Genomic DNA, 72,089 nt, shown 5'->3' on the forward strand with positions numbered 1-72,089 from the left:
TTACAGTGAAACGGATTTTGTATAAACGTCTATAGGAATGGAATTAAAAAAGACGTCCCACTTTCACGCATTTTTAAATCACGTTTATATTGAGACGCACTTTTTAACCGTGTTTCTTAAACACAGTTTTAAGAACCGTCCTCACCACGCGGATTTTTAAATTCCTTGTACTTTCGAAATGAAATTAAAAAATGCGTTTAGTGATGGACGTAAAAGCGTTTCAGCATAGACGGTATTTATAAGAACGTGATGCTATATTTGAGAATTGCCAATTACAGTTCTCAAATATGGAAACTTGATTTGGCAATTTGGCATTTTGACTATGAATATGACTTTTGACAACCAAGAGCATGCTTTTTTTTGTTACTAAATATAGCTTTTGGCAACAACGATGCGGTTGCTCTTAAATCTACACGTATCTTCAGACTAAGTGTTAGGAAAGCATTCATGTGCATCATTGCAACTACTTCGCTACATATTGTAGTAAAACTCTATGCACGAAACTACACGACTCTTCCGAATTTTTCCGTCTGTTTATCGGATGTTTTTCATTAATTTTGGAATTTTGTCAATGTAAAACTACAACCTCCAAGTTAGCTTTTAAGAAGATTCATTTGTGCTGACAGTCGGTTAGTCTTATCCAGTAGAGAATATCACTTTCAAGTCTCAAGGTTATTGGCAGGACCGACCCTTACACTGAAGATGCCCAAAGTAGACGCCGAAAGATTGTCTCTTTAACCGTTTAACTTTTTTCTTTTTTTGCTAAGAAAACTTTTTCTATTTAACCAAGTCAGCATAGTTTGACCACGAATGGAAAAATTTGCCTCATATTTATTTTTATTTTCATGTAATTCCCCTATTACAATGGAGCATTAGACTATACTAAATGACCGAGCGTAGTGGATGGTTTCTTATTAATTTTGGAATTTTGTCGATGTCAAAACTACGACCCCAAGTTAGCTTTTAGGAAGAATCCATTTGTGCTGCTAACAGTCAGTTAGTCTTATCAGTAGAGTCTTTCACATTTAAGTCTCAAGGTTATTGACAGGATCGGCCCTCGGATCGAACATCCTAAAGCATACGCTAAAAGATTGCCCTTCTACCCATTTGAACAAGTTAGCATAGTTTGACCATGAATGGAAACGCAATCTCAATGAATATTTTAGTAACAAGAGTTCAGGGTTTATATCTTAGTAACACTGAGGTCATTAACTTAGACTTAGATTGCAAATGCAATCCAATGAATATTTTGCATTGAATTAAGAGTGTAGGTGACCGTGCATATGCAATAAAACATATGTTAAATATCAAGATCTTAGTTATATGCTGAGAGAGTGTCTGTGTGTGAGACAGATCAGAGGGATGAGTGATATTATTGGCTAAATCAATGGTTTAATGACTGATAACAGTTTAGATGTAGAATATATGGTATGAGTGTGTGTGGCAGTCGACACTAAGTGGTTGAAAAAAAGTCAACCATTTGGAAAAAAATCACCTTGAGCGGATGAAGATCTGCCTCTCAAACCTATTTTTAGAATTTTATTAATTTAAAACTCTTGAAAGCGGGACCCATAATTAGGTTTTATTATTAAAAAAACGGAGAAGCATATGTTCAGCCGCTTGGAGAGATGTTTTCTCTCCATACGGGTAAACATCAGTCGCTTAGTCTCTTAATTTAGCTTCTCATGGTCAGAAAAACACTCATTGAGCCAGTCCCTCATTGATTTTGGTAATAAATGAGTGTTTAAAACACTCATTACATATCCCTTGCTCTCGTTATTTATATAAAACAAGAAAATAACATCCTTCCCTTGATTTGTCAAAATTTGTCACCATTTTTAAAAATTTAAACGGTTTTCAAAAACTCAGAAAACCAATCACGATCTCGAAGTAAATCTCTCTAGAGTATTTTTTTTCCATCAACTGCCTCTTGTAAGTTCTTTTTGTTTTTTTTGATCGATAAAGAATTTGGTGCTGGCGAGTTTCGAACTCAGGTCACTAGTATCATCCCCAACAACTTTACTACTGTACTCAGGTCACTGACAACTTTATCCCCTTGTAAGTTACACTAGGAGATAAGTATTATGGACTGTATCAACTCGATAACGTTGACTTATTGGATTGAGGAACGGACAAAGCAGAATCTGAGTACAAAAACATACTTCACACCCAAAGCAACTCGGCATACTATGTCATTCATAAGGCAATGCAGAATTTCACTTAGATTAACAGGAGCGAAAGATGATGAAGATTTACGTATCAATTCAAGCATTAAGGCAACTTCTTCTTCTCTAACAGCTCAATATGATAGAACCCTCTTGGCACTCAAAAGTTCCAGGATTGCTATCTTTCTGGCTTCTCTCCAGTGATCGCCATAAGTAGCAAAAGCAATATCAGAATAACCATAAAAGAGTTTCTTTGCAGCATATAACGTGGGTCTAGTTGAAAACACAAGATCATGCGTTTCCATTATCTCTTTCGCCATATCCGCGGAAGAAACAACCAAAGTTGGAATTGAACCTAGTTTAAGATACATTAGAGGCCCGTATTCCTTGGAAAGCTTCTCAAGCGACACATGTAGTAGTAAGTCACTGCCAATCTGGTGCAAGTTTCCAATTATAGGAATTCTTCTTGGTCCTGGTGGCAAACTCCATTTCCCATTTCTTCTTTGTTGTTTGAACAACAACACCAACAAAGTTACCAGAAAACCTAGTAGTAGAGTCATGAAATGGTAGTAAGAGTAGTGATGAGATCTTACTGTACTCGACATTTGAACTAGAAAGAAGTAGATTGGTGTCATTTCTTTGATCTTTAATCCAAAGAGATCTCAGGCTAGCAAGTTATTATTCTTACAGGTTGCTGCTGCACCACTTTTATACAGAGAAAAGGTGATGGAATAGGAAAATATCAAATACACGAACAAAAAAAACTTGTGTGACCCAAATCGTGTTAGGAATTGATCACGCATTCTATATCAAATCGTGTTAGGACCATTTCTGGACATTTCCGAAAAGTTCAGATCTTGTGGATGTAAAAACTATTGATCATTTCCAAACTTTACCCAATTTTTATAAGGACAAAATGTTACGGCATGTCCTTATATGGATAATTGCGTAGACAGTTTGGTGATCTATACTATAAATGGACTGTCAGGAATTCCCGTTAGGATGAACATAGTTGCAGTTATACTAATTACGAGCTCTTTTTTATGTACGTGTTTTGATAGGGTACGTATGTTGAAGTACTGGCGTTGTTATATGGGGATTTTAATAAAATGCCACACTTCCAATTTCATGTTTAAGAAAGTGCCACTGTTTTTTTCAAAATTTATTTAATGCCACACATTTGACTATTTCCATCCTGTTTTTTTTGAAAAAACGGTTAATTGCCGTTAGTGCATACGTGTCATTAAATTGCCCATATAAAATGACATTCAAGCCCCTGAATCATTTAACTAGGACGAGTTAACAAGTGATTGAGTAGAGAGAGTTAACTTGTGACTCAATACCGAGTTGAATCAAACTGAAATCGGCTGTGAAATCCCATAGTCAACATTGCACCGCCTAATTTGATGTTGCACCATAGTGGTGCTTCACTAAGCCAGTATAGCACCTGCGTTCACTAGCAGATGTATTCTTGTTGCTCAAATTCTTTTGAACTTTGCATGTAGCTTCTGCAACTGCTATCTCTCAGCATTGCAGCCTATTCCTTGCATCACCACCTGCATCACACTATTTCTCTGTAAATCCAACGCCATTCTCAGCTCACTGTCACTAACAACACCTTAGTGCAACATCATCATTTACAACTCTGCAAATTATATTCTTCCACCAATTTCACTTCCTTGTCATCTCGAAAGCAAATCTATACTTATCTGTCATACATAGGCTACAACACATCTCTCCATCATTGCAACACTATGAGCATCAACACATTATTTCTACAGCAATAACTCAAACATTTCATCTCCAACTTCTCTCAATCGCTGCAACAACATCAGCTGCAATTTGTACCTAAAACCTAGGCATTCATCTATCCCAGTTCTTCTTCATTGTTTACTGAATCTCAACATCTCTCTCAACTACAGACTCAATACAAACTGCAGCTGCAACATCCACTAGGCCAAACAACCTCAAAATCCTAGCACCACCATCTTCTCAATTTCATCTCAAGTACCCATTTCTTTTGACTGCCACAAACAAATCAATTTAAACCACAAATTTCTTCTGTCTTCATCTTTGATTCAATATCATGTATCAAACCCATGTTCTTATATGAGCAACAGAAATTTCATTACAGACCCACATCAATTCTTCATCTCCTGCTCAAACAAATCCAACCAATATTTCTCTCTTCTTCCTAATTCTAAAACCTCCATGGCAATTCAATCTGCAAAAACTCAATCCTTCACAAATTCTCGATCTGAAACTTCACGAATTCTCGATATGAAACTTCACAATTCACACAAATCCAACAATCAAACAAATCTATTTCACTTATAAATTTTCTTATAAAAAAATTAAAAATCACAATTAATTTAGCCATTAACAGGAAATCATGAAACCCCTCTTTCTGATTTTACAGCCTTCCAATTAAAACCCCTTATGTAATAAACCTTAACAACATCTTCCCCATTTTTTCCCAAAAAAATCTGATTAGGAACAGCTTTACCCCTTTCCCAAACAAATTGAAGTAATCGGTGAAAGAGAAAAAGAAAATGGTGATTCTGGTGGTGGTCGTGACTGTAAGAAGAAGAAGGAAAAAAGGAAAAGAGAGGCGAGAAGAGAAGACGAAGTGAGTGTCTCTTAGTTTAGGGTTAGGTTATTATATGTGTGATGAAATAGAGGGCTAGGATTAGAAAATTTTATCAGATCAACGGTTAATAATATAACCGGTTTATTGGTTCGACTCAACAGGTCGGTCGGTCCTGTGCAGCCATAGATTATCAGGAAATTGAGAAGGTTAGTTTGGTAATGATGCCACATGTTTTGGACTTTTTCAATGACGGTTGACTAATCAAGTGGGCCTTAACAGAAAACTTAACATGTGTGGCATTTTATAAATACTGAAAAAAACGGTGGCGTTTTATTAAATCGGAAAACCAAAGTGTGGCATTTTATTAAAATTCCCTTGTTATATTTGATGTAAAATCTTCGAATTCAAAAATAAGAATGCATGGTAGTACTTGATAGGGTTGGGTATCACATGATCATATGTTGTTGGCCTATATCAAAAATTATGAAGGCACCCCACAATAAATTACCAGCACACATATGGGTGGCTGTATACACAGACAGATAAAACAACTGCGCCATAAAACTCAGGGTACATGCATTCTCTGAAATAACTGAGAAAATGAATTTGGGGCAGAGATTACTGCATATGAGACCAATCTCTAATTATGAAATATTTGTGAGAAACTATTATAACATGTCACAAGTTCTAGCACAAACAAGTAGAAGAATTAGGAAATGGTAGTAGTAATGAGAGCTCATTGTTCAGGGTAAATGGTAGTTGTCGCACAAACAAGCTTTGAACTTCAAATGACTAAATGAGTTTAGGTTAGCAAGTTCTTTGTTCAGGGTAAGCACGCCATTAAATAAGAAACGCCAAGACGACACATGTCGGCGCCACGATGAAATTGATTTCAGGTGAGGCCAAGTCATATTTTCTTCACGTGTCATTGTCATGTCATGGTGGCTTACTATTTAGAGCAACTGCAGCATTGAGGTTCTATATAGCCAAATTGCTATCTCATATATGGCATTTGATTGGGAAGCATACCAAATTCGCAGAAACAACATAGTTTAAAACTACATTTGTACTTAAACCTAATCATTAACTTACTGCGACTTAAACGCATTTCAAAAGATCGTGTTTCTGAGACGCGTTCTTAAACTGTTTTTGGAAGATGACACAGTTTATAACAACGTTTAGAGAAATGAAGTTAATAATTACTTGAGACATGAATGGTTTTCAAAATATCGTTTGTCTGTAAACGGTGTTTAAATCTGTGTTTCGTTTGACGGTTTTTAAATACTCGTTTAATACAAACGGTTTTATAAACTATATTTAGGTGGAGACTCGTGCAAGCCAAACGGTGTTATAAAGTGCATTTCGTGTGACAGTTTTTAAAAACCCGTTTAAGGCAAACAATTTTATAAAATAAGTTTAGAATTAGGCGCGCTTTATAGACGCGTTTGATAGAAAAATGAAGATAGCATCTCAGTCGCATAAAAAATAGATTTAATCCGGCCCCTTCGTTAATTTGTGCACTTTATAAAATGTGTTTCAATATGAAAGGATTTATAAAATGAGTTTCCATATGAACGGATTTATAAAATGAGTTTTGATACGAACGGATTTATAAAATCTGTTGCATGAAACGTAATTTTTAATTACGCTCGAGTTTTTAAAGCAATCATAAATACCGTTTACAGTGAAATGAATTTTATATAAACGTTTATAGGAATGAAATTAAAAAAGACGTCCCACTTTCACGTATTTTTAAATCATGCATTTTATACTAAATGACCGAGCGTAGTGGATGGTTTCTTATTAATTTTGGAATTTTGTCGATGTCGAAACTACGACCCCAAGTTAGTTTTTAAGAAGAATACATTTGTGCTGCTAACAGTCAGTTAGTCTTATCAGTAGAGTCTTTCACTTTTAAGTCTCAAGGTTATTGGCAGGACCGGCCCTGGGATCGAACATCCTAAAGCATATGCTAAAAGATGCCCCTCTACCCATTTGAACAAGTCAGCATAAGTTTGACCATGAATGGAAACGCAATCCAATGAATATTTTAGTAACAAGAGTTCAGGGTTTATATCTTAGTAACACTGAAGTCATTAACTTAGACTTAGATTGCAAATGCAATCCAATGAATATTTTGCATTGCATTAAGAGTGTAGGTGACCGTGTATATGCAATAAAACATATGTTAAACATCAAGATCTTAGTTATATGATGAGAGAGTGTCTGTGTGTGAGACAGATCAGAGGGATGAGTGATATTATTGGCTAAATCAGTGGTTTAATGACTGATAGCAGTTTAGATGTAGAATATATGGTATGAGTGTGTGGCAGTCGACACTAAGTGGCTGAAAAAAAGTCAACCATTTGGAAAAAAATTCACCTTAAGCGGATGAAGATCTGCCTCTCAAACTTATTTTTAGAGTTTTATTAATGACTAATCGAGTCAACATGATGTTGTAAATGACTATTCGATTCAACAAGGAGTGTGTTTCACCTGGTGTGTACGTACGGCTATTTAATAAACGCCTTACGGTATATCCTTTTAAATTTAGCAATGAGCAATTGGAGCACCTAAAAAGGTTGTACTTAGGATGAAGTTACTAACTTACTACATTAATGTCTCATTTAAATAGCTTCCCTCAGAGCAGGAGTTATGGAGTGAGGATTTTCATTCAATATGAATGAGTCTCAATGGATTTGCTCAAATTAGGTGCTATTATGGAGTGAGAACATCCACTCATTCATCAATAATCATTCATGCACTCATTGGTCACTTTTCAACATTGAAAACTTAGGGGAAGTTGTTCCACTGTGTTTTTTTGGTATTGAGTATCTGCACTACATTCTCCATGAGAACTTTGTTATTTCGTTGGAAAAACTGGGTCATTGCTGCCTTTTCTAATTGTATTCTAATTATTTTTCCGAAGAATCTTTACGGGAAAGGGACTGTATCGGAAAGTTCACATCACATGAAGGAAGCTGTTCTTTAGGATCCAAGGAAAAGGTACCTTACAGTAATTTGATTGTGCACGTAGTTTTGTTTTTGCTAATTTGTATGGTCCAGAAAAATTACTTAGATTAGATTGTTAGTAATACTATTGGCTAAATCAGTGGTTTAATGACTGATAGCAGTTTAGATGTAGAATATATGGTATGAGTGTGTGGAAGTCGACACTAAGTGGCTGAAAAACGTCAACCATTTGGAAAAAATCACTTTGAGCGGATGACGATCTATCTCTTAAGCCTATTTTTAGAGTTTTATTAATTTAAAATTCTTGAAAGCGGACCCATAATTAAGTTTTATTATTAAAAAAAACGGAGAGGCGTATGTTCAGTCGCTTGGAGAGATTTTTTTTCTCCGTACGGATAAACATCAGTCGCTTAGTCTCTTAATTTAGCTTCCCATGGTCAGAAAAACACTCATTGAGCCAATAGCTCATTGATTTTGGTAATAAATGAGTGTCTAAGAGCGTCCACAGTGGTGCGAGTATAACCAAAGACCAAAGACTAAAAAAAAAGACCAAATTTGGGTTTAGTCCGTCATGTGGCGTAGTGGGAAAAGAGTATATTTGGTCGTGCGTTGATAAACATTACGCCTGGGATCAGGCGTTGGTAAAGATAACGCCCGAATGGGGCGTTGGTAAAGATAACGCCCGAGTGGGGCGTTGGTATTGTTCTACGCTTCACAAACAAAAAAAAAAAGAAAAAGAAAAAAATGGGGCGTTAAGTATATCAACGCCCCATGTAAGTTTTGAAAATTTGTGAAAGTGGGGCGTTAAGTATATCAACGCCCGTTTCATGCGTACATTATATCAACGCCCCATCGGGCGTACATTATATCAACGCCCCGTTTCAGGCGTACATTATATCAACGCCCCGTTTCATGCGTACATTATATCAACGCCCGATGAATGGCGGAGATTATATCAACGCCCGATGTGTAGCGGAGATTATATCAACGCCCGACTATATTTGGATTTGGTCCTGATCGCAGACCAAATTTGGTCTGGATTTTACTCTTTGATCAAATTTTGATCGATGGTCCGTCCCACTACGCCAGCCCACTCGACTGAAAATTTGGGTTTAGTCGTCCATTGCAGTTGCTCTAAAACACTCATTCCATATCCCTTGCTCTCATTATTTATTTAAAACAAGAAAATAACATCCTTCCCTTGATTTGTAAAAATTTGTCACCATTTTTAAAATTTTGAACGGTTTTCAAAAACTCAAAAAACCAATCACGATTTCGAAGTAAATCCCTCTGAGTAATTTTTTCCATCAACTGCCCCTTGTAAGTTTTTTTTTGTTTTTTTTGATCGGTAAAGAATTTGGTGCTGGCGAGTTTCGAACTCAGGTCACTAGCATCATCACCCAACAATTTTACTACTGTACTCAGGTCACTGAAAACTTTATCCCCTTGTAAGTTACACTAGGAGATAAGTATTGTGAACTGTATCAACTCGATATTGTTGACTTATTGTACTGAGGAACGAACAAAGCAGAATCTGAGTACAGAAACATACTTCACACCCAAAGCAACTCGGCATACTATGTCATTCATAAGGCAATGCAGAATATCACTTACACCTTGTTTGTTTGCAGCTGAGTCATCTGAGTCATCTGGATCTGAGTCGTCTGGATCTGAGTCAAATCACCTGACTCATCTGGATCTGACTCACTAATAGGAACAGAAGATGAAGAATATTGATGTATTAATTCAATCACTAAGGCAACTTCTTCTTCTCTAACAGCTCGATATGATAGAACCTTCTTGGCACTTAAAATCTCCAGGATTGCTATCTTTCTGGCTTCTCTCCAATACTCGTCGTAGGTAGCAAAAGCAATATCATAACAATCATAAAAGATTTTCTTTGCAGCATATAATGTGGGTCTACCTGAAAACACAAGATCATGTGTTTTCATTATCTCTTTCGCCATATCTGCGGAAAAGACAACCAAAGTTGTAATTGAGCCTAGTTTAAGATACATTAGAGGACCATATTGCTTAGAAATCTTCTCAAGTGATATGTGCAGTAAGTCACTGCCAAGGTGGTGCAAGTTTCCAATTATAGGAATTCTTCTTGGTCCTGGTGGCGTACTCCAATTCGCATTTCTTCTTTGTTGTTTGAGCAACAATACTAATAAAGTTAACAAAAAAAAAAACTACTAGTAGAATCATGAAATGGTAGTAAAAGTAATGATGAGAACTTATTGTGGTACTCGACATTTGAACTAGAAAGAAGAGGATTGGTGCCATTTCTTTGATCTTTAATTTAAAGAGATCTTAGGCTAGAAACTTATTATTCTTATAGGCTGCGCCACTTTTATATAGAGAAAATTTCATGAAATGGAAAAAAATCAAATAAACAAACAAGCAAACAAAAATTGTGCGACCCAAATCACCGACCACGTATTCTGAAGCCAACTTAAATCATGTTGGGACCATTTCTGGACATTTCCGAGAAGTTCAGATCTTGTGGCTCCAAAATCTATTGATTTCTAAACTTTAACAGTGAGATCGAGCAAGAAAGAGGAGGGCACAAACGCGGAAGCAATAAATGACTACATTGATAATCAATTCGGTGTACAAATTTTGATGGTTGACAGTCTATTTATAGTTTAACAAACTTGACAAATATTCAAAACACTTTCCTAACATAAAACAACTCTAAATAAGGAACTCTTCTAGAACCAAACAACTTGTTTCCCAAGATAAATCGACTTCCAAATATAGTCTTGGTTTATTATTTCCAACATCCTCCCTTAAACCAAGACTTCCTTATGAAAACATTCTTAAATATGTTTGTAAGCGACAAACGATTTACTCTTTTCAACACTCTTCCCGGCATGTTCACTAACTCTTCAGGACCTTTGATTTATTCAGTAAAATATTTCTGTACTCCCTATAAAGCATGCAAACTTGCATATCCAACCATCTCCCTATGATACCGCAGCATCATAGTAACATTCTCTAACAAGCTAGAAGCACAATCCTTTTTGGTGTGCTCTATCCACTTGCTAAACGAACAAGAAACCAACTAACCAAATACTTTATTTATTTATTTATTTATTACCTACTTCACATGTTAAAGACACAAGAGTCACAACCTCACTATTGTGATGTTTGCTACGACTGATATTTTTTTTTCAGTTCACAAACCTTTCTTCTCTATATTGTTGCATAAACTAGATGTTTGAGCATTTAGTTTATGCGTCTGTCATTTCGAGCATCTGGTTGAACTTGCTTGACCGTTACCGCTGGCTTCACCCTGAGTTAAACTCTATTGATAGACAAACGTTCCTACTCAACACATAAACCAAACTGAAAAGGCGAGGGTACCCAAATATACCTCAAGCTAAAAAAATTCCACCAATAATTCCTTTATCCGAAAGTGATTGACTATAAACTGAGTCGAAACAATGCAACTAATCGGTTCACACTTCGTGTGATCGTCTATGGGTACGAGATCGAGACAATACAATAACGAAGTATGTTTACTTGATAAGACGTTCGGACTTAACCAAACACAATAGGATTGCTATCAAGTAAATGGGAATTAACATTTGTGTAATTTAATTTAAATTATAATAACAACAATTATAATTTTGGAAAATAAAAGTAAATGACACAACAAGATTTTGTTAACGAGGAAAACGCAAATGCAGAAAAACCACGGGACCTTGTCCAGAATTGAATACTCTCAGGATTAATCCTCTATACAAAATCAAACCAACTTCGTATAGTTGAGACCAAAAAATAAACCTATAGTTCACCTAGTTCCGTCTGTATTCCAACGCCTCCGACCTGTAATAAGTCACCTACTTGGAACAATTCCTTTGGTTCGTATTCCAAACAGTAAAGGAACAACAAATCTTTTTGGTATCAACTCTCTTCAACCAAGTGATATGAGTTCGAAAAAGGCTCTTCTGTTTATCTCAATAAACTCCTTCGTCAGGTTCTTAGATCTATCTTATTCTCAACTACCAAAGGTAATTGTTAATATTTTGCAATCAACACTTTTAATCACAGAGAATTGTATTGGTGCCGATCTACACAACTAATCTACCACAAGGATAAACCGATTATATCTGGATCCTCTTTTACCGAAGCAAGTATTGTGCACACCAACGATTATAAACCCAAGTCATAAATATTCAATATCTTCTTTGTCTTCAAATCTTCTTAGATCTTCAGTAAACGCCTTCACATAACAACTTGAATCTCTTGTGATCAATCACGCACATAACGGAGTCTGTTAACAATGGAATATCACAAGATCGTCTTTAGAACTATAAACAGTCTAAAGATCCCTGTCTAAACTTTGATCTAGTTTGAGTGAATCTTATATCAGAAGAGAAGATTTTCAAGCATAAACAAACTAGGTGCAATCAAAGTTCAACCACAGTTAGTCAACCAAATCAATCCAAAACATGAGATAAACCGCAATTATCTAGTTTCCCACCAACGGTACTAATAGTGCTTCTAAATCCCAAATAAGACTTTAAACTGAGAGGTCGTAAGATATTTTTCCTAATTAGGTTAATCTCCTCTCCGAATAGGCGGCTTCACCAGTAACAAAACAACCGAGGAAGTTTGCTGTCACATAAGGATTAGTTTGCCCGAAATGAAAACTTCAAGTATTTATAGACAAGGAAGTTTGGACACCAAGGAATTTCCAAAACCAAAAATATTCTCAATATATGCAATAAGTTCCAAATTCGGTTTCCATAAATCCTGAAAATGCTCTGTCCAAAATATTGACCGAAAATCTCTTTGGAAAATCTCTAACTAGTAAATGCACATTACTAATTCTTATTTTCCATATATAAAATTAAAAACCTTAAATAAAAAATTCTTAACTTATTTATTTCGATCCTGAGATTTTCTTCCTTTAGCTATTAATGAATAAATTTGAACAATAAAAGATAAGCATTACTGCACGTGTTCAAAGTGTGTCAACATCCTTGCTTTGTAAGTCCTTTTTCATACTTACAACCTTGAAACCGATTTGCCACACTTCCAAACAAGTTTAGAATTAGTTCATCTGAGTTTCAAGAACTATGTGATTGATCAAGAACACTCAATCACAAATCATGGGTTTAACGATTCTACCAAAATAAGTTTCGGTTCTACCTCCATGTGAGTATTGTACATAGTCAGACTAGCTTTTCAAAATTCGGTTGACTAGGTACTAGGATCGGTTCCCCACATATATATGGTATCTAACTTGTATGTGTTGCACATGTCCATATGATCGGTTCCCCTTTGCCTAAAAACGTGTTGCACATGTCCATAGGATCGGTTCCCCTTTCTGCTACAAACCTTGCTGCACCTCATACAAGGATCGATTCCCCTTTATGATGTGTTGCACCTCTTACTATGATCGGTTCCCCTTTACCCAGAGTTGGTCATACACAAAACCACAATATTGATCATACCATCTCAGGTGATTACTTAAGATCGGTTTCACTAATAAAAGTCATACCAATACATAAGTCAGGCCTTTGTGAATAGCTAGCTAACCTATACGAAGTTGACTCTAGTACATAATCAAGCGACTCTTTAACTGAGTTTTAATTCACTAAAATATGACAACCAAACTTGGAATACCAACGCTTGGTGGGTTCAACCGAGCTATGCTCTAACAATCTCCCCCTTTGTCAATTTTAGTGACAAAATTCTTACATCATATGGATAAAAAAATTACAAGAATTCATTACACATACGCTTGATTCACGAATTCAACAGCATAATAACATGTATACATTCAATCCTTGAATGTCGTTGTTGACATTATAATAACAATGCTAATACTCCCCCTAAAGGTGAGATAGGTAGATTTTCAATCCGCACGTCTATGTTATTCCCTTTGTAGGTATGATATGCTACTCCCCCTTAGTCTATGCTTTTACTCTTTCGTTAGATAAACGTTTAAGCACCAATGTCCTTTCCCCTAGTGATACCAATCAATATAAAATCAATATCAGTATCACTTGTTTACTCCATATATTTCTCCCCCTTTTTGTCACAAAATGACAACGAAACGAAAAAATAAAGGACAAACCGAAAGGATCTTACAAATCTCAATAGACTTGCAACCTATAGAGTTAAGCACGACGGTTCCACACACCATTTTTGATAACCAATATCAAAACTGAAACTACAAATTAATCTGTTTTGATATGTTACCAAGGAAATAATTTCCCAAAGTAATTTTTCCAAATAGTTTAGCTAACCAAAAATCAACTAAGCACTTTAGTTCCTTTGCTAAACCGATTGTACAAATACAATCGCTTCATTCGATAAGACCAAAATAAAGATAACTCTATCTTTGTATCAGGTTCTAATTATCCATATAACTTAGACCTTTAACTTTTAAACAAGACAAGTACTAGGTTAGTTAACTAGCATTTCTTGTTAAGGCATTCGATTAGACTTGAATAACCGAAACCTCCACTTTGATAAGTCTAACTAAGATCAAAATTAACTTAGTTTCTCTTATCCGGAATCGAATTGGACTAAACAATTCATCCCGTAAATCTTTTCTGTCGTTAAGCTATAAACAATTCATACAAACCAAATAAATCAACTTGCATAATTATTCACCTCAACCGGAAGTAATTGAAACAACATAAACATTAAAGCACCGCAATTGCACCAAAATTTTGTAACCCTAAACGATTGATACCATACAATAAAGTAAGATAACAATAGTTTTTCTTTACCGGAACCAATTGAATCACACACACATCCATACACACATAATGGAATAAAACATCAATTGTATCGAAATTTTGTTAAGCAAAAGCAATAAATATACGCAATAAAATCAGGCTTTTCTTAAATAGGAAAACAATTAACTAACAAGATTGTTACCTCCAATTTCGCATCCACTTCTCCAATATGTTTGCATCTTGTTCTAGGGAGAATTGATATCGAAATATCATTATGTTGTCATCCTTATGCAAAACAAAAGAATAAAAACAACCAACCTTTACCAGAGAAAGGTTGAAAACCGGTTTTTAACTATTGCAAGCAAAAGTTGAAAACCCTGAAACACATATGCTTTTATGCTAAACCAAAACCGATTCAACATATTGTGACTTTTTCACATATTGTTTCTATCAGAACCCCTCATGATCCTTTGATAAAGTCTACCAATATGGGCTAGAACTTAATCCTGCCAAATCAAAAAGTCATCCAAACCATAAGGGTTCACAACATTATCAGATCGAATATCAAGGTAATAAAACCGAAATCAAACATCCCATAAACATACATAGCAATAAAATAAAGCATTCAAGCACAGGCTATGTAAATCAAAAACTATCATAAGAAAAATTATAAATCAAATAATTTTATTCATAATAGACTTAATACAATCATTAAAATAAATCAAAAATTGATGTCTATTATCCTAGATTAAGTATCACATCATATAACTTAATCTCTAGTGGTGATATTGTTGTTCACTGAGGTTTCTTCAGTGTTCAAACTTTTAAAGCATGTCTCAAGAGACTTTTCTGCAACCACTTCCTATTTCTCAAGCTTTTAAACTTGAATCTTCATGTCAGCAATATCAACTTTTGTTTTCTCAATCTTATCCTTGAGCCAGTCCTAATTTCGAACTGTTATTATGAGATTGGTTCTTAGTTCTTCAAAACATTGGATATAGTCAATCATACTATCAGAACGAATCCACTTGGTTTTGGTTGGATCTTGAAGGTTGTAGGCCACAGACATGACTCATCTTGGGATCCAACTGAACTATCAAAGTCATAATCAGACATGATTCTTGATATGTTTTTCTTCTTCCTCTCTGTATTGATTCCTTGACAATCTTTAACCTTTTGAGATTCCTCCTTATTAGCCTTTGTGATACTGCGAGTTATTGGAGGCATGCTCGGTTATATAAAAAAGATTGATCAGGGTATCAAAATACATGCAAGAGATAGTTTCCCTTAATAAGAGACGACTTTCGAACCGAAAGATATCAGGGGAATACGAAAATAATAAAGAATATATTTTGTTTCCTTTGTCTGAACTTCTCATGCTGGGAGTTTTATTAAAATTCGAAAATTCTAAATAAAACTTATTTTTAGAAGATCATGATAAACATGAACACCCTTTTAGACATACATGGATTCGCAGTAATCCATAAAATGTCACAACTTTTCTGATAAACAGCTACACAAACAAATGTACTCCAGATTTATTGTGCCTTTCCTATCCATGATTAAGAGTACGGAAAAAGATGAGAGTGCACAATTTTGATACAACTAAGTTGCATCGGAGTAAGCCTTTTCTAGCTTATAGTGAGTATCAGAAACATAGTTCATGTTTCTCTTAGGGAATTTCTGCCCAAAATATTTTCTCCCAAGACGATGATCTTTTCTAACTCTAGAGATATGATCATGTAGAGAAACTGTACTGATGTGAGAATTTTCAGAGATAAATAGATCTCTCTTAATTCTTTCAATGAGATTTTCATATGATTTTCTCATTCTAAGGACTTCCTTATGATTCATATCAGTGTGATTATTTGAAACAATTATCGGAAATTCCTGATTGTTTCCTTTGGCAGAGATTCTCTCTTTCCCTTTCTTCTGGAGTCGTTCATCATCAAAACAACTATTTCGATATGGATGAGGAGAAATTTTTTCCAGAAGCGATTATTAATTATTTCCTCTGATCCTTTTGAGTTGATCTTATCGGGTAGTGGTATGATCTGTCTTTCTACTGAGGAATGGTCTTTCAGTTTTTTAAGACAAGAAATTTCTTTCAATATTTTTACCACCGTATGTTGAAGAAGTATAAGTTTCCTGTCAAGTGATTGAAAGTTGTATTCCTTTAGATAATGTTCATGGAATCGGGTCAAAGTTTCCTTTGGACAAGATTTCGTTTGATCATCAGTAGATATAGAATATGGTTTCTTATCCTCTTCTGACTTGATGTAGTTAGGAAAACTACCATCATCTTGATCTGTTTCAGATGTGACTAAACCGGTTTTATCACATTCTGTAAAAGTCGAGCAAGGACTTTTAGTTTCCTCAATATCAGAAGAAATCACAATAGCATCATTCGCTAGAATCATAGGACGTGTTTCTTTAACTAAAGTAAGAGGTTTACCAAGAGCTTCTAATTTGACGGTGAGATCCATATTCTCTTTGGCCAGACAATTCAGTTGAATGTCTTTTTCTCCGATCTCCTGTTTAAGAAGATTTGTCTCTGTCTTTAATATCAGTACTTTAGAAGACATATATTTTATAGGCTTTAGGAGTTTTACCAACTCTTTATCAGCATCTTCTTTTCCATCAGAGATGGACACTGATGTTTTCACAACTCCAGAATCATGAGTCAACGAAGTAGTAACATCTTCAACTTTTGAGTATTCAAACTCTTGCATAACGTTAAATGAATCACACAAATATTCAATTTTTTATAGGTTGGATCGCACCAAATACAGATTGTTAGATGTTTTCGTGTTTGCGTGCTCTGATACCATTTGAAAAGGAAAGGGTACCCAAATATACCTCAAGCTAAAACTTTTCCACCTATAAATCCTTTCTCCGGAAGTGATTGCCTATGAACTGAGTCGATAGAATGCAACTAATCGGTTCACACTTCGTGTGATCGTCTATGGATACGAGATCGAGACAATACAACAAGTAAGTATGTTTAGTTGATAAGAGGTTCGGACTTAAACAAACACAATAGGATTGCTATCAAGTAAATAGGAATTAACGTTTGTGTAATTTACTTTAAATTATAATAACAAAAATTATAATTGCGGAAAATAAAATAAAATGACACAACAAGATTTTGTTAACGAGGAAACCGCAAATGCAGAAAAACCTCGGGACCTTGTCCAGAATTGGATACTCTCAGGATTAATCCGCTATACAAAATCAAACCAACTTAGTATAGTTGAGACCAAGAAACTAAATCTACAGTTCACCTAGTTCCGTTTGAATTCCCACGCCTTCGACATGTCATAAATCACGTACATGGAACAATTTCTTTGGTTCGTATTCCAAACATTAAAGGAACTACAAATCTGTTTGGTATCAACTCTCTTCAACCAAGTGATGTGAGTTCGACAAAGGCTCTTCTGTTTATTTCAATAAACTCCTTCGTCAGGTTCTTAGATCTATCTTATTCTCAATTACCAAAGGTAATTGTTAAGATTTTGCAATCAATACTTTTAATCACAAAGAATTGTATTCATGTCGATCTACACAACTAATCAATCTAATTTACCACAAGGATAAACCGATTATATTTGGATCTTCTTTTACCGAAACAAGTATTGTGCACACCAAAGAATATAAACCCAAGTCAGAATTCAATATCTTCTTTGTCTTTAAATCTTCTTAGATCTTCAGTAAACGCCTGCATACAACAACTTGAATCTCTTGTGATCAATCACGCACAGAACGAAGTCTGCCAACAATGGATTATCACAAGATCGTCTTTAGAACTGCAAACAATCTAAAGATCCCTATAGAAACTTTGATCTAGTTTGAGTGAATATTATATCAGAAGAGAAGATTCTCAAGCATAAACAAACTGTGCAATCAAAGTTCAACCATCGTTAGTCAATCAAATCAACTGAAAACACAAGATAAACCACAATTATCTAGTTTCCCACCAACGGTACTAATTGATCTTCTAAATCCCAAATAATACTTTAAACTGAGCGGCCGTAAGAGATTTCGCCTAATTAGGTTACTCCCCTCTCCAGATAGGCGGCTTCACCAGTAACAACACAACCGAGGAAGTTTGTTGTCACGAAGGATTAGTTTGCTCGAAATGCAAACTTCAAGTATTTATAGACAAGGAAGTTTGGACAATTTCCAAAACCGAAAATATTCTCAAGATATGCAATAAGTTCCAAATTCGGTTTCCATAAATCCTGGAAATGCTCTGTCCAAAATATTGACCGAAAATCTCTTTGGAAAATCTCTAACTAGTAAATGCATATTACTAATTCTTATTTTCCATATATAAAATTAAAAACCTTAAATAAAAGATTCATAACTTATTTTATTTCGATCCTAGGATTTTCTTCCTTTAGTTATAAGGAATAACTTTGAACAATAAAAGATAAGCATTACTGGACGTGTTCAAAGTGTGTCGACATCCTTACTTTGTAAGTCATCTTTCATACTTACAACCTTGAAACCGATTTGCCACACTTCCAAACAAGTTTAGAATTGGTTCATCTGACTTTCAAGAAATATGTGATTGATCAAGAATACACAATCACAAATCATGTGTTTAACGGTTCTACCAAAACAAGTTTCGGTTCTACCTCCATGTGAGTATTGTGCGTAGTCACACTAGCTTTCCAAAATTCGGTTGACTAGGTACTAGGATCGGTTCCCCACATATATATGTGATAGACACATTTTTGTGTCTAATTTGTCCTCAATGTTTTGTATTGTTGGTACTCGATTTCGTACTTACTATGGTGTTTTATGTGTTTGTAGGTATTTTTGGGAAATAAACATTTTTGGAAAATTCGGCTCGAAAAATTGCTCAGGGCACCCCCAGAAAAGTACTAAAGGCACCCTCATTTTGGATAAGGGGCACCCCAGTACACCCCCAAAGGCAGCTGCTATCGGCACCCCTACTCTGGATAGGGGCAACACTTTCTTCTCCACGGCTTAAACATTTTTGGCGGGAAAGTGCAGGTTTGAATATTGTTCACCTGCGGAGTTTGATGTTCTCAATTTGGAGGAGTTGTGGCGAGATTCAATGACTCCAATCGACTCATTCTATCCTGTTACATCACACAGGACTGGTAAGTCCTTCATATTCGAAAAATGTGGGACAAATATGCGGATTTTCTACACATCAGGGAGTACGTGTGCGGATGAGATAATTACGGGATTACATCGTGATTTTATGTGTTTGGATAGAGCTTGGACGCTGCAGAAGCGTGTGCGAGTTAAATAAGGAAGAATCAGCACTCGTTGACAACGTGAGAAGAGAAGAATGGGAAGAAAATATTCCCGAGAAGATATCCCTTCACTGCAGAATAAAGAGAGATTACTGTGAGTTATTATGGAGATTTTTCTTCGCCTGTTGAGTATCACCCTGGGGTAGCAGAGAAGGTCGACGGAGAGTTTGGGAGATTATAGAGCATCATGGAGTGGAGAAAATCAAGTTCCAGAAATATTTTTCTGCTGCTGCTCATCTGAAGAACAGACCATCCAAGACAGTCGTTTTTCAACAATGGAAATGACACACATGCGAGGGTCGAGAATCAGCGACAATACTGTTCTATCGTTCTTTTCAGTTTGTAACACTTATAACTGTTGCAAACCCGGTTTTTAATAGTTTTTCTCCATTTCATCTTTGTAAACACCCTTTGAGCAATAAAAATAAATTTTGAGTGTGTTTCCAACATGATGATGAGATAATTTTCCCACGACCAAGGCAATGAGGAAGCTATTCACTCATGAATAATGGGTAACTATTTCATTTTCTCTAATCTTTAATTATAATTCACTCAATAACTGCTCTTGCAGAGTTTTTAAATGTTTACATAATTTTCTTAATTACTTGTGATTCAATTTGATAGATTATACTTTGTTTAATCATTTTATAATCTATGCTTGGGGAATAAATTAATATTTGAGAATATGTTTGATTATTCGTGAATTAAGAAATAAGGGACTTAAAAGATAAATAGAGTTTTGGATTATTTACCATAATTTATTCATGTGTGATAGTGGAATCAGTGTCTTGGTTCTTCCTAATAATCTTGAATTAAGTTTTGTTTGTTTTTAAATTTTATTAAATCTTAAATCCTTTGCTTTCACAAGTCTCAACGAATTTTATACTACAACTCAATTGAAAATCACATCAATTTTTGGCGCCGCTGAAGCGGATTTGTCTTTAGGATAGAGTTTTTAGATTTTTTTTTAGGTTTTTATTTGTTTTTCATTTTTATTTTTTTTGTTCTTCTTTATGTTTTTGGGTTTTTGTCTTTTCCTTACAGATTTTGGAGCGAAAGAAAAATTTGCCAAAGTTTTTGGTGAATACTTAAAGATTTGGAGTACAAGCAAATAGAAGGGAGCGAAAGAAAAGAAGAATTAAAAAAAAAAAAAAGAGAGATAGAGAGACAATTTTTTTTTTTAGATTATCTTTTTCTTTTGCACTTTATTTTTGGACTTTGGACTGTGGACTTTGGGACTTTATTTTTTTTAAACTCTACGGAAGGGTAGTTTAAATATCAATTGTTTGCAGAGAAGGACGGCGATTACGATATCGCCTCGGCCCCTCGGGTTCGTACATGACATAGGAGTCGTGGCCCGAGTCGACTTCAGCGGTTCATCTCCCATCCGGTACGGGAGGTAAGTTTGTCGAAACACTCGCGAATATCCTGTCAGCGAGTTACTGTATTCCTTCGTTTGCATATATGCTGAGGATTTGAAAACGACTGCTTTAATTTCCTAGTAAAGAGCAAGGACTGGCCATACAAGATAAGGGTTCGGATTTCATCACCGTTCCCTTCTTGCCCGCCTTAGGAAAACGAAACCAAACGCGAACCTAAACCTAAAATTTGACTAGAACGAGACCTATAGGGTAACGAGCTTAATAGGAAAGTCATTCGAAAAATATTGGTTACTCTTTTAAGCATGCTTCAAAGTTCATGATGGTTTCTGTGAGTTGAATACACCGCCTTGTAACACCGGTGAGGCCTTGGGTATCAAAGCTCCACTGAGCTTCCCTCGTCTCGATTTAACTTACTTTAACTCGGATTGATTCCAGAGGGGTTTGCTTAAATTTTAACGAATTCCCTTTCGAAGGATTAGAAGCTGGTCTAGAAACAATCTAAGTGGATCCATCATGCTTTTTGTTTGCTAGAAATCAGTAGGTTTGCTGTGGTGGAGTCAGCCTTGTTTGTGTTTGCATAGAACTTCCCTTCCTTTTAGGATTTCTTTCTTTTTCTTTTGTTTTTCTAGTGTATGCCCAAGGTTTGCTTAAATTTTAACGAATTCCCTTTCGAAGGATTAGAAGCTGGTCTAGAAACAATCTAAGTGGATCCATCATGCTTTTTGTTTGCTAGAAATCAGTAGGTTTGCTGTGGTGGAGTCAGCCTTGTTTGTGTTTGCATAGAACTTCCCTTCCTTTTAGGATTTCTTTCTTTTTATTTTGTTTTTCTAGTGTATGCCCAAGGTTATTAAAGATCGGGCTTGGAAAAGAAACATTTTAGGTCGATTGATTAGTGAAAAACCTAGTAGTTCTTCTTGTGAAGGCGGGGAGCTCAAAGACTCTTCTTTTGAGAGCCCTGTTTTTGGAAACTTCAGTTTTGAGAATATGTCTCTTCATGAGGAAAATAACCCTAGTACTTCAGCTGTGCCGGCAATGGCAACTTTTAAAGATTACATGTTCCCAACTAGGTCCACCCGAGCTTCGTGCATTAAATTGCCAGCCACTACGGCTAATTTCGAGATAAAACTTAGTATTCTTCAGATGATCCCTATATTCTTAGGGAAAGATGATGAGAACCCTTATTTTCATATTAGGGACTTTGAGGAAATTTGTGGGACAATTAGGATAAAAGACCTTACTGATGAAGTCTTGAAACTTAAGATGTTTCCCTTTTCCTTGAGAGATAAATCTAAGACCTGGATGAACAACCTACCATCTGAATCCATTGAAATATGGCAGGAACTTATTGCTGCTTTCTATATAAAATTCTACCCTAAGCATAAAACTGCGTCTATTAGGCAGAAAATTAGTGCTAGTGTACAACAAGAGGGAGAGTCTCTTTATAGGTTTTTAGAGAGATTCAATGATCTCCTATCCCAGTGTCCTCACCATGGATTTGATAAGATGAAATTAGTAGAGATTATTTATGATGGTTTAGACTATTCAACCAAATCCATGGTTGAGTCTATGTGCGCCGGTGAGTTCACTAGTAAAAGTGATGATGATGCTTTTACCTTCTTAGGAGCCGTCGCTGAAAAATCCCAACAGTGGGAGTCTTGTGTTGAACCCCCCAAAAGACTCTTGGTCAATAGAAGTATCACCAATGTGGTAGATACAAGCTTCGGGTCTGATGCTAAGTTTGCTGTTTTTTCTAGAAGGTTAGAAGCTTTGGAATTGAATCATCCTAAACATAGGTCTCTTGTTGAACCTGATGATAGGTTTAGAGCCTCTCAAGTGTCTAGTTGTGGAGGAGAACCCAATAACTCGTTTTGGGAAGGTCAGGTTATTGAAGAGCAAGCCGATGCTGTCTATAACAATGCTAGGTTTGAGAACCGTCAGAAGTTTGACCCATACTCAGAGACTTACAACCCTGGTTGGAGAAACCATCCTAATTTTCTTGGTCTAAGGGTCAGAATCAATGACAGTTTAGTAATTCTCATCCCCCCCAGGTTTTGGTTATGCTAAGAACTCTTCAGGTCAACCTCAGTTTCAGAATGAGAAAAAGATCTCCACCTTAGAATAAACCCTTATTATGTTATCAAAGAACCATGAGATGTTATCAAAGAACCACTATGGTTTTCAAGAAGAAACCAAGCAGAATTTTAAGAATAATTCCCAGTCTCTAGCTAACTTAGAACTTCAAGTCGGCCAAATAGCTAAGTTTCTTAGTGAAAGAGAATATGGAAGATTCCCTAGTCAAACTGATCATAACCCTAAAAGAGAGAAATCGTACAATCATGTGAATTCTATAACAACCCTTAGGAGTGCAAAGAAAGTTGAAAATAAGGTTGCCATGTCTGATAGTGAACATGATGTAGTTCACCCTTCTAAGCCAGAAAATGAGGAGACAGAGACCAATGAGGGTCATGCTGAGCCCGACTTTGTTCCCAGAGCCCTGTTCCCCCAGCTGCTAGTTCCAACTAAGAGGGAATCCAACTTTAATGATATACTGGAGGTTTTTAAGCAGGTTACTATCAACCTCCCATTGTTAGGTGTGATTAAGCAGATTCCCGCTTATGCCAAGTTTCTTAAGGATATGTGTACGCGAAAGCGAAAAATTAGTGTCCAGAAGAAAGCCTTCCTAGCTAGTCATGTTAGTTCTATTATTCAGAATACCACTACTCCTAAGTATAAAGACCCAGGGTCCCCTACTATTTCTCGCACAATAGGTAAACACCGTGTCGAGAAAGCTTTGCTTGACTTAGGAGCCAGTGTGAACTTACTGCCATACCATGTGTACCTTAAGATAGGACTTGGTGAGATGAAACCTACCCAGATGACACTTCAGTTAGCTGATAGGTCCGCTAAAATTCTTCGTGGTGTGATCGAGGACGTTCTTATTGAGGTCGACAAGTTTATTTATCCAGTGGATTTTGTTATCCTAGATACCCAACCTGTCCCTGACCCAGAGAACCAAATACCAGTGATTTTAGGTCGCCCGTTTTTAGCTACATCCAATGCGATCATTAACTGTCGAAATGGTATTATGAATTTGTCTTTTGGTAATATGACTATTGAGATGAACATTTTTAATATTAGTAAGCTACCCTCTGAACTAGATGACTCGAACATAGAAGAGGTGAACATGATAGGAACATTAGTCGAGGAGTCATTACCAAACACTTTGTTAGAAGATCCATTAGAGAAATGCCTAGCCCAATTTGGGATTGATTTTGATGATGACGATGTGATTAATGAGGTGAATGCTTTGTTATATTCAACCCCTTTGATAGACACTAGTAATGGCTGGAAACCTAAGTTTGAACCTCTAACCATTTCTGAGTCTACTCTAGTTCCTTTGTTAGAAAAGCCTCCTAAGTTGGACCTTAAACCATTACCAGATTCCCTGAAGTATGTATTTTTAGGCCCATCTGAAACTTTACCTGTGATTATAGCATCCAACTTGGATAGTGATCAGGAAAGTAGGCTAGTGACCGTCCTTCAGGATAACAAGAAAGCTTTAGGGTGGACCATAGCAGACATTAAGGGTATAAGTCTTACTGATTGTATGCATCATATCTATTTAGAGAGTGACACCAAACCTTCTAGGGAGATGCAACGTCGACTGAACCCTAATATGAAAGAAGTAGTTCGAACCGAGGTTCTTAAGATGTTAGATGCATGCATTATCTACCCCATTTCAGACAGTAAGTGGGTCAGCCCCGTTCAGGTTGTTCCCAAGAAGTCCGGTATTACTGTAGTCCAGAACGATAACAATGAGTTAATCCCAACCCGGGTGACCACGGGTTGGCGTGTCTGTATTGACTATAGGAAATTGAACAAGGTCGCTAGGAAGGACCACTTTCCCCTTTCCTTCATCGACCAAATGCTAGAGAGATTAGCTGGATGTAGCCATTATTGATTTTTAGATGGATACTGCGGTTATAATCAGATTTTCATAGCCCCAGAAGACCAAGAGAAAAACACTTTTACCTGTCCCTTTGGTAACTTTGCACGCATGCCTTTCGGGCTATGTAATGCCCCTGCGACCTTTCAGCGTTGTATGTTGAGCATATTTTCTGACATGGTAGAACGGTTCTTAGAGGTCTTTATGTATGATTTTTCAGTGTTTGGTTCGTCTTTCGATGAGTGCTTGCATCATTTGTCATTAGTTTTGACTAGGTGTAAGGAAAAGAATTTATTGCTTAATTGGGAGAAATGTCACTTGATGGTTCGTTCAGGAATTTTTCCAGGGCATATCATATCTTCGAAGGGTATAGAGGTAGATAGAGCCAAAGTTGACCTTATTAAAACTTTACAGGTCCCAAAAACCGTAAGAGATATTAGGTCATAAGGCATGCTGGTTTTTATCGTCGATTCATTAAGGATTTTAGCTTAATTTCTAGACCTCTTTGCAATTTGCTTGCAAAAGACGTTAAGTTTGTCTTTGATGATGCTTGTTTAAAGGCTTTTGAGAAGCTTAAGAATTTACTCACTACCGCCCCCATAGTCCAGGCACCCAACTGGAACCTACCTTTTGAGATCATGTGTGATGCTTCAGATTATGCTATCGGTGTTGTGCTAGGTCAGCGAGAAAATAAGTTACTTCATGTGATTTACTATGCTAGCAAAACTCTGAATGATGCCCAGTTGAACTATACCACTACGGAGAAGGAACTATTAGCTATTATGTTTGCCTTAGACAAGTTTAGATCCTACCTCTTAGGTTCTAAGGTCATAATCTTTACTGATCATGCTGCTTTGAAGTATCTTATTTCCAAGAAGGATACTAAACCTAGATTGATTAGATGGATCCTACTGTTGCAGGAATTTTCCTTAGACATTAGAGATAAAAAAAGGTGCAGAAAATGTAGTAGCAGACCACTTGTCTAGGCTTGTTGTGGATACCCTTAATGATTCTCCTCATGTTAGAGATAGGTTTCCTGATGAACAACTGTTTTTTGTTACCCAAGCACCTTGGTATGCGAATATAGTGAATTATCTTGTTAATGGTCGAATGCCCCAACATTGGGGTAAACAAGATCGTTCTAGGTTTTTAGCCGAGGTGAAGCACTTCTTTTGGGATGATCCTTATTTGTTTAAGTATTGTCCAGACCAGATTATTAGGAGATGTATACCTGAGAGTGACCAGTCCAATATTATTTCCTTTTTTCATGATCATGCTTGTGGGGGTCACTTTAGTGCTAAGAAGACTGCTTCTAAGATATTGCAGTGTGGATTCTATTGACCTTCATTGTTTAAAGACTCTCATAGTCACTGTGTTACTTGTGAGCATTGCCAGAAGTTAGGAACCATTTCCCGTAGGAACATGATGCCCTTGAACCCTATTTTAGTTGTTGAGGTCTTTGATGTGTGGGGTATTGACTTTATGGGTCCGTTTCCTAATTCTTTTGGTAACCTTTACATCCTCGTCGTTGTAGACTATGTATCTAAGTGGATTGAGGCGGTTGCGTGTAAAACCAATGACCATAGGGTTGTGATTGAGTTCTTGAAAAATAATATACTTACACGTTTTGGTACACCGCGAGCTATAATTAGTGATGGAGGGTCGCACTTTTGTAATGGACCTTTTAGGCTTTTGATGAAGAAATATGGTATTACACATAAGGTAGATACCCCATATCATCCACAGACTAGTGGTCAGGTAGAGGTTTCCAATAGGGAGATAAAGCGTATATTAGAGAAAACAGTTAATCCTAATCGGAAAGACTGGTCGTCTAGGCTTACTGATGCTTTATGGGCTTACCGTACTGCTTTAAGACCCCCATTGGAATGTCACCTTATCGACTTGTGTATGGAAAGGCATGTCACTTACCTGTTGAGTTAGAACATAGAGCATATTGGGATATTAAGCAGCTAAATTTTTCACTTGACAAGGCAGGATCCCATAGAAAACTCCATCTCAATGAGTTGGAAGAGATTCGTATAGATGCTTACGATAGTGCGAAGGAGTATAAGAACAAAATTAAACTTGTGCATGATAGAAATATTTTAAGGAAGTAATTTTCTTCAGGTCAAAAAGTTCTTCTGTATGATACCCGTTTGCATCTTTTCCCTGGGAAGTTACGTTCTCGGTGGACGGGTCCTTATTGTTCGCACTGTCTTTCCTCATGGAGCTGTTGAGATCGAGACACCATATGGTAGTAGTCCTTCTAAGGTTAATGGTCAGAGATTGAGACCATTTTTAGAGGCTTTTCCTACAGGTGATGTTGAGGAGGTCCCTCTGGAGGACCCTGTTTACCCTTGATTGACCATCGAGGCGATTGTATGTTGTATATTAGTTTTTGATTTCTTTCTTCACCCAGGTACTATCTTTCCGACTTCTCTCTTTACTGATTCCTCGTGTTACCTTACTTTTTGGTATTGCTATTTCATTAGAAACATTGAGGACAATGTTAGATTTAAGTTTGGGGGTGGGGAAGAAACTTTTTGTTAGCTTTTAGTTGCAATAAATAAACTCCAAAGCCTAGAAATTAATGCTTATTAAGATTGGCGCTAACCAATCTAAGTGGATGGTAACATCTTGGTTGTAGGAGTTGAGGAACCAATCTGATTAGATGGAAACATCTAAAGATTCTATTCATAAAAGCACAGTGCTCAGGTGTTAGAATTAAAAAAAAACATGGTAGTTTCGCCATAACTCGTTGAATGCTAATCCCTTATGTTTTTATTTCTTAAGTGATTTGGTGGGGCACACGACTCAAGTTGTTACCATTCCTAGGGTGAAATAGGGTGATTGAGACTAGACCATCAGACCAACCGAAAAAAAAAAGAAAGAAAAAAACAAGAGTTTGAGACCAGACCATCAGACCAACCGGAATAAATTCAATAAAGTCGACCACTGGTGCCCTTGTATATGCCAGTTGTGTTGACCTAGAGTTAGGTTTATCGACCACTAGTGCCCTTGTATATGCTAGTTGTGTTGATATTAGTCAGACCGGTATCTCAGTCCATTAAGATAGGTTCATCTTGGCAGAGGCCTTCAGACAGATTGGGAAACACCGTTCACTTTAACCATCTATTTTTCTCTTTATCCATCTTCTTAATCTTTCCATGTGATTGGTTGACTCCGGTTATGATGTCTAGAAACTATCTGAGTAGAGCTCTGTCACTTATATATGAATTATAGTATGCTGAGTGCAAACTCGTGTACAGCAATTGGAAATTCGCATCAGGGTACTTCCTTCTATAGTCAATGTTTGTATGCCAACCAATGAGATTCTTTAGTGCCTTCCAAGGTTCTGCGCAGATAGTTAGGGTCTGGAGTAATGGTTTTGTGGGTACACCTTTGGTAAACCCTCCGGAGACAACACTCCACCGCTAGGGCCAGCTAGCGGTTTAACGGCTTGCTGCACGTGCTAAGTGTAGTCATTTTATTTTTTTTAGATTAGATTTGCTCGAGGACTAGCAATATAATGAGTTTCGGAGTATTTGATAGACACATTTTTGTGTCTAATTTGTCCTCAATTTTCTGTATTGTTGGTACTCGATTTCGTACTTATTATGGTGTTTTATGTGTTTGTAGGTATTTTTGGGAAATAAACATTTTTGGAAAATTCGGCTCGAAAAGTTGCTCGGGGCACCCTCGGAAAAGTACTAAAGGCACCCTCATTTTGGATAAGGGGCACCCCAGGACACCTCCAAAGGCAGCTGCTATCGGCACCTCTACTCTGGATAGGGGGAAACCATTTCTTCCCCACGGTTTAAACATTTTTTGCGGGAAAGTGCAGGTTTGAATATTGTTCACCTATGGAGTTTGATGTTCTCAATTTGGAGGAGCTATGGAGAGATTCAATGACTCCAATCAACTCATTCTAGCCTGTTACACTCACACAGGACGTGTGCGGATGAGGTAATTACGGGATTACATCGTCATTTTACGTGTTTGGATAGAGCTTGGCCGCTACAGAAGCGTGTGCGAGTTAAATAAGGAAGAATCAACACTCGTTGACAACGTGAGAAGAGAAGAATGGGAAGAAAATTTCCCGAGAAGATATCCCTTCACTGCCGAATAAAGAGAGATTACTGTGAGTTATTACGGAGATTTTTCTTCGCCTGTTGAGTATAAATATCACCATGGGGTAGCAGAGAAGGTCGACGGAGAGTTTGGGAGATTATAGAGCATCATGGAGTGGAGAAAATCAAGTTCCAGAAATATTTTTCTGCTGCTGCTCATCTGAAAAACGCGAAGAACAGACCATCCAAGACAGTCGTTTTTCAACAGTGGAAATGACACACAGGCGAGGGTCGATAATCAACGACAGTACTGTTCTATCGTTCTTTTCAGTTTGTAACACTTATAACTGTTGCAAACCCGGTTTTTAATAGTTTTTCTCCATTCCATCTTTGTAAACACCCTTTGAGCAATAAAAATGAATTTTAAGTGTGTTTCCAACATGATGATGAGCTAATTCTCCCACAACCAAGGCAATGAGGAAGCTATTCACGCATGAATAATGGGAAACTATTTCATTTTCTCTAATCTTTAATTATAATTCACTCAATCACTTCTCTTGCAGAGTTTTTAAATGTTTACATAATTTTCTTAATTACTTGTGATTCAATTTGATAGATTATACTTTGTTTAATCATTTGATAGTCTATGCTTGGGGAATACAATTAATATTTGAGAATATTTTTGAATTAAGAAATAAGGGACTTAAAAGATAATTAGAGTTTTGGATTATTTTCCATAATTTAATCATGTGTGATAATGGAATCAATGTCTTGGTTATTCCTAATAATCTTGAATTAAGTTTTGTTTTTTTTTTTAAATTTCATTAAATCTAAAATCTTTTGCTTTCACAAGTCTCAACGAACTTTTTACTACAACCTAATTGAAAATCACATCAATATGGTATCTAACTTGTATGTGTTGCACATATCCATATGATCGGTTCCCCTTTGCCTAAAAACGTGTTGCACATGTCCATAGGATCGGTTCCCTTTTCTGCTACAAACCTTGCTGCACCTCATACAAGGATCGATTCCCCTTTGTGATGTGTTGCACCTCTTACTTGGATCGGTTCCCCTTTACCCAGATTTGGTCATACACTAAACCACAAAATCGATCATACCATCTCAGGTGATTACTTAAGATCGGCTTCACTAATAAAAGTCATACCAATACATAAGTCAGGCCTTTGTGAATAGTTTTACCAAGAACACAAACAAGTCATGAGCGGTTACACTAATCACACATATTGGTAGTTCATAAGATATGCAATGAATAACAATACCAATAATTCCTGGCGACTTCCTTTTCGATTCACAAAACAAGTTCATGAACTTACTTCCTTAAAACACATGTAAAACATTGTTTCCTAGTATGAAATCCTCACCTCATACCCATACATAATCACAATAACATTGAAACGATTATGTCGATGTCTTATCTACAAAGTTTATGGTTAAGCAATAAACCTCGTATTGTATTCCTTAATACTATGTCTAGCTAGAGTGTTCATGCTTCGCAGTTTTGTTTTCAATATGCACGACTTGAAAGATGCGTTAGGGAATGAAACAGTTCAAGTCAAATATCACTAACCACGAGTAGAAGGATTATGCTGTCGTTGTATCTTCTTACTTCTTCACTTCTTCAAGTCTTCGCAATACTTGTAATGTCTCGTATCCTAATACTTTCAAGCTAACCTATACGAAGTTGACTCTAGTACATAATGAAGAGACTCTTTAAATGAGTTTGAGTCACTAAAATATGACAATCAAACTTGACATACCAACACTTGGTGGGTTCAACCGAGCTATGCTCTAACACAAACGATTCTGAACAGCCTCCATAGCCATTTTCAACACCTCGAATAATGACGAGCATCTGGTTAAACTTGCTTAATTTTTACTCCTGACTGCAACCTGGGCTTTTAACACTCTACCCGAGAGACATACTGATACTACTGATCAAACTGTATGAGACACGCAAACCGAACCTATTCCATAGATTCAAACAGTTTCCTGAACAAGCTTCAACACCCCGTCTTGCACCTATGTCACACAAAAGTTCTTTCCACCGTGCTTGATTGAGACTGTCACACTTTATAAGTGTTCCAGTTCTATAAAAATCCATCACGCTTCTGTCACAAACAAACTATAACTGTTCTTCAGCAATATTGTTGTCCAACTGTGACACTTATTCATTCACCCTTCTGTTCCACTGTGACATATTCTTCATGCTGTAACATAATAGTCACACACTATTGGTTCCCGAACGACTAAGGCATTTAAACAAACACCATGTTTGCAATATTCTGTTAACTGAGATACTATGTTTCTGCAGAGCACAAACGTGGAAGCAATAAACGACTACATTGATAATCAATTCAGTGTACAAATTCTCATGACTCAACAACCTATTTATAGTTTAACAAACTTGACAACTACTCAAAACACTTTCCTAACATAAACCAAACTCTAAATAAAGAACTCTTCTTGAACCAAAAAACTTGTTTCTCAAGATAACTCGACTTCCAAATATAATCTTGGTTTATTATTTCCAACACTACCCAATGTTTAAAGGACAGTATTACGACATGTCCTTATATGGATAATTGCATAGACAATTTTCTGCTCCATACTACAGATGGTCTGTCTTTTGACAGCAAGAATACCATCACGATGTCGATGAATATAGTTGTAGTTATACAGCATCACGAGCTCTTTTTTATAAACGTGTCTTAGTAGGGTACGTATCTCGAGGTATCGGTGTTGTTATATTTGATGTAAAATCTTTGGATTCAAAAATAAGAATGCATGCATGGTATACTTGGGTTGTGTATCACACAATATTGTACTTGTGCAGTTGTGCATGTTGTTAGTCTATATCAAAAATTATGAAGGCACCCCGCAATAAATTACTAGCACACATATGGGTGGCTCTACGCACAGATAAAACAACTACGCTATAAAAGTTACCAAGGTACATGCATTGTCTGAAATAACTGAGAAAATGAGTTTGGCGCAGAGATTACTGTATATAAGACCAATCTCCAATTATGAAATATTTGTGAGAAACTACTATAATATGTCACAACTGGAGAGGTATGTGAAGGATGAGTCCAAATTTGGAAGAATTAAGAAGCTTGGAGATGGCTTGAAATACTTCTTGAAAGGCCATTGCCATCTACAAGAACATTTAATCATCTTTTGAGTTTAGTTTCAAAAATGAAATGTTATTCAGATGTCATTATGTTGTTTTACAAGAGGATGAATTTGGTGGGAGTAAAACCAGATATTTATACATTCAGCATTTTGATCAACTGTTGCTGTCAATTAGGCCAACTGAATTATGGGTTTTGTTTGTTTGGAGAAATGCTAAAGAGAGGTTATCATCCTGATAAAGTCACATTTACTACATTGATTAAAGGGTTGTGCATCAGAGATGAGATTGAAACTGCGTTCGATATGTTTGCTAAAATGGCTCACACAGGTATTCAACCTGATGCCTTCACATGTAATACTCTCATACATGGGTTTTGTAGAACTGGCAAAGTGGGTCTTGCTATTCAGTTAAAAAGCAAGATGTCTGAATGGAATTGCAGACCGAATGTGGTTTCGTATGTTGTAATCATAGATACTCTTTGTAAAGGAGGTTTACTTGATGAAGCTTTAGTTCTCTTCTCTGAAATGCTTGACCATTCGAATGCTGTACCGAATGTAGTTGTTTACACTTCTTTGATTAACGGGTTTTGTAATTCAGGCCGGTTAAGTGAGGCAAAGAGACTCCTTGAAGAGATGGCTAGTAGAGGAATCTCTGCAGATTTAACAACTTATAATTCAACATTGCCTGCATGGTCAACATGAAGAAGCAAGAAAATGTTTTGATGAAATGATGGATCGAGGGATTTCACCCGATACGGTAACTTTTAATATATTAATAGATTCACATTGTAAAGATGGGATGATGGAAGATGCCTGGGGTTTATTTCAACTAATGGACAAGTTGAACATTCAACCTGATCAGATTACTTATAATTCAATGATGGATGGTTTGTGTTTGACAGGTCATCTGGAAGAAGCTGTTGAACTGTCTGACTCGATGGTGGATAGAGGCCTTGCGCCAAATGAGTTCAACTACAATGTGCTAATCGATGGGTATTGCAAGAATCGTAAGATGGACGAAGCTATGCAGCTATTCAAGAAAATGAAACGAAATGGATTGCAACCAACAACAGTCACTTACAATACATTGTTAGGGGGTCTATACTGTTATGGAAGAGTTAGGGCTGCAAATAATTTGTTTGGTGAGATGCAAGCTTTTGGTCCATCTCCAGATACTGTCGCATACGGTACAGTGTTAAATGGGTACTGCAAGAACGGAAAAGTGGAGGAGGCAGTAGAATTGTTTGAATCCATGGAGAATGCAGGTATGATAGCTAATGCATATATGTACAGTATTCTAATTCATAGCTTTTTCCGAGCCGGCAAGTTGGGAGATGCAAGAAAACTATTTAATGAAATCCCCAATAAAGGAGTAGCACCTGACGTAGTAGTATATAACACAATGATCAATGGCCTCTTTCACAATGTGATGTCATTGGAAGCTGAAAAACTAATCATCGAAATGGAAGAGAAGGGTTGTTTACCAAACGCTAGAACATGTGATATCATCATTCAGGCTTTTCTTATAGCAAAGGAGACTGACTAGGCATTACATTTTCTTCGCAAGATGTGTGAAAAAGAATTTGTACCTAGTGATTCTGTTTTTTCCTTTTTGTTGAAAACTCTCTAGGCAGATGAGCTAAGAAATCTATAATCTGATAAAACATAAAATTAGGCTCTTATTGTCCATGTGGGATTATTTCTCAACATTTTCCCATCTTCGGAAATGATTTACATCAACAACAGAAAAACTACAAATGCAAAGAAGTAAAAAGGTTCATGGTTTTCTTTAGAAACAGTTTTGCGCTTATCATTTACGGATATCAGCTGCAAGGCAGAGAGGAATCTTCTTATGCACTGCAAGGCCAAAAGTTCCATTCATATCAACTTCTTCAGTTTTCATCCCGGAAGGCAGTTTCCAGTCAAAACATTGCAGTAAATTTGCAAGAACAAGTTCAACAAGCACCGCGGAAAAATTAATACCGGGACAGCCTCTTCGGCCACCCCCAAATGGTATCAATTGGAAGTCTTGACCCATATACTCTATATTATTGTCTAAGAATCTTTCAGGTCGGAATTCCTCTGGTTCTTTCCAATATTTTGGGTCCGTCGAAATTGCTTTTGCATTAATGAGAACACATGTTTTGACTGGAATGTCATATCCTTCGATGGTGCACTTCTCTCTGGTTTCCCTGGGAACTAACAATGGTGCAGGAGGATGCAGTCTCAATGCTTCCTTAATTACTAATTTCAAATAACTTAGTTTGTCAAGATCACTTTCTTCCACTATAGCTTTAGTTCCTGTTTCTGTTCTGACCTCTTCTCGTGCTCTCTTCATGACTGATGGGTTCCTAATAAGCTCTGTCATAGTCCAAACCAGTGTTGTCGCAGAAGTATCAGTTCCAGCAAGGAACGTGTCCTGTAAAATCCATTGGGGAGAACATGTATGTTAATAGTGATCAAAGTACAAGAGGGAGATAACTGAAAGACTAAAAAATGAAGTTAAGGGAAGATTAACAAACCATGATAATGGCTTTAATATTGTCTTTTGTGAGGTTGATACCGTAGCTAGTATCTTGCTGAACACGAAGCAGAACGTCAACAAAGTCTTTTGTGCCAGATTTCGACAATTTACCATGGTTGATGTGTTCGTCAATTACTTTATCAAAGAATTCGTCCATACACCTAAAGTTCTTCTGTAGTCTTGTGTTTAATCCATCAAACTTGTGAATCCAACTCATCCACGGGAACAAGTCCGCAGTACTGAATCCAGCAAGCAAGCTCTGTGTTTCTTGAAGCATCGTGTAAAACGTATTCTCACCCTTATTGTTTTGTTTAGCTTCATACTTCATACCAAAAGCAACTCGACAAGTTACGTTGTTCGTAAGACAAACCAGAACCTCGCTCAGATTAATAGGAACTGAACAAGCAGAAGATGCACGCATGGAATGAATTGCAGAGGCAACCTCAACTTCTCTCACTGCTCGATATGACAGCACCCTCTTGGCACTTAAAAGTTCCAAAATTGCTATCTTTCTGACTTGTCTCCAGTATTCACTATAACGAGAAAAAGCAATATCAGAACAACCATAAGATAGTTTTGTGAGAGCATAAAACATGCGTCTGTCGCAAAACGCCAGATCATGTGTTTTGAGGATCTGTTTTGCCATATCCGCCGAAGACACAACAAGAGTCGGAATTGAGCCAAGTTTAAGAAACATTAAAGGACCATATTCATTGGAAAGCTTCTGAAGTGATATATGTGGCAAGCCATTGCCTAGCTGGTGCAAGTTTCCAATTAAAGGAATACTTGGCGGACCTGGTGGATATTTGCATCTTCCTTCTCTTGCTTTGTGTTTCAGTAACAGCATCAACAAAGTTGTAGCAAAAACAAGTAGAAGAATTACGAAATGGTAGTAGTAATGAGGGCTCATTGTAATGTTACCAAGCTTTGAATTTCAAATGACTAAATGAGTTTAGGTTAGCAAGTTCTTTGTTAAGGGTAAGCACACCATTAAATAAGAAACGCCAAGACGACACATGTAGGCGCCATGATGAAATTGCTTTCAGGTGAAGCCAGGTCACTTTATCTTCACGTGTCATTGTCATGTTGTGGCGGCTTACTATTTAAATCTACACGTATCTTCTTCAGAGTAAGTGTTTAGGGAAAGCATGTACGTGCATCACTGCAACAACTTCACTGATGTTGTAGTAAAACTCTGAGCGAAGCTACACGACTCTTCCATATCTCTGTCTTTCCTTTCTTTTTCTTTTTCTTTTTTCCATCTCTCTGTTTGGTTATGGGATGTCTTTTTTTTAATTAATTTTGGGATTTTGTCCATAGCTAAACTATATCCAAATTAGCTTTTAAGAAGAATCCATTTATCCTAACATTCTGTTAGTCTTATTTTTCAGTAGAGTCTCTCACTCTCAAGTTACAAGGTTATTGGCAGAGCCGACTCTGACACTTTGAAGATATCCAAAATAAACGCCGAAAGATTGCCCCTTTAACCATTTGACCAAGTCAACATAGTTTGACCCCAAATGGGAAAATGTGTCTCATATTTATCCTAACAGTCTGTTAGTCTTATCTTTCAGTAGAGTCTCTCACTCTCAAGTTACAAGGTTATTGGTAGAGCCGATTCTGACACTTTGAAGATATCCAAAGTAAACGTCGAAAGATTGCCCATTTGACCATTTGACCAAGTCAACATAGTTTGACCCCAAATGGGAAAATGTGCCTCATATTTATATTTATTTTCATGTGATTCCCCTCATACTATATGACTGTCCGCGATGGGTGGCCGACGAAAAAAGATGACAGATGCCTTCGTAGTAGGATGAACAAAAATATCAGTGTATGAAATACATATTTTCTTAAATTCAAAGAGCTATGGAGTGAGGGTCTTAATTCAATATAAATGAGTCTTACTGGATTTGCTTAAATTAGGTGCTATTATGGAGTGAGAACATACACTCATTCATCAATAATCATTCATACACTCACTGGATCGAATGAGTAGGCGACAATGGAGACTAAATGGTTGAAAATCAGCCGCTTGTAAAAAAAACACCCTTGAGCGGCTGAAGGTCTTCCGCTCAAGCCTATTTTTAGAGTTTTATTAGGTTAAAACTCTTGTAAGCGGGACCCACAATTAGGTTTTATTATTAAAACAAAAATACAGGGAGGCATATGTTCAGCCGCTTGGAGAGATTGTTTTCCTTCAAGCGGATAAACATCAACCGCTTATATCCTTAATTTAGCTTCCCATGATCAGAAAAACACTCATTGAGCCTGTCTCTCGTTGGTTTTGGCAGTAAATGAGTGTTTAAAACACTCATTCCAATCCCTTATCTCATTAATTATTTAAAACAAGGAACTAACATCCTTCCCTTGATTTGTCAAAAGTTGTCACTATTTCAAAAAATTTGAACGGTTTTCAGAAACTCAAAAACCGATCACGGTCTCGACCTAAATCTCTCTAGGCAATTCTTTTCCATTTTCTTCCACTTGTAAGATTTTTTTTTTTTATCAATAAAAAATATGGTGCTTGCGAGTTTCGAACTAAGATCACTAGTATCATCACCCGAAAGCTTAACCACCATACTCAGGTCACTGTACTACTTTAGCCCCTTTGTAAGTTACATTGGGAGATAAGTATTATGAACCGTACCAGAGATAAGTATTATGAACTGTACCAACTCGATATTGTTGATTTTTTGTACTGAAGAACGGACAAAAAATCTTTTTTGAAGCCCCAAATAGTTGCTTCCCAAAGATGTACTTTGGGTAATTCGCCTCAATGCTACACTGGTTATTATAATATCTCGCCCATATACAACTGATCCTGCAGTGAGCCAGGGTAACCGTGAAGGAAATACAGATGAAGAAAAGATTTGATGACTGTCTAGTTGGTGTAAGTAAAATGAAGATCAAATCAAGGATTATATGGATAGATATGTAAAGTATTTTAGATATATACTACATGGTCAAACAAAATAATAAGATTTAGGTTTATTAATAACTATATAAATCGCTGATAAAAAAAACTCTTTAAATAAGAATTTTACTGTAAATGCAACTCATCTGAGTTAGTACTGAAAGTCAATAATATTCCATCGTATGAGGTTTAGTCCGTGGATATAGGTCTTTAGTGTCGAACCACGTTAATCTCTTTCTTTCTCCACTTATTTCATGTTTTTCGGCTAGTCTTATCCATGGAGTCTCTCACTTTTAAGTCTCAAGGTTACGGAATATCTCATCCATATACGACGAGGATCGTGCAGTGATCCGAGGTGACCGTGAAGGTTGTACATATGAAGAAAGGATTGAATGACAGTGCAGTTAGTGTATGTAAATGAAGACTAAGTCTTGAATTATCTAGATAGTTATGTAATAGTATTATAGATATGTATTACCAAGTCAAACAAGATAATAAGATCAATAATATTTGACTTTACGGGGTTTAGCCCGTGGATCTTGGTCATTAATGCCGAACCATGTTAATTTTTTCCTTTTCCATTTATCTTGACACTTTTTTTTCTTTTTTTAGAAAAGAAAACTATTTTATTATATATTCGAGATCGTTACACCATTTCTATCAGCTTGCGATGCCAAAATAATAAAACTGGTGGACTTGATGCCCAATCTTTAGAAATTTTAAAAAATCTAGCATGTTTTGCTAGCTTATCAGTTGGTTTATTGAAACATCTATCTATAAACTTGCAACACATAAATACTCGTCATGCTATATTATTCTATATATATATATTCAAAATACTAATAGTTCTGTTCACTTAAAAATGTCGTCTTCTAAGAAAGAGAATATAAATTATAAAAAGTATGAGAACACATGAAGAAGAACTATTATCATGACAAGAGATGAATATAGGACAAGGAATAATTATTATTAAAGCTAGTAAAATTTCTCTACGTACAAAACATGGTTTCATCTTCGACCCTACTAAAGAGAACTAAAGTTCATTACCAAAAAAGCAAAAAAAAAACTTTCTACTGATCATACTCGGACAATAAATGGTCGTTAGACAAATGAACTCCCTTCTCACTCTACTGCTCGATATTTTGTAACGGTTTCCAAAAACCATGACGATATCGTAAGTCAATCTTAAAATCCTCTGTCATTGTTTCATATGGAAATAAAATCTTCTCAAACAAACAAAATTGATTTGTCTCTTTATTCCTACGCTACTTTCCAATTAAATGGACCCACTTTAAGGAAAGCAAATCATTTTGTTTCTAGTTTCTTCATGTGCCGTCAAATGGAAATGGAAACCATGATATCACTTCCTACTTTCTTGGAGAACAAATTCTTACTCGCGTTTTCTACATGAAATAATATATTTTCAAAATGATCTCGGACTTCAATTTGGGAAGGTGAAGTAAGGTAGCAAAATTTTCATTTTGACTTATGACTTTTTCATGGGACCCATGTACTGCATCACTGCAACTACTTCGCTACATGTTGTAGTAAAACTCTGAATGAAATTGCACGACTCTTCCAAATCTCTGTCTGTTTATCGGATATTTTTTTATTAATTTTGGAATTTTGCCGATGGCAAAACTACAATCAGGTTATCTTTTAAGAAGAATCCATTTATCCTAACAGTCGGTTAGTTTTAACTTTCAGTAGAGTCTCTCACTTTCAAGTTACAAGGTTATTGGCACAGCCGACCCTGACACTGAAGATGCCCAAAGTAGACGCCAAAAGATTTCCCCTTTAACCATTTGACAAAGTCAACATAGTTTGACCATAAACGAAAAAAATTTGCCTCATATTTATTTTTATTTTCATGTGATTCCCCTCATACTATTTGACTGCGCTCAGTGGGTGGTCGAAGAAATAAAATGACGGATGCCTTCGTAGTAGGATGAGCAATAACATCAGTATATAAGATACATATTTTCTTAAATTCAAAGAGCTATGGAGTGAGGGTTTTAATTTAATACGAATGAGTCTCACTGTATTTGCTTAAATTAGGTGATATTATGGAGTGAGAACACACACTAATTCATCAATAATCATTCATACACTCACTGAATCGAATAAGTAGGCGGCAGTGGACACTAAGTGGTTGAAAATCAGCCGCTTGGAGAAAAAAAATACCCTTGAGAGGCTGAAGATCTGTCGCCCAAGCCTATTTTTGAAGTTTTATTAATTTAAAACTCTTGAAAGCGTGACCCACAATTATGTTTTATTATTAAAAAAATACGGGGAGGCATATGTTCAGCCGCTTGGAGAGATTTTTTTCTCCAAGCGGATAAACATATGCCGCATAGTTCCTTGATTTAGCTTCCCACGGTCAGAAAAAACACTTATTGAGCCATGCTCTCATTGCTTTTTGGCAGTAAATGAGTGTTTAAAACACTCATCCAATCCCTTGGTCTCATTAATTATTTAAAACAAGAAAATAACATCCTTCCCTTGATTTGTCAAAAGTTGTCACCATTTCAAAAAATTTGAACGGTTTTCAAAAGCTCAAAAACCAATCACGGTCTCGACCTAAATCTCTCTATGAATTGTTTTTCCATTTGCTGCCCCTTGTTAGTTTTTATTTTTTTTTATCGGTAAAGAATTTGGTGCTGGCGAGTTTCGAACTCAGATCACTAGTATCATCACCCAAAAATCTTACCATTGTACTTAGGTCAATGTACAACTTTAACCCCTTGTAAGCAACATTGGGAGATAAGTATTATGAACTGTACCATAGATAAGTATTATGAACTGTACCAACTCGATATTGTTGATTTTTTGTATTGAAGAACGGACAAAAAAACTTTTTTTTGAAGCCCAAAATAGTTGTTTCCCATAGATGTAGTTTGGGTACTTCGCCTCATTGCGACACTGGTTATTAGAATATCTCGCCCATATACAACTTATCCTGCAGTGAGCTGAGGTGACCGTGAAGGCAATACAGATGAAAAAAAGATTTGATGACCGTCGAGTTGGTTACGTAAAATGAAGATCAAATCAAGTAAAGTATTTTAGATATATACTACATGGTCAAACAAAATAATAAGATCTAGATTTATTAATAACTATATAAATCGCTGATCAAAAAAAAACTCTATCAATAAGAATTTTACTATAAACACAACTCATCTGAGTCGGTACTGAAGATCAATAATATTTGATCGTATGAGGTTTAGTCTACAGATATAGGTCTTTAGGTAGAACCACGTTAATCTCTTTCTTTCTCCATTTATTTCTTGTTTTTCGGCTAGTCTTATCCGTGGAGTCTCTCACTTTTAAGTCTCAAGGTTATGGAATATCTCATCCATATACAACGAGGATCGTACAGTGAGCCGAGGTAACCGTGAAGGATGTACAGATGAAGAAAATATTAAATGACACTGCAGTTAATGTACGTACATGAAGACTAAGTCTTGAATTATCTAGACAGTTATGTAATAGTATTATAGATATGTATTACCTAGTCAAACAAGAAAATAATATCAACACTATTTCACTTTACGGGGTTTAGCCCGTGGATCTTGGTCATTAATGTCGAACCATGTTAATTTTTCCCTTCTCCATTTTTTTGACACTCTTTTTTCTTTGTATTTTTTTGTTTTTTTAGAAAAGAGAACTATTTTATTAGATATTGGAGATCGTTACACCATTTCTATCAGCTTATAATGCCGAAATAATAAACCCAGTGGACTGGATGCCCAGTCTTTAGAAATTTTAGAAAATCTAGCATGTTTTGCTATCTTATCAACTGGTTTATTGAAACATCTATGTATAAACTTGCAACACGTAAATACTCGTCGTACTATATTATTCTATGTATTTTCAAGATACTAATAGTTCTCTTCACTTAAACATATCGTCTTCTAAGAAAGAGAATATAAACTATAAAAAGTATGAGGATACATGAAGAAGAACTATTATCATGACAAGAGATGAATATAGAACAAGGAATAATTATTATTAAACTAGTAAAATTTCTCTACATAAAAAATGTGGTTTCATCTTCGAACCTACTAGAGAGAACTAAAGTTCATTACCAAAAAAAGAAAAAAACTGTCTACTGCTCATACTCGGACAATTAATGGTCGTTAGACAAATGAACTTCCTTCCCTTTCTACTGCTAGATCTTTTATATTGGTTTCCAAAAACCATGACGACATCGGAAGTCAATCTTAAAATCCCCTGTCATTGTCTCATTTGGAAATAAAATCTTCTCAAAGCAAACAAAATTGTTTTGTCTCTTTATTCCCACGCTACTTTCCAATTAAATGGACCCACTTTAAGGAAAGCAGATAATTTTGTTTCTAGTTTCTTCACGTGCCGTCAAATGAAAATGGAAACCATGATATCATTTCCTATTTTCTTGGAAAACAAATTCTTACTCGCGTTTTCTACATGAAATAATATATTTTCAAAATGATCTCGGACTTCAATTTGGGCAGGTGAAGTAAGGTAGCAAAATTTTCATTTTGACTCATGACTTTTTCGTAGGACCCATGTACTGCATCACTACATCTACTTCGCTACATGTTGTAGTAAAACTCTGAATGAAACTATACGACTCTTCCAAATCTCTGTCTGTTTATAGGATGTTTTTTTTATTAATTTTGGGATTTTGTCGATGGCAAAACTACAACCAAATTAGCTTTTAAGAAGAATCCATTTATCCTAACAATCGGGTAGTCTTAACTTTCAGTAGAGTCTCTCACTTTCAAGTTACAAGGTTTTTGGAAGAGCCGACCCTGACATTGAAGATGCCCAAAGTAGACGCCGAAAGATTTCCCCTTTAACCATTTGACCAAGTCAACATAGTTTGACCACAAATGGGAAAATGTGCCTCATATTTATTTTTATTATCATGTGATTCCCCTATTACAATGGTGCACTAGACTATACTATATGACTATACACTGTGGGTGGCTGACGAAAAAGGATGACAGATGCCTTCGTAGTAAGATGAGGAAAAATATTAGTGTATGAAATACATATTTTCTTAAATTCAAAGAGCTATGGAGTGGGGGTTTTAATTCAATATGAAAGAGTCTTACTGGATTTGCTCAAATTAGGTGATATATTATGGAGTGAGAACATACACTCATTTATCAATAATCATTGATACAATCATTGGATTGAGTGAGTGGGTGGCAGTGGACACTAAGTCGTTGAAAATCAGCCGCTTGGAAAAAACACCCTTGAGCGGCTGAATATCTGCCGCTCAAGCCTATTTTTGGAGTTTTATTAGTTTAAAACTCTTGAAAGCGGGACCCACAATTAGGCTTTATTATTAAAAAATACGTGGAGGCATATGTTCAGCCGCTTGGAGAGATTTTTTTTCTCCAAGCGGATAAACATCAACCGCTTAGTTCCTTAATTTAGCTTCCTATGGTCAGAAAAATGCTTATTTAGCCAGTATCCCATTGGTTTTTGCATTAAATGAGTGTTTAAAACATTCATTCCAATCCCTTGCTCTCATTAATTATTTAAAACAAGAAAATAACATGCTTCCCTTGATTTGTCAAAAATTGTCATCATTTCAAAAAATTTGAATGGTTTTTAAAAACTCAAAAACCAATCACGGTCTCGACCTAAATCTCTCTAGGCAATTTTTTTTTTCATTTGCTGCCCCTTATAAGTTCTTTTTTTGTGATCGGTAAAGAATTTTGTGCTGGCGAGTTTCGAACTCAGACCACTAGTATCTGAAAAAGCGGGAGTCTAACAACACCACCCAATATTTCGCTTAGCAATCTGTATGGACTAAATCCAATATACTTTCTAGAGAATCAACTAGACAGTCAGACTCAATCTAGGTAAAAGTATATCGAGGAGTTAATATCTCTCTCTTGATTTGATCTTACTCAAGAAAATAGAAATCTGCGAGTCTTAATCAAATACAAGGAATGAATTTGTATGGTACCAAAGACCAATATCCAAGGATCAATCAATTTCCAATCAACAACCAACAGTTGGATTTCACAATTGATTGATACAACACGCAATCTGTATTATTTCAATTATATAACAAATATAATGCGGAATAGAAATAAAAAAGACACCAGAAATTTTGTTAACGAGGAAACCGCAAATGCAGAAAAACCCCGGGACCTAGTCCATATTGAACACACACTGTATTAAGCCGCTACAGACACTAGCCTACTACAAACTAACTTCGGTCTGAACTGTGGTTGAACCCTAATCAATATCACACTAATACAAGGTATAGTTGTGATCCTTACGTCTCTGATCCAGCAGGATACTACGCACTTGATTCCCTTAACTGATCTCACCCACAACTAAGAGTTGCTACGACCCAAAGTTGAAGACTTGATAAACAAATCTGTCTCACACAGAAAAGTCTATATGTGACACTTTGAACCATTTTCTCGAGTTAAATTCATCCCATGTGAGTTTAAAATCCTAAGAATTGTATTTGGTAGTGAAAAAAAAAAGAAAAAAAGATAGAGTGCTTTCATTAGTATGAGTGCCTAAATCCAAAAATATGGCTCTTGGAGGGGCAGCTAATTGCTTTAATCACAAACTTGGGTGCCTAAATTACTGTCCATGCAGCCAGGCACGTGTCATATTTTTGGTTAACATAAAAATTGAGAAACCGAGAGTAGGGGGATCTTCTTCTCCTTTCTTTCCTTTACTGCATTTTTTTTATCCTGGCGTTTTTAGGGGCCACTCAAAAGGATTTAGGGGCCAACAATAAAACAAAAAAGGTCACCCAAAGGGAAAATGTAGCCAGCCCTTATCTCGCGTAATTCGTAATGGCGAAATTACCCTTATATATTCGGAGGATATGATAACATTGTTACCCTCCGAATGCAATCGAAAGCCAAAATCGTTCCCATTCTTCCGATTATACGAGGTGCAGTATTTCTTGGTTCGTGTTTTGGATTCAGCATTAATCGGGAGTTAAATATATTACAAAACCTACCGATTATAAGTTGCCGCAAATTCAAATTTTGAAAGCTACCATAATCGGTAGATATGCTAAATCCAATACCTACCGATTATTGGTTTCTCCACATTCAACTTTCGTCAAATTAGCCGTTGGAGTTTTTGGGAAAAACAAAAAGAGCCGTTGGACCCTAAACCTATATAAAGAAACTCATATCTATCACCCCAATTGCACCAAACTCTTTCCTCTCTTCAGTTTTAATTTTCATAAAAAAAAACATGGATATTGCTTTTGCCGAAGAAGAAGATTGTGCTATTTATAGAGCGTGGGTTGTGGTAACTACTCATGATCGTGTTCACAAGCTCCACAAATCGGAATCCGAAGAGCAGATATGAAACCGTATCTTAATGGTATTTGAGGCCTTAGATGGTAATCGAATTCGAAGATCATCCAATGACATTAAGATGAGAAAGAATGCGCCAGATAAGGAGATTGCCAAACTTGAAGATGAGGAACGGTTTGTTAGGAACGCTTTTCCTTGGTGGACGTATGAAAAACGAGTAAGTATCTCTGTAACTCCAATTCACATTAAAAAAAGTTAGTACTAACTTGTTACTCATTCGTAATTTCAGAGAAATCTTGCGGATCGCCGGTATGTGGACCTCTACGGGAAACGATTTGAACATGAAGGATGCTACAAAATCAAGAGGGACAATTTCTATGGTCACTGGAAGTTATGATCTGTTTTAATACTTTTATGGTCAATTAGGAGTATGGATTTAGGTGCTTTTGACGAAATTGTAAGGTTAAGGCCGTTTGAACTTTATGTAATGGATGTAATCGAAGTATTATTAATATAAAAACTAGCCGATTATACGAAATCGGTAGATTATTTTGTTAAACAACCTACCGGTTGTAATATTCGGTTATTTTATGAGTCAACTTTCTTTCCCATTATGGTGTTGTTTGGTTCCAGGAAACAGTTTTTATTGAACTTGTAATATTCGGAGGATAATGTTTTTGTAAAGTTCCGAATGTACGATGGCCCAAAAATCAGAATTTGGAAAAACTTATACTTTTCAAATTTTGTCTTTGAAATAATCGGACGTTAAATTAGTTACCAAAACTTCCTAATATAGGATGTCTAACCTTCAATATTGGCCCTTGGAACCACCTGGAGCCATGGCGTGGTTTGTTTTGAACTTGTGATATTCGGAGGATAGGTTTTTTATAAAGTTCTGAATGTACGATGGCCCAAAAATCAGAATTTGGAAAAACTTATACTTTTCAAATTTTGTCTTTGAAATAATCGGACGTTAAATTAGTTACCAAAACTTCTGAATATGGGATGTCTAACCTTCAATATTGGCCCTTGGAACCACCTGGAGCCATGGCGTGGTTTGTTTTGAACTTGTGATATTCGGAGGATAGGTTTTTTATAAAGTTCCGAATGTACGATGGCCCAAAAATCAGAATTTGGAAAAACTTATACTTTTCAAATTTTGTCTTTGAAATAATCGGAAGTTAAATTAGTTACCAAAACTTCTGAATTTGGGTTGTCTAACCTTCAATATGGGCCATTGGAACCACCTGGAGCCATGGCGTGGTTTGTTTTGAACTTGTGATATTCGGAGGATAGGTTTTTTATAAAGTTCCGAATGTACGATGGCCCAAAAATCAGAATTTGGAAAAACTTATACTTTTCAAATTTTGTCTTTGAAATAATCGGACGTTAAATTAGTTACCAAAACTTCCGAATATGGGATGTCTAACCTTCAATATTGGCCCTTGGAACCACCTGGAGCCATGGCGTGGTTTGTTTTGAACTTGTGATATTCGGAGGATAGGTTTTTTATAAAGTTCCGAATGTACGATGGCCCAAAAATCAGAATTTGGAAAAACTTATACTTTTCAAATTTTGTCTTTGAAATAATCGGACGTTAAATTAGTTACCAAAACTTCCGAATATGGGATGTCTAACCTTCAATATTGGCCCTTGGAACCACCTGGAGCCATGGCGTGGTTTGTTTTGAACTTGTGATATTCGGAGGATAGGTTTTTTTAAAGTTCCGAATGTACGATGGCCCAAAAATCAGAATTTGGAAAAACTTATACTTTTCAAATTTTGTCTTTGAAATAATCGGAAGTTAAATTAGTTACCAAAACTTCCGAATATGGGATGTCTAACCTTCAATATTGGCCCTTGGAACCACCTGGAGCCATGGCGTGGTTTGTTTTGAACTTGTGATATTCGGAGGATAGGTTTTTTATAAAGTTCCGAATGTACGATGGCCCAAAAATCAGAATTTGGAAAAACTTATACTTTTCAAATTTTGTCTTTGAAATAATCGGAAGTTAAATTAGTTACCAAAACTTCCGAATATGGGATGTCTAACCTTCAATATTGGCCCTTGGAACCACCTGGAGCCATGGCGTGGTTTGTTTTGAACTTGTGATATTCGGAGGATAGGTTTTTTAAAGTTCCGAATGTACGATGGCCCAAAAATCAGAATTTGGAAAAACTTATACTTTTCAAATTTTGTCTTTGAAATAATCGGAAGTTAAATTAGTTACCAAAACTTCCGAATATACCACACAAATCATTGTCATTTGAACTTGTCTAACTTAGTTACCCAAACAAATTTCCGAATGTACAACAAAAATCATTGTCATTTATCTGCTCTTCTTTACTTTACGACCGTGACTACCTCCCAGTCCTGCACGACCACGGGTTTGAGCACCTTCAGTTGAGCAGCTTGGAGCGCTTCAGTTGGAGCAGCTTCAGCGCTCGATGAAGCTCGAGTTCTTTTACCCGTCTTTGATACTGCCACCTTGGGCTGATGCCTCTTCGTGACTTTCTCCCCAAACTGGGCAGCATAATCTTCGTTATCCATATTATCAACTAGATCTCTAGCCTCTTTGATCTTCTCAGCTGGCATGGGATCTCCGCTCTTCAGCATGCAGTTAACATTTTGGAAACACGCTTGAACCTATTCACCTGTTTTTTATACGTAATGACATAACATCAAACGGTAATTACCTAAGATTTATAGGAATAATATAAAATGAACAAAAATATAAGAACACGCACCAGTCTATCATAACCAGCTGGTTTGTCTTTGATGATACAATTATAACTTGAACCCGCCGCAGTAGTGTTGGATTTGATTTCACGGATAACCAAAGGATGTGATACCTTGTTATACCAACTCATATAGTCTGGAGAATTTTCATCACCTCGGTGGTTCGTCTACCAGTGTCGATAATGAAGTCATTCCTCTTATCCCAGTTATCAAGAACAGTAGGTGGGCCTGTGTGAACAATCGTGAGATTATCACCACTAGAAGAGCACAACTCCAACTCCAATTTGTAGTAATCCCCCATTTTCTCCAGAGGTTGTTGTTGTATATACCCGTGGTTTGTCGCATCACCCTAGAGGGGTTATACATCACATATCCTGTGGGGTGCCACAATGGTCCAAAATAAAGGGACAAGTCCGACCGAAATTTATATGCCCACTGGCTCGATCTTCCTTGTATGGATCAAAGCATACGTCCGAGGCCTTCAATTGGTCCAAAATCTCCCTCATGCGAATCAACTGCTGCTCTTTTGTCCTAGAACGGTTGTCTTCAAATATATACTTTGTTCCTCTAGGAGTACCTTTGCACCACCCCGGGTTCTCTCCGGCCAACTTCAGGATAGGGAAGTGGTCATAGATCCATGCCTATATACATAAGAAACCAAGTTTTAGTAAATAGATTGTGTATATTCGGTAGTAATTTCCAAACATAATTTCCGATTATATATAATCGGAAACAAAACTGAGTACCTATCCACCGAATACCCATTCGGAATAGATATGGATCATTTCCTACCGAATATGCGTCATTTGGAGTTCAGTAACCTATAGTTTTTCTGGCTGTATATTCAGTAGTAATATCAAAAAATATTTCCGATTATATATAATCGGAAATAAAACTAAGTACCTAGCCACCGAATAACAAACATTCGGAAAATAAGATGGATCATTCCTACCGAATATGCGTCCTTTGGAGTTCAGTAACCTCTAGTTTTTCTGGCCTGTATATTCAGTAGTAAATCAAAAATATTTCCGATTATATAATCGGAAATAAAACTAAGTACCTAGCCACCGAATAACAACATTCGGAAAATAAGATGGATCAATTCCTACCGAATATGCGTCCTTTGGAGTTCAGTAACCTCTAGTTTTTCTGGCCTGTATATTCGGTAATATCAAAAACATTTTCCGATTATATATAATCGGAAATAAAACTGAGTACCTAGCCACCGAATAACAAACATTCGAAAATAAGATGGATCAATTCCTACCGAATATGCGTCCTTTGGAGTTATGAATATGCGTCCTTTGGAGTTATGAATATGCATCATATGTATTGTCTACCGAATAACTATAGAGTGAGTTATAGAGTTAAAGAAAAAACCTGCAATAGAGCCACGTTCCCGGCAACTTGGCAGGTTCCTAGCCTCGACGCCTTTCTCAACTCTTCCATCAAGAATGCTAGGCATGCCGTGCCCCAAGAATAGTCACCGACTTCATGGAGAGGATCCAAAAGTTGTATAAGGTTGGCGTCGATCCGGTTGCCAGAAGTATTGGGGAATATGACACATCCCAATACACAGAGGAGATATGCAGTGGCAGCGTGGTTCACTTGCTCATCAGTTAACGTTCCATTCTTTTCCTTCTCCAAGGTGCCTCGAACATATTCATCAAAGCTGTAATGTTGATCTGTCTTGTTCTATAACTGGCATGCCTCCTAAACTCTGTTGTTGTTGTCTCTTCATCCCAACCTAAGCACTTGTTAGTTAGAGAATAAAGTTGTGCCCAACTTAACTGCTTTGTGTAGTTAAACTTCACAGCTGTGCCTTGGTCGGGAAGGTTAAGAATCTGCACAACATCATCCGGGGTGATCGTCATCTCCCCAAACGGCATATGGAAAGTATCGGTCTCAGGATACATTCTCTCCACGAACGCCGATATGGCCACACGATCATGTTCCAACAATGAATTCTCGGCGGCATTAGCTAACCCCGAGTTGGCAACAATTGTCTTGAACCTTTCACATTCACCGGATAAAGGCCACGCAAGCATTTTTGTTGGTGCGGCGGTAGGTTTGAGTAGACGGACCGCATCTTGATGATCCTATTAAAGTACATAAAAAATCCTTAATACAAGTATTACGATATAACACATAGACAATACATTAATAAAAAATAGTAATTTTATTACCTCGGTTTCATATATTTCTCTGGCCCATGAGTCTTTGTATCCAAATAGCAATTTTCCTCCATCCGCTGGTAGTCCAAGGATTGTGCCTGCTGGAATACCCTTCTTCTTCAAGTGCTGAGGGACAAGATGTGATGCTTTCTTAGCAATATCCTTCCTTACAACATCTTTTCCTTTTTTGGGTTTTTGGGTACCACTTGGTTGTCCTTCTTCTTCTACTCTTGCCACTGGATCAACTGGTTCAACACTTGGTCCTGCACTTTGCTGAGCGGCTTGTTCAATACTTGGTCGCACCCCTTGTTCACTGCCTTGTTGTTCAACAGTTGGTTGTTCTCCTTGTTGACTGCTTTGTTCTTGTTCGCTTTGTTGAGCACCTGAATTATCTTTGGCACTCCTTTCCCTCCTAGCACTAGCTGTCACTTTCTTCCTCCCTTCTCGACTTTGTCTAAACAACAAAGAAAGGAACAATATTTACAAACTATACAATCGGAAGACAAAGTATGGAAATATAACCCGAATGTACACATTCGGACGTAAGAAGACACATATTGTTCCCGAATACAAAACAATCGGAAGCTAACTAAACATATTTGCAACCGAATATACATCAATTGGAGTTCAGAAGCTGTAAATTTTTCATCCTACACAATCGGAAGAAAAAGTGCACCTCTATAACCCGAATGTACAAATTCGGAAGTAAGAAGACACATATTTTTTCCGAATGAAAAACAATCGGAATATAACTAAACACATTTACAACCGAATATTCATCAACTGGAGTTCAGAAACTCTAAAATTTTATCCTACACAATCGGAGGTATAAAACATTATATTGTCTTCCGGATAAATACTGGCCCCAAAATGGGATTTTTCCTATATCATAAATTTTGAGATTTTTTCAATATATACATTCGGTAGTGAGTGTTCTTCCGAATACTTTGTGTCTACTTAAATATATTCGGTAGCCAAAAAATTCATTAAACTACCGATTATTAGCAGTTTGTATCCAGGAAGATATGGCCACCAATATTCGGCAGATAATCATCAAATCTTTCTCCCGAATATTGTCGATGTTCTTGAAAAATGAAGAACACGACTACATTCGGAAGTAAATGAGCATGCATATCGTCCGAATCTGGATAAATAACCGAAAACCCTAGAAATTTTTTTTCTCGATTCGACGAATTAAAGCGAAATAAACCCCAAAAATGATAGATTCTTACCTAATTGGGGCCATTTGAAGTTGACGAAGTGTTTGAGTCTCGGAATCGCCACCACCTACTACATTGCCGGGTACTTGTTCTTCGCGTTCTTCTTCATTTGCAGCAAGAATTTCTTTATTTCTTGCTAAAATTCCAATGTTTGGATCGATACCCCGAGCAACATTTTTGGTTCTAGGTCTGTGGGTTTCATTTCTCTTATCCATTGTTTTATAATCGAATCGACGATGTTTTGATTTTACGATTCGCGGCGATGTTTCGGTTGAACGAGGAAAAAAAAAAATTCTTCCACAATCGGAAGATAATATGAAACTGGAAGAAGAAGAGTTGAAATGAGTAGAATTGTTTTTGATTTGGTTTTTATCCAGTTTTACCAGAAGGGCATTTATGTAACTTCAATATCATATAGGGTACCCCTTAACTAGAGTCTTTGGCTGGGTATAAATTGATGGCCCCTAAATCCTTTGGGATGGCCCCTAAAAACGCCAGGTTTTTTATCTCCGGTGATTTCTCATTCCATGTAAAACAGTTGAGGGGATTTTATTTTTCTTTTCTTTTCTCCCATACCCGTTCCTTATGAGAAAGAAACTGAGGTGACATGACTGAGATTTTGCATGAGGGAGCTTTGGGGAATTATGATTGAGATTCAGATGTTAATGGGGCTGGTTGGTTTCATAGACGAGATGGAGAAATTCTCTTTAACCTTCTTCAATTGGAAGCCGTATGAAGAAATTGCTTCTTCTTACTCAACTGCTCAAGATGACTCTCATCAATTGATGGGTTTGTATATCAAGCTGAATGCATATTTGATAAGCTACCTTGCTAGAACTTCTAATTTGAATCGAAATTGTTGTACATGGAGAAATTAGTTCATAATAATTTTGGGGTTTTCTTAGCATTTAATATTTAAACTTCAATCGAGATTATAATAAAGTATGGGGTGGTGGTGACTTATGTCAATTGCATAATATCAATTCTACTATGGGTTCTAATTTGGGAACTAGGATTCCCCATGCTAAGGTTTGGGGCTTTTTCCCCAAATTTGTTTCTTACTATCAAATTTATGGTTAATGCATGTATGGGCATCTCTTGATATATAGGTCTCTTGATGTGTTATTTTGCTATATTTGTTCATGGAGTTTTGGTTCCCAGATAATAACCATTTGCATGAATTCGTATTTGCGGGATGAAGGAGCCTTGCCCCAACAACAGAGATATTTCTCTCTGGGTCTCAACTCTGCACTCCAGTTGTTCGTAAAAAGTTCACAACCAGTGCTGCAAGTACGTATCTTAGAGATATGTACATTGATGGCGGTTAGACTCGGCATGGGAGATCCGTGGGTAACACTTTCTCACAGTAAGTTTTCTTAGATTTCATTTTTGTTGATATATTTGCTAGAAATAAAAGAGATCGAAAAAGGTTACATTTTGTCCAATAATATTTAGTTGGTTGTGTTTGAGATGAAATTCTATCTTTTATCGCCTAGCTGTTGGTGGCTTCAACACTCAAGGAGTCCACTTTAGTCACGAGTTTGCTGTTTCCACTTGATACTCTTACCTTATTATCAAATGCAATAGCCTTGAAAGTGATAACGGAAACTAGTTAGTATTCCTGGTGTGTTCATTGATGTTTCACTTTGTCGTTTTAGATCAGGAAGCGGAACTTTCCGTCTTTCCATCTTCATAAAATGGGCTGGTCTACAATAGTATATTCTATATGTAATTGAAATATCATCTCACCTTGCTCGCTTCATTTCTAGTTATGCAATTCTACTATGTTATTGTCTGGTGCACATAAATGTAATTCGGGTAGGATTGGGTATCTATTATGAATTGAAATGTTATGTGAAATGAATTGGTGCTTAGCATTTTGGAACATTTGCTACCTTGTTGTACATAAATGAGTTAGAAATAATTGTTGTTGCCAACGTGTATGCTTTCTTCCCCTTATGATCTGTTGATTAGTTTAATTTAAATGGAGTGTGAATAATGATATGTTGCTGGTTTTCACATATTACATTTATTTCGTATAGGGTGTTCATAGAGGTTGGACATCGGTTAAACCTACAGCTAGGATTAGATACAGAGGGTGTATTAGTGGGACAACTGAAATGATTATGTACAGGAATGGTACTTTCTAGGCTAGTTAAAGATGTATATTCACTTGTGTTAGCCTACTATATGGAATTTAGTTTATTCACATAGCCTTACTTTGGTTTGTATGTTGTGGTGATTGGTGTTGGTTGGCTAAACGTATTTCTACATCTCTGGGGAAATTGCTTGGTAATTTATGTGGTTCTATAATTAGTTAATTATTGTGAGCATTTCTGCGTCGGCATTGGGCGTACTAAGCTTTGACTTATTAATGAATTTGTTTCTTTGATCGATGGATATTTGAATTAGAGATATAAGGTCATCGGAAATGTTAGTCTGACATTATTAACGAAATGGATAATTGCTTTCTACTACTGATTTTAAGGGCTTGTGGTCATGGCATAAAATTTCATCTATTTTCTCTTTGCACCATTCTTGCAAGTCTGGTTCTCAAATGGTTTTCGTTGCTTTATACGATTCATAATGTGAGTGGTCACTATACACTAGATGCTTCTATATTTGTTCCTTTTGGATTATGTCGTTGCTGTCTTAAACTTGGCTGAAAGTTATGGGTGCTGTAAATGTTTTAAGCATGTATTCTTTTGTTAAATTAGTCATGACCTAAGTGATTTTTGAGAAGTACCTTAAATGATTTATTTTTCACACTGTGCTTAAAGTTGCATTAGTGCAAATGCTGATGGTGATGGAACTGGTGGAGTTAGCCATGATTACCGTAAACCAAGGTAAATAATTAATTGCTCTCTATAGACACTCATATCTCTTGAACATGTTTTTGGCATAGTACAATAGATAGATTAAAGATAAGTAGTTCATTTTTTTTTTTGATATACTAGATATTATGGGTTCACTGAAATTTTGGCATCTTTTAGTACAATAATGACAAAAGATTTAAAATGTGGAAATTTAGCTTGTTCCAGTAGTGGCAATTCTAATTAGACGTATAGTTGTTACAAAGAGAACCGGACCGTACCGGAGTATGTGCAGCCCTAGTCGTGCTTGATTCCTTCGAGCAACGGAGAGGGTACGTAGGCAGTCGTTATGCAGTTCAACACAACTCTACCAGGGTGTTCATATCATCAGAAAGTCTTGGTTACTGCTTTGCACTTCATACCATCTATTCGGAGATGATTGCAACCTTGTCACCGGCAACTGGCCATGGAAATCTTAGTGGTGGCAACTGGCCATGAGAGTTATTAGTGGTGGCAACTGGCCATGGAAATCTTGGTAGTGGCAGCTGGCCATGGAAATCTTGGTAGTGGCAGCTGGCCACGAGAGTTATTAGTGGTAGTAACTAGCCATGGAAATCTTGGTAGTGGCAGCTGGCCATGGAAATCTTAGTAGTGGCAACTGGCCATGAGAGTTATTAGTGGTGGCAACTGGCCATAAAAATCTTAGAATTGGAAATTGGCCATAAAAGTCTATTATTTTTGGCAACGGGCCATCTCTCATTTTGACAACTGGTCGTCTCTCATAATCGGAGAACAAATACCAAGTGTGCTTGCTTATAATGCAGTTTGGGTGATTCAAATTCGAGTTGCTCATAAGAATTTGAAGGTTCGGTTACTTGAGTGGCGTATCGCAGAGTCGGAGTTTTCTAAGCGGGTCGAAACCCGGTTCACTGGAAGTCCAGATTCTCTGATCTGTCACAGTTGGTATCAAAGCAGTTCCGGTTCAAACGGGACTGTGCATTTGGAACTCACCAAACTTCTACTCGCGAGGTGACCACAGGTATTTTTCTTTACTTCTAGTTTTATTTTGAACTTCGGGACAAAGTTATTTTGAAGGAGTTAATGGTGTGACACTCTGAACCATTTTCTCGGGTTAAATTCAGCCCATGTGAGTTTAAAAGCCTAAAAATTTTATTTGGTAGTGAAAAAAAAAAAGATAGGGTGCTTTCATTAGTATGAGTGCCTAAATCCAAAATTATGGCTCTTGGAGGGGCAGCTAATTGCTTTAATCACAAACTTGGGTGCCTAAATTACTGTCCATGCAGCCAGGCACGTGTCGTATTTTTGGTTAACATAAAAACTGAGAAACCGAGAGTAGGGGGATCTTCTTCTCCTTTCTTTCCTTTCCTTCATTTTTTTTATCTCTGGTGATTTCTCATTCCATGTAAAACAGTTGAGGGGATTTTATTTTTCTTTTCTTTTCTCCCATACTCGTTCCTTGTGAGGGAAAGAAACTGAGGTGACATGACTGAGATTTTGCATGAGGGAGCTTTGGAGAATTATGATTGAGATTCAGATGTTAATGGGGCTGGTTGGTTTTTCACACTGTGCTTAAAGTTGCATTAGTGCAAATGCTTAAAGTTGCATTAGTGCAAATGCTGATGGTGATGGAACTGGTGGAGTTAGCCATGATTACTATAAACCAAGGTAAATAATTAATTTCTCTCTATAGACACCCATATCTCTGGAACATGTTTTTGGCATAGTGCAATAGATAGATTAAAGATAAGTAGTTCATTTTTTTTTTTGGATATACTAGATATTATGGGTTCAATGGAATTTTGGCATCTTTTAGTACAATAATGACAAAAGATTTAAAATGTGGAAATTTAGCTTGTTCCAGTAGTGGCAATTCCAATTAGACGTATAGTTGTTACAAAGTTTAGATGATCATAATGAACATTATATTATAATTAACTAGGAAATGATTAATTTTGGGTACCGTGAGAGATGATTAGTCATTGACATGTGAATCTCATTTTATAAAATCTTGCAAGTGCAGTAAATAAGAGGGCAAGACAAATAACTACTTTTGTGGTGCATGATGTGACGAAGTACGGCCGTGCTTGATCCCTTCGAGCAACGGAGAGGGTACGTAGGCAGCCGCTATGCGGTTCATCACAATTCTACCAGGATGTTCATATCATCAGAAAGTCTTGGTTACTGCTTTGCAGTTCATACCATATATTCAGAGATGATTGCAACCTTGTCACCGGCAACTGGCCATGGAAATCTTAGTGGTGGCAACTGGCCATGAGAGCTATTGGTGGTGGCAACTGGCCATGAAAGCTATTGGTGGTGGCAGCTGGCCATGGAAATCTTAGCAGTGTCAACTGGCCATGAGAGTTATTAGTGGTGGCAACTGGCCATGGAAATCTTGGTAGCGGCAACTGGCCATGAGAGTTATTAGTAGTGGCAACTGGCCATGGAAATCTTAAAATTTGCAACTGGCCATAAATGTATATTATTTTTGGAAACTGGCCATCTCTCATTTTGACAACTGGTCATCTCTCATAATTGGAGAATAAATATTAAGTGTGCTTGCTTATAATGCAGTTTGGGTGATTCAAACTCGAGTTGCTCAGAAGAATTTGAAGGTTCGGTTACTTGAGTGGCATATCGGAGGGTCGGAGTTTGCTAAATGGGTCGAAACCTGGTTCGTTGGAAGTCCAGATTCTCTGATCCGTCACATTATAGGTTGGATAAATATGTCTCCCACAGATAAACCCAGAGATTTTGTTTTGTATTTTGATAAATCAAGGTGAATAAGAACCAATTGATAATCCGGACTTATATTTCCGAAGAACAACCTAGAGTTATCAATCACCTCACAACAATCTTAAACGTATGGTAGCGAAACAAGATGTTGCGGAATCACAAACGATGAGACGAAGATGTTTATGATTTCTTTTTATCTTGCCCTATCGGAGATAAATCTCAAGCCAATCTTACAATTGAACTTGTACGATAGAAAATGACAATATCAGATCGCTCAACTACAAAAGAAATAGTTTCGTCTGGCTTGAAAATCCCAATGAAGTCTTTTAGTCGTTTAACCGACAGGGTCTCGATAAGAAACCTACGGTTAAAGGAGAAACAATTCTAGCAAAACTAACTAGTATCACACAGGAGGTGTGGGGATTAGTTTTGTACAGATGCTAGAGTCCTCCTTAGATAGTTTTCAAATCAGGGTTTGCAATCTAGGTTACCTTGGTAACAAAGCATTCAATATCCACCGTTAGATGAAAAACCTGATTTATCCAAGGTAATATCTTTCAACCGTTAGATCGAATCTTAGCTTGTCACACACAAATGAAATACTTTCATTTAGGTTTGAGTAACCGTACCTAAACGTGTGCACTTGGTTGGTTCACAAATGGTTAGCCATATGAGTAACTTTCATATCAACCTTATTCATCTTCTTCATAACTAGTTCAAATGACTTCAAAAGAACTAGTTCAAGAGTTGTTCAATTGTTTACATCTTTATGATAGATACAATTGAAACAAAATCTGTTTGATTAACTTGAATCAATTCATGAACAATATAGCCACGATTTGCAAAGATTGCATTCCTTATTTATTTATTGTTTTAAGTTCATGAGATACCGATTTGAGATATAATCAGTTTGGGTACGCGTACGGGTACGTGTACTCTAGCTTTACCGTAATTGGGTTTGAAAACCCAGCAGAAATTTTCGGTTCGAAAACTTCCGAGGGTGCGCGTACGGGTACACATACCTAAGGTGACGGTTTTCCAGTTTGTAAACTTTACAAACATCAGCAGGAATTTTCGGTTCGAAAACTTCCGCCAGTATGCGTACCCAACCTGTCTCCTTCGGCAATACCGTATGCACGAGTGCACACACTTGGTTACCGGCATATGGATTTATATACTAATGTGCGAACACACTATATATGCTTATATGCATAGTTGGTTATAACATCTCAACTCTACATTTCAATCATTGAAACATTCTTCTATAATGTTATAATAATCGTTATTCACGACTATCATCATCAAAGCTATTTTCAAGATCAAAACGTCATCATGACTTGCTTCAAGGATAAAGATGAACAATGGCTAAAGAGAAAGCTTTACCAACACGTATTTCGAGATAAAAGATAGACGAGTAAACTCGGCTCGAAATATCAAAGGTGTATGTATGAAAACTAACATACTTATACGACTTTGTCTCAAGAGTAGGAGATAGAGTAGATATACTTTTGAGTGATAGATAAGGTCTCCACATACCTTTTTGGTCGGATGAAGTTCCACTGGTTCCTTGAGTATTTCTTCGTCTTCGTAAGATAATCGTCATGGAGTCTGGAGCTCAACTACACTAATCTGTCCTAACCGAGACTTAGCTATAAGTAGTCTAGAAATCAAAACATATAGTTTTGACAACTAAACTTGACAAACATGCTTGAGATAACAACGCATGCGAGTTTGACCAAGCAATGCTCTAAAACTATCAATACATATGGATTACAAAATAAATAAAACTTTGTAGCTTCTCGTCCACATGCTTGATATCCTTGGTGCTTCAACATTACTCGAAAACTTCGTCTTTTCCAAGTACTCCCATGATTCCATAGATGTTCAATTCAGCATCATAGTTGTTGAAGTTCTGTAGCCATAACAATGAGAAAACAAAAGCTCTCGATCATTGTTATACAGTGTCATAGTATTATTAGACAGTATCAAAGTTCATATATCACAACTTCGACAACAATACTATGGTGATATGTATCACTCCCCCTTAGTCAATACTTTCATCTCAACATGAAAACCTTTCCCCCTTACATAATGACCCGTAAAACACGTAAACCATATGTATTTGTAGTGTGAACTACATATTAATTCCCCCCCTTTTTGTCAATAAAATTGGCAAAGGTACGAAAACGGGATCCTAATGAAATTTCCATGGAGATGCTTCAAGACCAAAGAAAAGTGCATACCAACTTATTTAGATGCAATCATATAGCCGAAGCTAAATGATTTCATCAAGGAGTTTATAAAGATACAAGATAACCTCTAAAAATTCCATAGCCGCACTCCCCACAAAGATATGGAAATTAAGCACAAGTTCAAATGAACTCTCTCCCATTTGATGTCATTCCCGAAAGAACAACAAGAGCGACCTTACTTTTTATGAGAAAAGAAAGGATTTTATTGGACACCAAAAATCACAAAAAATCTCAATTAAGCTAATCACAAGTAAACCCATGATTAATTTAATCGGAATACACAATCATATTAAACACAAAAGTGATCAATTTAATTGGAAATGCTCGACATAAGAGAATTTATGGAGCTACGACTAAGTTAACCATAAAGGAATGATTAGCTCAATCGTCCATATACTCAACACAATAAAACCTTATGGAGTATTGCAGTATACACATAAAATATGGATTAGGGAAAGATCAATATTGCGATGAATACAAAGATTCATTCTATCCTTCATCACTATTAGCATAATGATTTATAATAGACATAATCTTTGTAAACAAAATATTTTAACCTATCTTCCATCAAAAAATTGACAATGTAGGCTTAATTTTTGTTTTGTCAAGAGTTCATCGATCTTGTATCAATATTTGCATATCGACATGTGAAACAGTTAACTTTTGACAGTATATGGGACAATAACAGTTCATGGACGCAAACACACATATCCCATAAAATATTGCAATATATAAAACCATAAAGATTAATACTCCAACCATCATCTTCCAAATCACTTTAGAATTTAAACAAATAAATCTAAAAACATTGCAAGATGAAAAAATGGACATAGCTATGTGTAATCACAATAATGGCTATTCCAAACTCTAGTAATCCTTCTTAAACAAAACAAAGAAAATTAAGAAGTTTTCTAGGCAACAATATCTTTTTACTTATTTTCAGAATTCTTTTCGTAATCCCTATACTCACCAAGCTCTTCTACAATCAGATCAATCCTTGATTCAAGATTCTCAATCTTTTCTTCCAGTTTTTTGGATGATAGAATCAGTTCATTTTTCAGAGCGCCAACTTGTTCCAAAACAAGATTCATAGTCAAGGTGAGTTTCTCAAACTGAGATACAGGCGGATTTCCATCATAAGATACATCACGTTTGTCTGAGCATAACTCATTATCAGATGAGTCGAAACGAATCTTCTTCGATGGAAACATAATAGTCCACACATCACTTTCTTTGCTTGAGAGACTGGATGAAGACATGATTGAAGATAAAAATGAAATGCTCAATCTTCAAGAGCAGAGACCCCTACTTAAACGAGGAAGGTATTCCAAGAATAACTTTTGACCAAAACCATAAACCATGGGTGTTTATAGGGTAACGGTTTTGTAGGAGATACCGTTTAAAATTCTTAATGAGAAAAGACCTAATCAAACTTAACAGAGATAAAATCCAGAATATTTACAGCCCTCTTTGTAGAGTGTGGTTCTTGTAAAAAGCAGAGGGTACAAGAACCACCTTTTATGCTCACTCCAGAACAAGCTTCTCCCTATTTAGAATGGAATTGGGAGGTCTCCATTTGACAGATGTGCTTATTTCATGATTCCATCTTTTTTTCATGTGAGCAAAGTTAAGGGTTTGACTTGTTTTTCTTGGATCAGTCTTGAGATCTGTGTTTGTTGAATTTTTTTTTTTTTAACTACGAGTTGTTTTAGTCTTTTCTTTCGTACTTTTGAGGATACATATAGAAGATTCTTTTTGCCTCTCTTGTATGCAAGTTTTTATTGAGGAGACAATTTCTTGATCTTTTGTGCTTATATCATCTAGATGATCCTGATTTTCGCACACGATATCAAATTTTAAAACAAACTCGTGTTTCCCCGTGTTATTACATTCGTTAGATATGAAGTCAGGAAAACTTTGCTTAGAAGAAATAGTCGAGGGATGGTATTTCTTATGGAAATCACTATTGTGAAAGCTTGCAATTTCTTCTCTCAGAATATCCGGTTGTTCTTTTAAATATTCAATCTTATTCATTAGAGTTTCTTCCTTTGAAAAGGAAGAATCGAAAGAATCAGAGTGAACTGGACTATTTGGGGGACATGTGTGGTTGTCAGCAAAGAGGTTAATGGAGCTTACACAGACTTCTTCCTCAGGACAATTGTCAAGGGTAGCCATCCAAGCCTTCGTTAACGCATTAACCTTCTTATCAGAATTGTTTGAAGTCGGAACACTTCTGTAACACTTTAAACAAGCCTTATCTTTATGATTCTTTTGATCTTTAATATTCCCTTTTGTGATTGAGATTTATTTTTGTTTTGAGACTTTCTTTTACTCTATCTGAGTGTCTTTTTCAATTGTTGTATAAACAATGAAAGAGATGAAATAAAGATATTCTCATTTTTTTCAATCATTTTTGGGTGACGAGATTTCTTGTCAGTTGTGGTAACAGAGTTTACTACCAAATGATGTTTCTCTCGCTGTTGTAGTTCAAGATCAAAAATCTTTAACTTCCCAACCAGAGTGTTTATGGAAAGGGTATCAAGGTTATTTCCCTCAATGATGGCATGCTTCTTAGAATCGTATCTAGATGGCAGCGATCTGAGAACACAATGTCTTTTTCAGGAATAGTCTTACCCACCACAAAAGATGCATTAACAATTTCAGACACTTTGTGATTAAACTCATCAAATGAATCTCATCTTCCATACGAAGGTTTTCCCAATCAGAACTAAGGTTTTGAAGCCTAGCTTCCTTTTCACTGGTATTTCCTTCAAATACGTTTTCTAAGATGTCCCATGCATCTTTAGACCTAGTGCAATTTGACACATGGTGCTGAAGATTTGGGTTAATGGCATGTATGATGGCATTCAAACCGTCGGAATTTTGCTTTGCAGCAAGAATCTCAGCATCATCGTATTCGCCAATATTTTTTGGAACATTAATGTTACCTACTGCAACAAAGGGAGCATCATAGCCATTAACAACATATACCCATGATTGAAAATCACGCGATTGAAGAAAGGCTCGCATAGCAATTTTCCACCATAAGTAATTAGAGCCATCGAAGACTGGTGGTACGTTAATAGAGATAGCACCTCTGTCCACAGAGTCAGATCGCTATAAACACAGACTTTTGAGGTCTTAAACATGTTTTCCTGCTCTGATACCAATTGAAAAAGCGGGGGTCTAACAACACCACAAAATATTTCTCTTAGCAATCTGTGTGGACTAACTCCAATATACTTTCTAGAGAATCAACTAGACAGTCAGACTCAATCTAGGTAAAAGTATATCGAGGAGTTAATATCTCTCTCTTTATTTGATCTAGCTTACTCAAGAAAATATAAATCTGCGAGTCTTAATCAAATACAAGGAATAAACTTGGATGGTACCAAAGACCAATATCCAAGGATCAATCAATTTCCAATCAACAACCAAAGGTTGGATTTCAAAATTGATCGATACAACGCACAACATGTATTATTTCAATTATATAACAAATATAATGTGGAATAGAAATAACACAGACACCAGAAATTTTGTTAACGAGGAAATCGCAAATGCAGAAAAACCCCGGGACATAGTCCAGATTGAACACACACTGTATTAAGCCGCTACAGACACTAGCCTACTACAAACTAACTTCGGTCTGGACTGTAGTTGAACCCTAATCAATATCACACTAATACAAGGTACAATTGCGCTCCTTACGTCTCTGATCCCAGCAGGATACTACGCACTTAATTCCCTTAGCTGATCTCACCCAAAACTAAGAGTTGCTACGACCCAAATTCGAAGACTTGATAAACAAATTTGTCTCACACAGAAAAGTCTATAGGTTGGATAAATCTGTCTCCCACCGATAAACCCAAAGGTTTTGTTCCGTATTTTAATAAATCAAGGTGAACAGGAACCAATTGATAATCCGGACTTATATTTTTGAAAAACAACCAAGAGTTATCAATCACCTCACAACAATCTTAATCGTATGGTAGCGAAACAATATGTTGCAGAATCACAAATGATGAGACGAAGATGTTTTTGATTTCTTTTTATCTTGCCCAATCGGAGATAAATCTCAAGACAATCTTACAATTGAACTCGTACGATAGAAAATGGCAAGATTAGATCGCTCAACTACAAGAGAAGTAGTTTCGTCTGGCTTCACAATCCCAATGAAGTCTTTTAGTCGTTTAACCGATAGGGTCTCGAGAAGAAACCTACGGTTAAAGGAGAAACGACTCTAGCAAAACTAACTAGTATCACACAGGAGGTGTGGGAATTAGTTTTGCACATATGTTAGAGTCCTCCTTATATAGTTTTCAAATCAGGGTTTTCAATCTAGGTTACCTTGGTAACAAAGCATTCAATATTCTCCGTTAGATGAAAAACCTGATTTATCCAAGCTAATATATTTCAAACGTTAGATCGAATCTTAGCTTGTCACACACATATGAAATGATTTCATTTAGGTTTGAGTAACCGTACCTAAACGTGTGCACTTGGTTCGTTCACAAGTGGTTCACCAATGGTTAGCCATATGAGTAACTTTCATATAAACTGTATTCATCTTCTTCATAACTAGTTCAAATGACTTCAAAAGAACTAGTTCAAGAGTTGTTCAATTGTTTACATCTTTATGATAGACACAATTGAAACAAAATCGGTTTGATTCACTTGAATCAATTTATGAACAACATAGCCACAGTTTGCAAAGATTGCATTCCTTATTGATTTATTTTTTTAAGTTCATGATCTACCTATTTGAGATATAACCATCTTGGGTACACGTGCGGGGACGCGTACGGGTACGTGTACTCTAGCTTTACCGGAATCGGGTTTGAAAACCCAATAGAAATTTTGATTCGAAAACTTCCGAGGGTGCGCGTACGGTACGCATACCTAAGGTGATTGATTTCCAGTTTGTAAACTTTACAAACATTAGCAGAAATTTTCGGTTCGAAAACTTCCGCCAGTACGCGTACCCAACCTGTCTCCTTTGCCAATACCGTATGCACGAGTGCACATACTTGGTTTCCGGCACATGGATTTATACACTAATGTGTGAACACACTATATATGCTTATATCAATAGTTGGTTACGACATCTCAACTCTATATATCAAACATTGAAACATTCTTCTATAATGTTATAATAATCGTTATTCACGACTATCATCATTAAAGATATTTTCAAGATCAAAACGTCATCATGACTTGCGTCACGGATAAAGATGAACAATGGATAAAGCTAAAGCTTTACCAACACGTGTTTCGAGATAAAAGATAGACGATTAAACTCGGCTCAAAATATTAAATGTGTATGTATGAAAACTAACATACTTATACGACTTTGTCTCAAGAGTAGGAGATAGAGTAGATAGACTTTTGAGTGACAGATAAGTTCAAGTCTCCACATACCTTTTTGGTCGGATGAAGTTCCACTGGTTCCTTGAGTAGTTCTTCGTCTTCGTAAGATAATCGCCATGGAGTCTGGAGCTCAACTACACTAATCTTTCCTAACCGAGACTTAGCTATAAGTAGCCTAGAAATCAAGACATATAGTTTTGACAACTAAAATTGACAAACATGCTTGAGATAGCAATGCATGCGAGTTCGACCGAGCAATACTCTAACAATATCATCACCCAACAACTTTACCACTGTCCTCAGGTCACTGTACAACTTTAGCCCCTTGTAAGTTATACTGGGAGATAAGTATTATGAACTATACCAGAGATAAGTATTATGAATTGTACCAACTCTATATTGTTGATTTTTTGTATTGAAGAACGGACAAAAAAACTTTTTTTGACGCCCCAAATAGTTTCTTCCCAAAGATGTACCTTGGGAACTCCGCCTCAGTGCGACACTGGTTATTAGAATATCTCGCCCATATACAATTGATCCTACAGTGAGCCGAGGTGACCGCGAAGGCAACACAGATGAATAAAAGATTTGATGATCGTTTAGTTGGTGTACGTAAATCAAAGATTACATGGATAGTTATGTAAAGTATTTTATATATATACTACATGGTCAAACAATATAATAAGATCTAGGTTTATTAATAACTATATAAAAAAAAAATCTATAAATAAGAATTTTACTGTAAATGCAACTCATCTGAGTCGGTAATGAAGAACAATAATATTTTATCGTATGAGGTTTAGTTTGTGGATATAGATCTTTAGTGTCGAACCACGTTAATCTCTTTCTTTCTCCATTTATTTCTTGTTTTTCGGCTAGTCTTATCCGTGAAGTCTCAAGGTTATGGAATATCTCATCCATATACAACGAGGATCATGCCGTGAGTCGAGATGACCGTGAAGGTTGTACAGATGAAGAAAAGATTAAATGACCGTGCAGTTAGTGTACGTAAATGAAGACGAAGTCTTGGATTATCTAAATAGTTATGTAATAGTATTATATATATGTATTACCTAGTCAAACAAGATAATAAAATCAATAATATTTCACTTTACGAGGATTAGCCCGTGGATGTTGGTCATTAATTCCGAACCATGTTAAGTTTTTTCTTCTCCATTTTTTTTTTGAAACTTTTCTTTTCCTTTCTTTTCTTCCTTTTTTTAGTAAAGAAAACTATTTTATTAGATATTGGAGATCGTTACACCATTTCTATCAGGTTGCAACGCCGAAATAATAAACCTGATGGACTTGATGCCAGTCTTTAGAAATTTTAAAAACTCTAGCATGTTTTGCTAGCTTATCAGCTGGTTTATTGAAACATCTAGCTATAAACTTGCAACACTTAAATACTCGCCATGCTATATTATTCTATGTATTTTCAAAATACTAATAGTTCTCTTCACTTAAAAATACCGTCTTCTAAGAAAGAGAATATAAATTATAAAAAGTATGAGGACACATGAAGAATAACTATTATCATGATAAGAGATGAGTATAGGATAAGGAATAAATATTATTAAAATTAGTAAAATTTCTCTACATACAAAATATGGTTTCACCTTCGATTCTATTAGAGAGAACTAAAGTTCATATCAAAAAAAGAAAAAAACTGTCTACTGCTCATACTCGGACAATAAATGGTCGTTATACAAATGAACTCCCTTCCCTTTCTACTGCTTGATCTTTTATATTGGTTTCCTAAAACCATGACGACATCATAAGTCAATCTTAAAATCCTCTGCGATTGTTTCAATTGGAAATAAAATCTTCTCAAAGCAAACAAAATTGTTTATTCCCACACTACTTTCCAATTAAATTGACTCACTTTATGGAAAGAAAATCATTTTGTTTCTAGTTTCTTCACGTGCCGTCAAATGAAAATGGAAACCATGATATCACTTCCTACTTTCTTGGAAGACAAACCTTACTCGTGTTTTCTACATGAAATAATATATTTTCAAAATGATCTCGGACTTTAATTTGGACAGGTGAAGTAAGGTAGCAAAATTTCCATTTTGACTCATGAGTTTTTCGTGGAACCCATGTATGTGCATCACTGCAACTACTTCGCTACATGTTGTAGTTGAAAAAGCGGGGGTCAAACAACCACACCCAATATTTCGTACGGAAATCTGAATAGACAAACTCCAATATACTTTCAATAGAATCAACTAGACAGTCAGACTCAATCTAGAAAAAAGTATATCACCGAGTTTATATCTCAATTTCTCAATTCAATCTGCAATCAGCAAACAGGAATTTGCGAGCCCGATTGAATAAGAAAAATAACGTAAACAGTACCAAAGACCAATGTTCAAGTGTCAATCAATTTATATCAACATCCAAAAGTTGGATTATCTAATTTATTGAGCTTAACGCACAACCTGTGATATTTTTATTATATAAAAAAATATAATTCGGAAAAGAAATAACACACACACCAGAATTTTGTTAACGAGGAAAACTGCAAATGCAGAAAAACCACGGGACCTAGTCCAGCTTTAAACACCACACTGTATTAAGCCGCTACAAACACTAGCCTACTACCAATGAACTTCGGACTGGAATGTAGTTGATCCCTAATCAATCTCACACTGATGAAGGTACAGTTGTGCTCCTTATGTCTCTGGACCCCCAGCAGGATTCTACGCACTTGATTCCCTTAGATGATCTCACCCACAATCAAGAGTTGCTACGACCCAAAGTCGAAGACTTGATAAACAAATCTGTCTCACACAGAAACGTTGGAATAGATAAATCTGTCTCCCACAGAAATACTACGAGTTTTGTTCCGTCTTTTGATAAATCAAGATGCACAGGAACCAATTGATAAACCGGACTTATATTCTCGAAGAACATCCTAGTATTATCAATCACCTCACAATAATCTTAATCGTATGGTAGCGAAACAAGATATTGTGGAATCACAAACGATGAGACGAAGATGTTTGTGACTACTTTTAATCTTACCTATCGGAGATAAATCTCAAGCAAATTTTAGCAAAGATAATACTCAATCACGATATTAGAAGTAAGATCAGAACATGCAACTACATAGAAAATAGTTGGGTTTGGCTTCACAATCCCAATGAAGTCTTTAAGTCGTTAACTTACATGGTTTCGTGAAAAACCTAAGGTTAAAGGAGAATCGACTCTAGTCGCAACTAGTATCACACAGAAGGTGTGGGGATTAGGTTTCCCAGTTGTTAGAATTCCCCCTTATATAGTTTTCAAATCACGGTTTGCAATCTAAGTTACCTTGGTAACAAAGTATTCAATATTCACCATTAGATGAAAACCTGATTACACTCAAGCTAATATCTTTCAACCGTAAGATCGAACTTGGCTTGTTATACACAAACGAAATGTACCTTCATTTAGGTTTGAGTAACCGTACCTAAAACTGTACACCATGTTGGTTCAACAGTAGTTAACCGAGGTTAGCTATATGAACATTCTCATATCAACCTTATTCATCTTAACCATAACTAGTTCAAATGACTCAAATGAAACTAGTTAAAGAGTTGTTCAATTGATATATTCTCATAGAAGTATACAAGAACACAATTAAAGAAAAATAAGTTTGATTCACTCGAATCAATTCATGAACATTATAACCACGTTTTGAAAAGAATGCATTCCTTAATATATAAATGTACTAGTTCATGAACAAACGGATTTTAGAAATTTAACCACTCAAGTATGCAAACGGGTACGCATACTTAAGTACCCGGTCTGAGTTTGGGTTTCGCCAGTATGCAAACGGGTACGCATACTTCCAAACACAGCAGAAATTTCCGGACCCAAACCCTTCGCCAGTACGTGTACGGGTATGTGTACTTAAGTACCCGGAATTCCACAACTACAAGTACGCATACGGGTATGCATACTATAGTTCCGGCCATGGATCACATACATGCAAGAATGATACTATGTTCATAATCCAATGATGGTTAAGTATTCTAAACTCTATTTCAATCATTGAAACTTTCTTAGAGGATGACAATAGCCGTTTTCACACACTATTAGCATCAAAGCAATTTTCAAGTTATTGAAATAATCATAACGAAACATTCCAAGTCTACACCAAATGATTGTATCACACAAACCATGTAAGATGTTACTGGGAGATTTTCACATGATCATATTTTGACCTTCATCAAGAATATAATATGAACTTGGTTGAAGCGAAAGCTTACCAACACATATTTCGAGAAATATGTAAGCGAGTTAAACTCAGCTCGAAATCTCAAATGTGTATAATCGAATACTATATAGTAATACGACTTATGTCTCAATATAAGAGATAGAGTAGAAATATACTTTCCAAGTGATAGATGAGTTTTAGTCTCCACATACCTTTTGTTGATGAAGTTCCAGAAGCTCTCCTTAGTAGTTCTTCGTCTTCAATTGATGAACACCGTGAAGTCTAATGCTCAACTACACAATCTATCATAGTCCGAGACATCTATAAGTAGACTAGAAATCAATACTTAGAGTTTTGATCACTAAAATTGAAAAACAAGCTTGAGATAGCAACGTTTGCGATTTCGACCGAGCAGTACTCTAACAATCTCCCCCTTTGTCAATTTTAGTGAAAAAACTATCAATACATATGGATTACAAAATAAAAAAACTTTTTAACTTCTCATCCAAATGCTTGATCTCCTTGGTTCTTCAACATTACTCGAAATATTCGTCACTTCCAAGTACTCCAACGATTCTAAATGTGTTCAACTCAACATCATAGTTTTTGAAGATCCGTAGCTATAAAAATGAGAAAACAGTTGCTCTCAATCGTTGTTATACAGTGTCATAGTATTTTTACACAACATCAAAGTTCAATTGTATAACAACTTTGAAAATAATACTACGGTGATATGTATCACTCCCCCTTAGTCAATACTTCATCTCACAATGAAAACCACTCTCCTTTACATAATCATACGTAAAACATATGTATTTGTAGTGTGAACTACACATTAATTCACCATCTTTTTATCAATATAAATTGGCAAAGGTACGAAAACTAGTGGGATCCTCATGAAATTTTCATAGAGATACCTCATGGCGAAAAGAGAACAACATACCAACTTGTTTCGATGATTTCACATAGTCGAAACTTAGTGTATTCATCAAGGAGTTTATAAATATACATGATAACTCCTACAATATTCTACAGCCGTATTCCCCACAAAGATTTGGCAATTAAGCATAATTTCAATTAAGAACTCTCCCCCATAAAATTCCATTCCCGGAAGAACAACAAGAGCGACCTTACTTTTACAAGAAAAGAAGGATTTCATTGGACATAACAAATCACATGAAAACATGAATTGGTATCCAATAATCTCAATTGAATTAAACACAAGGAAAATGATCAATTCAATTGGTCATGCTCACATAAGAGAACTTACGGAGCCGCACAGTACATACACAAAGATGTGGATCAGGGAAAGACCAATATTGCGGAATAATCAAAGATTCATTCTATTTTTCATCCCTATTTGCAAAAACAATGACATATAATAGACTTAATCCTTGTAAACAAAAGTTCATCCTATCTTCCATCCATATTTGCATAATGACATAATAGGCTTAACGTTTGTAGTCAAAAGTTCATTCTATCTTTTATCAATACTTTCATACCGACATATAATATAGTTAACTTTTGAACAGATATGGGACAGTCAAGGTTCACGGACGTAAACAACATATCCCATAATAATTTGCAATATATAAAACCATAAACATTAATACTGCAAAAATCATCTTCCAAATAACTTAGAATTTAAATAAATAAATCTAAAAACATTGCAAGATATAAATCATTGGTAATAGCTATGTGTACTCACAATAATTGCTATTCCAAACCCTAGTTATCCTTCTTAAAGACACAAGAATAAATTCTCATAAGAATTTTCCTAGAAAAACGTTAAAAAGAGAAAAGCAACTCTAAAAACAAAAAAACAATCACAAGCATCAGCGATCATGTACGCAATATTCATAAGTTTCAAGTCCTTCAAGCTTGTGACAGATGGTATCAGCTGCATCTTTGGACAAGATATTCTTCTTGAGACGATCATTAACATAGTGTTTTCATGAGAGCAAGGTCAGATTTAACCTTTTTCAACTCAGTGTTTATCATATCAAGGTTTTTTAAGGTAACAACAAGAAGCAGTTTTGCATTGTTAAACTGACCGATAAAATCTTGAACAACTTCAGAAGAAATCTCTTCATCATCCTCAATGTCTGAAAATTTATCAGGAGATTGAGGAGAAGTGTCATTAACTTCCACAAGAGTTATTTTCTCTTTTTCTTCGGAACCACAACCCTTATCAAGAAAACCTTTTGCAAAGTTACAAGTTCCCGAAGGAGATGCCGTTTTTGAAAAGAAAAAAATAACCTAGGGTAGACGTACTCTACCAAAAGTTTTTATTTAAATAGTTTCTTGGGATAACAGGTTTTAGGGTTTCCAACGTCGGTCCGTGACATGAAACAAGGGTACCCACACGAATAAAAACTTGGCCCATAGGATAAAAGAAAAGGAAACACAACAACGAAAGATGCAATTCAAAGAGACTGTTTGCAAAGCCGTATTTTGCTGAGTGAATAATTTCACAGGTCTTAGATCGATAAAGTTTATATTCTCACAAGAGAAAAATTTAGAGCATAGGAGTACCATTATGACATAACAAAATTTAAAAATAAAAACTAACCAAGACCAAACATACATACTTATGAAAAAATGTTTGTGAATGATAATCCAGCTAAGAATGATAAGAAAAGAGTTAGAGAATCAGAAAACATATTGTCATCAAGTATACCTGATCATATCCCACTCAACCGGGATTTTTGTGAGTGAGTTTTCAACCTTGTGATTAATTATCACAAGGTTGAAATCTTGTGACCGCTCAAGCCTATTTTTGGAGTTTTATCAGTTTAAAACTCTTGAAAGCGGGACCCACAATTAGGTTTTATTGTTAAAAAAATAGGGAGGCATATGCTCAGACGCTTGGAGAGCTTCTTTTTCTCCAAGCGGGTAAACATCAGCCGCTTAGTTCCTTAATTTAGCTTCCCATTGTCAGAACTCATTGAGCCAGTCACTCATTGGGTTTGGCAGTAAGTGGGTGTTTAAAAAACTCATTCCAATCCCTTGATCTCATTAATTATTTAAAACAAGAAAATAATATCATTCCCTTGATTTGTCAAAAGTTGTCACAATTTCAAAAAATTTGAACAGTTTTCAGAAACTCAAAAACCAATCACGGTCTCGACCTAAATCTCTCTAGGCAATTTTTTTTCCATTTGCTGCCCCTTTTAAGTTTTTTTTTTTTTTTATCGGTAAAGAATTTGATGCGGGCGAGTTTCGAACTCAGATCACTAGTATCATCACCCAACAACTTTACCATTGTACTTAAGTCATTGTACAACTTTAGCCCCTTGTAAGTTACATTGTGAGATAAGTATTATATACTGTACCCGAGATAAGTATTATGAACTATACCAATTCGATATTGTTGATTTTTTGTATTAAAGAACGGACAAAAAAGCTTTTTTTGAAGCCCCAAATAGTTGCTTCCCATGTACTATGGGTACTTCGCCTTAGTGCAACACTGGTTATTAGAATATCTCGCCCATATATAACTGATCTTGCAGTGAGCCGAGGTGACTATGAAGGCAATACAGA

General features: G+C 36.2%; 2 protein-coding genes, 1 long non-coding RNA gene and 1 pseudogene across 4 annotated transcripts; 2 read left to right on the forward strand and 2 right to left on the reverse strand.

Annotated features, from left to right (window-relative positions):
* Positions 1-2,113: 2,113 nt before the first annotated feature.
* Positions 2,114-2,800, reverse strand: LOC113272589 (annotated as a pseudogene).
* A 16,718-nt stretch (positions 2,801-19,518) lies between these two features.
* LOC113272590 (pentatricopeptide repeat-containing protein At3g22470, mitochondrial-like) lies at positions 19,519-34,041 on the forward strand. Its single transcript, XM_026522404.1, has 4 exons — positions 19,519-19,564; positions 19,683-19,817; positions 32,258-32,884; positions 32,982-34,041. The coding sequence occupies exons 1-4, from the start codon at positions 19,519-19,521 to the stop codon at positions 33,821-33,823; spliced, it is 1,650 nt and encodes a 549-aa protein (XP_026378189.1). The 3' UTR covers positions 33,824-34,041.
* Positions 34,020-35,711, reverse strand: LOC113272591 (cytochrome P450 71A9-like). The gene is made up of 2 exons (XM_026522405.1): positions 34,800-35,711; positions 34,020-34,696 (listed from the first exon to the last, which is right to left on the reverse strand). Exons 1-2 carry the CDS (start codon positions 35,709-35,711, stop codon positions 34,088-34,090), a joined length of 1,521 nt encoding a protein of 506 aa, XP_026378190.1. The 3' UTR covers positions 34,020-34,087.
* A 15,960-nt stretch (positions 35,712-51,671) lies between these two features.
* On the forward strand, positions 51,672-56,779 carry LOC113275666. Of its 2 annotated transcripts, XR_003323708.1 has the most exons (3): positions 51,672-52,513; positions 53,928-55,646; positions 56,002-56,779. It is a non-coding gene; the product is annotated as an uncharacterized LOC113275666 (long non-coding RNA). The 2 variants fall into 2 exon arrangements; XR_003323707.1 differs by having other exon boundaries at positions 51,672-55,646.
* The last annotated feature ends 15,310 nt before the right edge of the window (positions 56,780-72,089 follow it).

This window comes from Papaver somniferum, chromosome 4, assembly GCF_003573695.1.
Source record: "Papaver somniferum cultivar HN1 chromosome 4, ASM357369v1, whole genome shotgun sequence".
NCBI classification, from domain to species: Eukaryota; Viridiplantae; Streptophyta; class Magnoliopsida; order Ranunculales; family Papaveraceae; genus Papaver; species Papaver somniferum.

Coding starts and splice junctions, on each gene's coding strand:
- LOC113272590 (XM_026522404.1), top strand. CDS start 19,519: ATGACTCCAATCGACTCATTCTATCCTGTTACATCACACAGGACTG. Junction 19,565..19,682: donor TGTTACATCACACAGGACTG/GTAAGTCCTTCA, acceptor GTGTTTGGATAG/AGCTTGGACGCTGCAGAAGC. Junction 19,818..32,257: donor CAGAATAAAGAGAGATTACT/GTGAGTTATTAT, acceptor AGAATTAAGAAG/CTTGGAGATGGCTTGAAATA.
- LOC113272591 (XM_026522405.1), bottom strand. CDS start 35,711: ATGAGCCCTCATTACTACTACCATTTCGTAATTCTTCTACTTGTTTTT. Junction 34,697..34,799: donor ATATTAAAGCCATTATCATG/GTTTGTTAATCT, acceptor TGGATTTTACAG/GACACGTTCCTTGCTGGAAC.